General features: G+C 40.9%; 3 protein-coding genes across 7 annotated transcripts; 1 reads left to right on the forward strand and 2 right to left on the reverse strand.

Annotated features, from left to right (window-relative positions):
• Positions 1–246: 246 nt before the first annotated feature.
• ERICH3 (glutamate rich 3) lies at positions 247–28,488 on the reverse strand. The gene is made up of 15 exons (XM_053470350.1): positions 28,312–28,488; positions 22,542–22,635; positions 21,972–22,097; positions 19,195–19,266; positions 18,796–18,924; positions 17,153–17,293; positions 16,087–16,290; positions 15,386–15,566; positions 11,943–12,129; positions 11,203–11,507; positions 9,706–9,942; positions 8,762–8,869; positions 7,516–7,938; positions 4,086–4,211; positions 247–3,515 (listed from the first exon to the last, which is right to left on the reverse strand). The coding sequence occupies exons 1-15, from the start codon at positions 28,338–28,340 to the stop codon at positions 247–249; spliced, it is 5,631 nt and encodes a 1,876-aa protein (XP_053326325.1). The 5' UTR covers positions 28,341–28,488.
• Positions 28,489–29,788: 1,300 nt separating this feature from the next.
• On the reverse strand, positions 29,789–34,804 carry CRYZ (crystallin zeta). The gene is made up of 9 exons (XM_053469715.1): positions 34,686–34,804; positions 33,869–33,985; positions 33,197–33,349; positions 32,726–32,889; positions 31,677–31,728; positions 31,162–31,311; positions 30,640–30,741; positions 30,461–30,556; positions 29,789–30,020 (listed from the first exon to the last, which is right to left on the reverse strand). Exons 2-9 carry the CDS (start codon positions 33,977–33,979, stop codon positions 29,859–29,861), a joined length of 990 nt encoding a protein of 329 aa, XP_053325690.1. The 5' UTR covers positions 33,980–33,985; positions 34,686–34,804; the 3' UTR covers positions 29,789–29,858.
• A 38-nt stretch (positions 34,805–34,842) lies between these two features.
• TYW3 (tRNA-yW synthesizing protein 3 homolog) lies at positions 34,843–39,014 on the forward strand. Of its 5 annotated transcripts, none has more exons than XM_053469719.1 (6): positions 34,843–35,178; positions 35,974–36,054; positions 36,137–36,235; positions 36,522–36,593; positions 36,915–37,048; positions 38,683–39,014. In XM_053469719.1, exons 1-6 carry the CDS (start codon positions 34,960–34,962, stop codon positions 38,861–38,863), a joined length of 786 nt encoding a protein of 261 aa, XP_053325694.1. In that variant the 5' UTR covers positions 34,843–34,959; the 3' UTR covers positions 38,864–39,014. The 5 variants fall into 5 exon arrangements, with proteins under 5 accessions (XP_053325694.1, XP_053325696.1, XP_053325695.1 ...); XM_053469721.1 differs by having other exon boundaries at positions 38,716–39,014; XM_053469720.1 differs by having other exon boundaries at positions 35,980–36,054.
• Positions 39,015–72,089: the final 33,075 nt, after the last annotated feature.

Raw genomic sequence — 72,089 nt, forward strand, 5'->3', positions numbered from 1 at the left:
TTTTTTCTCTGAGTTTCTTTGAAATATTTTTGGTGCATTCTAGCTTTTTTTTTCACCAATGTTTTTGGGATACCTTCCTCATTCCAGTACATTATGAATTAAAAGCTACGTGGAGGGTTAAGTGAGAGGATTTGTGGGTTTGAGGGCCGGGGATTTGTTCGCCTTTGTGATCTTTTGCATTAATTATATAATTCTATCGCCAATCAATCGCCGAGATCGATACTGACCATCAGGAAGCGCTGTAGCTCACTGCTCGTCATTAGCTGAGCTACGTGGAGAATGTTCTTCTGCTTGATTGTCTTCTTTTGTGGTCTCCGAAATGTCTTCTTTTGTCTTCATTGATGAAATATCATTGGTTGCCATTTCATCACCGGCTGGTATCTCCTGTGTTTTTTCTGTGTCACTTTCTTTCATTTCAGTTACTTCCTCCGCGGTTACTGCATCATGACCTTCTTCTCCCAAAGCAACTGGACCATCTGTAATCTCGGCTCCTCTTAGAACGGCTTCTGGTTCTTCTTCGGGGACATTTTTGGCAGTTTCTGCTCTTGGCGTTTCATCTTCAACTTCTGCCGCCGTATCCAGCTTTTTATCCTGGAAAGCACTGTCCTGCATGCTTACAGATAGCTTGACCCCATCCAGTAATTGGCTCCTGTCTTCTACGGCCTTATTTCTATCGATCTCTTCCACCTCTTTGTTCGTGGTAGTAGGCTGATCATCAAAATTGGAGATAGGATCCTCCTCTGCGGCGTCTTCCTCACATGTAAGACAAGCTTCATCATCATTCTTTAGATTGGATTCGTCCCCTCTCTTACTTTCTTCTGCATCTTCACTACTGGCTGTCTGCTCCATCTTCTCATTACCAGATTCCGTATCTTTTTCTAGATCGACAGCTGCCACATGGCCAGAAAGTTCCTGTTCTCCAGAAAGCACATGAGGATCCGTCTTACTGGTCTCGGTAGCAGCTACATTTTCAGAATTGTCATTGCTTTCCTCCGTTTCATTCTCAACTCTATTTTCCTCATCCCTCTCACTGTCTCCTTCACAGACCGCTTCTTCCTTTTCTTTGCCAACCTCATCGGATACACCTTCTCCCCCAGAGATATCTTCCATTTCAATTCTGTCACCCGTTAACTCAATTTCCTTCACCGCACTCTTTCCAGAAGTTTCCGGGTCCCTTTCTGTGCTTCCACCAGTTGATTCAAGGTCTTTTTCAGTGTGGTCATCTACCGATTTAAGTTCCTTCTCGGTAACATCATGAGATGGTTCAAGGCCCTTCTCAGTATGGTAACCAACCGTATCAGGATCCACCTCCAAGCTGCCACCACCTGATTTAATTTCCTTCTCAGTACCGTCATCAGCGATTTCTACTTTTCCATCTGCTTTAACGTCATTACTACACTCGACATTATTACTCGTGGAGACGTCATCATTGGAAATGTCTTTTTCCGTACGTATTCCCTGAGATGCACATTCTATCTCAGTATTACTGGGATCATCGTCCTTAGTTTTTTCCTCATTATCCGTGGCCTCCTTTTCCTGAATATCTGCATCGCTACGTGTTATTCCTTCTTCCTGGATAATAGTGCTTAGTGTTTTTTCATTATCGGCTTTTCGATCGTCTATCTCACTGGACTCCTTTCCAGTATCCCCTTTCTCCTCCCCAACTCCAACCTCATCAAATTGTTCAGTATTATTAATTGTCTCCCCTGCCTCACATAGAGCTAATTCACCCACCTTCTTAGAAGACTCATCTTTATTCCCCAAGTCATCAGTAATCTCGTGGGCTTTTATCTCATCTGCAGATGGCCCTTCATCATTCGTAACTACTGCTGCCTCACATGAAAAGTCAGTAGGTACCAGTTCCTCATTCTCTGTATCTCCTGCTGCTTCAGTCCCATCCACAATTGGGTTATCAACTCCTTGCTCACCTTTTATCCCCATTGAAACCACAGGATTTTTGTTTTCAGCACTAACTGCATTTTCAGTGGCCTCGTCTCCTTCATGACTTTCCTCCTCTTCATGATCAGATGGTTTCTTCTCTAGATGACTGTCACATTCTAATGTGGGTTCTTCAACTTCCAACACTACTTCATTCACTAATTCTTGTTCTTCAACTTCCAACACTACTTCATTCGCCAATTCTTGTTCTTCAACTTCCAACACTACTTCATTCGCCAATTCTTGTTCTTCAACTTCCACTTCATTCACCAATTCTGGTTCTTCAACTTCCGCTTCTACTTCATTCACCAATTCTTGTTCTTCAACTTCCGCTTCTACTTCATTCACCAATTCTTGTTCTTCAACTTCCAACACTACTTCATTCACCAATTCTTGTTCTTCAACTTCCAACACTACTTCATTCACCAATTCTGGTTCTTCAACTTCCAACACTACTTCATTCACCAATTCTTGTTCTTCAACTTCCAACGCTACTTCATTCACCGTCTCACTCACATCAGCTGTTGTGATCACTTCACCATTTTCATTCTCCCCATGTTCTTCTTCATTTGGAATTGTCTGTCCTGTTTCCTTAGTGTCGTTAGTAGATGAGTCTCTCTCATTGGTTTCATTCTCTGTTATCTTATCCATCCAAGTATCCAGGTCACGTTCCTGTACAGTCCCTACACCTGTCACATTTTCATTCTGCTCCAATGTTTCTTTCATGAGTATTGAATTACCTTCCTTGTCCAAGCTTTCTGCATCACCGGTTGCTCTTCCTTGGTTCTTTTCTGCTCCTTCTGCAGAATCTATATCTGACATACAAGCCTGAGATGAAACTAAAGGCATTTCCCTGAGCTCGCCGGCCAAATCACTTTCTATGACCAACTCTTCATGGACATCCTCATTCTGCTCATTTTCTTCTTCTACATTTGACAATGTCTGCTCTGTGTGATTCATCAAAGCTGCGTTAAGAGCAGAATAAGCGGCGTCCACCATAGTTTCCGATAACACGTCTTCCTTTGGAGATTGCACTTCCTCGGCTTCCATTTCTTTAGACAATATTTCAATAGGATCTAACATCTCGTTATTAGTCAACTCACCCATATCCTTATCCTCACTTAGATCGCTTCTTACTATCTGCTCTACCTCTAAATCCATATTTGCTATTTCTTCTAGGAGATCATCATTAAATGCTCCATTTCCTATATTTTCTGAAGTGTTTTGGCTTCCCCATATGTCATTATTATTATTGTCGTCATTGATGTCCATTTCCTCATTGATTTCAGGTTTAATCTTTAAGTCGTTGAGTATCTCCTCATCCTCCATCACTGTGTTGTCTGCCATCATCTCTTTTGTTTCTGTCATTTCTAGATCCAAAGTGTTGGCCTCTTTTATAACATTTTCTGGATCTTCCACCAACAGTGACTGCGATGAAGGTCTCCGTTCTGTTGCTATCGGACTCCCCTTTTCACGCTGAATTGTCTCATTAGGATAACGTTCATCGATCTCCTTATTCTCTTTTCCCAAATCATGTCTTTGTCCTGAGGCATCTAGTTCACCTTTTTCATCCAATGCTGGGCACATAAAAAAGAAAAAAAGACAAATACAGTTATTATTTACTCAACAATTCACATGCCCCCATACTGAGAAGACATCGTATAATACTAGCATTAGGGATGGCATTCTGCCCAAAAATTATTTGGAAACCTCTCATTAAGGGTCCACCACCATAGGACATGAACATTCCCCACCATAATTAATAACCTTCTTTGTCTAGAGAAGAATCCTCTTTGGTGTCACCAACAGAGAGCAATGGAGGAGAGGGACGAGTTCCAGAGAAGGAGACACTAAAGGTACAGTCAGAGCGATACGAACCAGGAGGGAGCCATGTCATGGATACCATGCGAATAAAGAGTTTGTAGGAGAAGGGGGCAGCTGACAGGGCCAAGGGCTGAGGAGAAGTCCAACGGGATAAGCAAGAAGAAGAGACCTTTCGTTTTAATGCTGAAGAGATCGTTAGTAATTAGGGCTGTTTCAGTAGAGTGTTGTGGACGAAGAACAGACGATGGAATGAAAGCAGGTCTGTTTGATTGAATGGTTCATTTGCAGTCATTGGTTTTACCTAAAGATGTAAATAATCTTACATTTACAAGGAATGAGTGGTCTTTTAGCGTTCTCCTCCTCGTCTGTGCTTGAATCACTCGATTCCGGTTCCGAACTTTCCTCCTGCCCAATGGCCTCTGCAATTTTCTCTTGGACTGACTTGCAGTCTTTAAAAATATCAGAAAGTTATAGAACAAAAAAAAAACAAACAAGAATATGAAGGAGACCATAAAATAAAATCAAGCAGACGGCAGAGAGACTTCATTCACAAACCATGCAAGAATTTGGGGTTTCAAAGATTTATCCCAATTGATGCCCTCGTTGATTTTGTTAACGCTTAGTTAGGCCATGGAGGAGACGGACCGGAGAGCGCGGAGTGGAGTGCTTTACGTTTGTCTCGTTGGCTTCCATGTCATTCTTAAAACGCTGTGTAATTTCTGTGAAATAAATGCTTTGTCTCGTGTATAATAATATCTTATATGGATTGTGTTTAAATATCTGCACAACGTGTGATACTCTCGATAATTCGTTGCTACTGGAAACAGCTCGCTTATAACCACGGCCGGGAGGAATCGACTTTTTACAAAGGAACTATTATTACACGGCGAGGTCTATCCATTCAATCTCCAGACGGACGAAGACAGAACACGTCATCTGGACAAAAAGGATACTATTTCTGCACAGTTTTTGTTTGTTTTAGGTTGTTTAGAAAGTTTGTGGTGTTTTACTTTTTTTTGATGGGTTCTAACTTGATGAGGATAGAAAACAATCCAATAAAACCTGAAAATTCTATCAAGAGAATGAGGTGGATATTTCTATAGTTTTCTTTCACTGCTAAAACGCTTTCCGGGGACGCACAGTGCATCGCCATGATGGGTGTCTATGACCGTCAAATCAGGTGATTAAGCACCCCAATCTTGTTAGATTGGGGGGGCAAAAATCGGGGGGGGGGACCCCATGATCAGCTACTGCTTTAGTTCCTACCCCCATCGCACATGGGGAAGGGCAAGGAGTCATTAGGGCAACAACTATCTTCACCCAATTCCACAGGTGATTAAATATTCAACTCTATTTTTTGGGGGGGTGGGAGTTTTTGTCAAATAGTTTTTCCTGTAAAAAAACTCACAAAATTAAACTTTGTATTTAGAACCAATTTTTTTAATGATCGGGATAGAAAAAAAAGATATGGAATGCTTGAATAGTCAGGAAAAACAAAGATATGGAATGCTTGAAAACACACAATTTATTGCAAACAAGCCAAATTTTATGATACGTGCAAAAACATTTTTAAAAAGTAACATAAAGCAAAACAAGAGCAAAGTAACGCGTTACACAACACGAGAAACAACACAATTTTAGAACCACAAAGCAACAGACTGCAAACCGTTTGCACGGAAATGGAAACATTAAAAAAAGAAAAGAAATGTATAAAAAATGAAAATACATTCCATGCCGGGCTGAGATTTACGCAAAATCGGAAACCATCATGTTATATTTTGTGGATTTTCTAATATGTTTTTATCTTAAATAATATTTTTACATATTTTTCCATGTTTGGAGGCTCGTCTCCTCTGTACTGGACCCAGATCGTTTCGGACGTGAAATTAGAAAAAAAAAAAAATACTAAATTCTAAGATTTTTTTTTTTTAGATATATTTTAATGTAATTCCCAGCGTAGAAATAAAAATTTCTGCCAAATGCTGGCGTCGTTTTATTTCACACAGTAAATCGTGGTGTGTTTGGAGCACATTATAAAACTGGTGTTACTGGGAGTAGCAGATTGATACTGGTAAAGAGGGAGCATGTGATGTCATGTGATGTCATGTCTCTATCGCAACCTGCGCAGGTTGTCCGGCTCCTACAGCTAGCCACAGGTGCCCCTTTACAAAACTATATATGTATACTAGTGGAGTTAATAACATCTACTTTTTGTATTTTAGATTTTATTTTTTTTCTATTATTTTTTTTTAGATTTTTCTTAACGTTATCAAATAAATGGAAATTTATAGACCCAAAAAGTTAATCCGAAAATTTGCTAAACGTTAAAACAGTAAAAATGTGCCCAAATACCACTTAGAGGCTTATTGGGGGCGGGGCAGATGCTATTAAAATAATGATGTCATACATCAGGCTGCACAAATACCCCCTGGAGAAGTTCCTGCGCATTAAAGGACAGGGTGTTATTTTATTGTTATAAGGCAGCTCTGTTGACATTTTATTAACAATGTTCTTAGTTTAAAAGAATCATTATTTTCAATAAGACGCCGTTTGGCTTGAGATCTGCTGAATTCCCCCCCCCCCCAATAGATTCAACTTTCCCTTTTTATCATTAATAACCAGACCAATAAAGGGAAAAAACAAAGAAAACATCTAGAAAATGTATGGAAAGATCTCCAGCGCAATAATTCATTTTTATCCTTAAGCTTTCTCTTGGCAAAGCCGAAAGAGCAAAACACGTTGCGGTATGATGTCATAACACACTGATGTCAGCATGTGAAAGTACTTTTAATGTACTTTTTTAAGGATGTTATGCCCCAAACGCATATCATCCGATCTTGATTTGTTTTAATGAAAATCCTGGGTTTCTCTATCATTCTGCAGAGAATGTTTTAATACATCATACAAATTCTGGTGATAAAAGCACCGTAGGATTAAAGAAAGAATCGCTAGGACGATTTTATTTGTAGATTTTTTTGACATTACTTTTTTCTTTTTTTTGTTATTTTAGATTTAAATCTGTTGTATTAACGTTATGGGATTAAGTTCAAAGATAGGAATTAATTAAATCACTGGACATGTTTCGCTTTACTTTTGACTCCTTCCCCGAGTCCGAGCTTCTCAAATAATACATTAACGTACATTTTATAGATGTGCACTTATTTCTTGGAGGTTTTTTTATTTATTTATTTAATAGGCAATATATGACCATATAGTATGACGGAATCCCCTATATTTATGCCTTAGATGGTGTTCTATGAATGGTGTTCGCTGAATTCTTGCTTTGTTTTATGCATTTATTGGTTATTATTATCATTCTAGCAGCAACCCCGGAATCTGAATGTTTTCTTTTTAGGTTGTGCGCTCCTCTTTTTGTATACTTTTTTGTGCTAGACATTCAGAGAGGGCCCGAGAGAGTGTGAATGAGAGCGTGAGAGAGTGTGAATGAGAGCGTGAGAGAGTTCTTCCTCATTTTCAGACATTCGTACGAATTAACAGAATTGGCACATTTCGTTAACATTAAAATTCAAACAAAAAATAAAATTACATTCGTACGAACGTCTAGAATATATTTAGATAAGTCAGGGATAAAGAAATATTTAATATTACTCTAATCTAAATTGGTCCCAGCCGGTTTTTATTATGTCGTCGGCCTGTGGAGTTTATATTGCGAGTATGAATTGCATTCCGCATGCATTTGTGGACAAGCACAACAAGGGCATGCGCACCTCACAGCTCACAGCCCCGACTTACCCTCCTCCTCATTCTCCAAAGGGTCTAAACCACCTTCAGCCTCTGTTGTTGCCTTTTCCGAGTCCACCAGATCATCGCCCTCCTTCAGGTTATTTTCTGAGGGACGATGATCATTTTCCAGGTTATCTCCGGCACTTTGTGGCCGGGAGGCTTGCACGATATCACCGAGTTGCATTGTGGCCTCGTGTGTCTCTTCCATTTCTTCTTCCTCCTTTTCTTCTTCTTCCACTTGACCCCCATCTTCTGCCTGCTTCTTCGCACCGGCTGGAGAAAGTCTTTCGGCTTCCCTGTCCGGATGCTTCTTGGCGACTCCAGCGCTCCTAGCTGTTTCTTCATCATCACCATCATCACCGGACTCATCTTCGCTGGAGCTGCTGGACACCGAGCTTGCGGATGATGACGACTCGCTGTTGTCTTTCGTATCTGTTTTGGGAAAACTAGCTTATCAAATGCTACAGAAAAAAAAAATGAAACACAAACTGACACATTTTATATCACATTCCACCAACATTCCGCAATAAGAACCTTTTGCTGTAGTCTGTTAGAAAAGCTTCTGCAATTTCATAACATAACTATTTTTGAATTACAAAACACCCCTTTTTCCTATGTTTCTATATTAAGGATTTTTTTTAAGATTCGAATAATTCCATTCTTACGCCGGAATATCCCACCTGTACTTCATCGCACGCTGCTCTCTTGGTAAAAAAAAAATTGCAAAATTCAAATGCAAAATTTTAATAGAATTTCTAGTTTGTAGACATTTCTCAAAAACACGTCATTTAGCCCTAAATAGGGAAAGTGAGGACGTTCCTTACACGTGGTTTTTCCCGGTCAATATTTTAAGCATATACCTTTAGCGTTACTCAATACGTTTCCTTGGAAACAAAATAAAATTAGCATTGGCGCATTAATGTGTGATTGTACATGTTGCGTGTGCTCTACGTGTTGTATGTATGTATGTGCGTGTGGGGGGGGGGTTTAGAGGTTTCTCCATAGCATAATCTTTCATATACTCATTTCGTTCTTGATTGGAAAATCAATTAACCAGGTAATTATTAAAACGCCAAAATCAATTGATTGACGGAAACATTGATTGGAGAGCAAGCGATTGTAGCCAGATTTGAGATTTTAAAATAATTTTTTAAAAAAAGCAGAAATTGGCCCGATTTCTCCAGCGCAAACGAGCAGAAACATAGCTCGGAGAGAGATGCTGCACCCTGATTCTGTTTGCAAATCTTTTCCAAACCTGCTCTCGTGTTCTGATTGTTCTCTTGATGAATTCTACGTTTTCTATAAAGACTTTGGATTTTTCTTGCAGCTGAGTTCATTTCTTCCTCAGCCGTGCTACGTTTGCCTATTCAGTCCAAAAAAAAAAAAATACAAAAATGCTCAAAGGAAAGGGGAAATTATGTAAAGAACAAGAAAAAAATGGGGAAAAAGGAGTCATTAAACTCGTCAATAGCAGTTCGGTGAACTAGAAGGAACGGTGAGCGTCCGAAGCTCTCCGGTTTCTCAATGAAATAATATATTAAACACACTATTTAAAAGTTCCCTCAGCTATCCTCTCCACGGCCTCTGTCATCACTACAGAAAACCTGGGGTATGATGTCATAGCCCCTTAATGCATCCTATGGTAGTTATGTCAATAGCATAAATGGGCCAGATGGGTTTTGCGGCAGAAGGACTGAAGCCCCCTACAAAGAAACCAGTAGACCCCGGATACTTAGCCCAACGACCCGGAAGCCCATTCCTCTTCCTCGTCAGATTGAACATTTAAAAAACTTCTCTGCCAATTTCCAAATCTGGATTCAATGCGCTTTTCGTTTGTCATTTCTTAAACTCAATGGACGTAAAATCTACGGATGGAGAAGGCGTTCCAGAAGACCAGAAACGGTCCGTGGTGTGTGGCTCAGGAACAGCCAATGATGTACCTACCGGCCATCGCCGATCTACAACCCAATAAATGGTTAATAAAAGCTAAGCCCTATAACCTAACGCCATTCTTTTTTTTTGTAATTATCCAATTAAAACCTTCTTCCTCCTTCCTTAAAAAACAGCCACTATAATTGTTAGGGTCAACTTTTTGGGGGAATCCTAGTAATTAACCATAGATAGCTGCGTTTAGTATATAAATCCCCAATATTCGGCCCTAATTTTAGCAACGTTACATTAATATTCCAAAGAACTAACGTTGTTGATTCCCTTCATGTTCGCTGTCAGACCGGCCGACTCTTTCATCTCTCTGACTGTCGGGAGTCTCCGGTCTCTGCTTTGATGCCTCGTTACCGTTTCCTTCATGCTCCAGATCATCTTTTTCATCGTACGAGGGCGACTTTGACTTTCTATCCGCTTGATCATCAACCTGTCCTTTGTCATTAAGTTTTTCATCTGTTTTCTCTTCTTCCGCTTCAAAATCTTCATCGTACTCTGGTGGGAAAAAAAAAAACCAAAAACCCCCAGCAATTGTTACAATTACTTCGTATTATCTGAAGATCGCCGCTGTTTAGGGACTCGAGAAGTCGAGGCAATCTATTTTTAAGACAAGTTCTGTGGTCGAAGAACATCATTTAAAGATCGTTTCAAAAACCGTTTCAGAGGAAAGGAACGTCTTAATCTTTTCAATTTCAAACGGGCTTTGAGCTCTCGGAGACTCATCGAGTTCGTATGATCCACATAGATGGATTATTGATTCAGCTGGGTTCCATTAGTCTACGGAGTCGGATACAGTATCCCCCGAACAATGAACAGAAGAGCGTTCCAGGCTCTCACCCGACTTACGACAATTAAATTGCGTGCTCTTTAGCCGAGGACTCTTACGCGGATCTGCTGGATAATGCCAGGGTTATCTACTTTCTTGAGCGCCTAGTCAATTAACGAATGCCGTTTAGAGGATCAATCCCTTTGATAGATATATATATTGGCAACAATAACAGAAGCAGGAAAATAACAAACATATAAGTCTCAGGACAAACCTCTATCAAGAACACAAAATGTCTGGAGCTTGGTAGTTGAACTTGTTTTTGATCTGTAAGGACGGAGTTTAATTACAAACGGATATAGGAGAAAGCGCGGCGTAAGGTGGTCTCAAATACTTGGTGGGCAGTTAGAAGTCTAGGTGAAGAGGTTCGTTTGCAATAGAGAAGAGGACGAGGTGGCATCACCGAGTGCACTTTGCCTGCGCTTTGAACGAGGCGTCTACTCGGGATCCACTACGGAAAAGCTAAAAATGTGAAACCTTCCTTGTTTTTGTAACTTTAAAACATGCTTTATTTTTCACTCTTCTTATTTTTAACCCCTTTAAGGACAATGGGCGGTCCCTAAACCCATTGAAAACAATGCATTTTAGGGGTTAATTATATGCTGTATAATATCGGTTTATACTGTATTTGCTCAATTATAAGACGACCCCCCCAAACAAAAAAACAATATTTTACCGCTGTCTTTTTGAGTCTTTTTTTTGTCTTTATAGGTTTTCTCTACCCGTTGGAGAATCTCTATTTATCAAGACTAGCTGCTTTGTCTCTTATTGGTTACTATTTTCTTTATATTGGCCCTTATTTGTTGGTTTCTTATTATCTATCTATTGTGGGGTTTTTATACAATACTCTTATACAATACTCTTATACAATACTCTTCTTCCCTTTTTTTTCTGGTCACATTTGAACGTTGTATTCTTTTGCGAATTACCGTCTTTGGCTTCGTCGTCGGCTTCGTACACCTCCGCCTCGTCTTCTTTTTCCTCCTCTCTTTCTTCCTCATAATCCATGTCCGATTTGTCCTCGGGTTCGTCGCTGTCGCTCGAGGAGGAGCTTGACGGACTCGCTCTGCCTCTCTTCTCCTCCGAATCTTTTTCATCGATTCCATCGCAGTCCATCACGGACCTGTCCTCTTTCTCTTCATTCTTATCCTCCGTCTCACTTTCTTCCTCCTCGTCTTCTGTTTTCTTTGGAGGGGGTGAGGGCTTTTTATCAAGACCCATTGCAATGATGCACCTGAAATGCAACATATTTGAAATAAATACATTATATAGATACATTTAATTCAATTTATTTGCACTTAATACCATTCTCACCCAAGCAGCCCCTCTTTTTCTGTCTCGTTCGACCTTAATCCTCTAATAGATTGTAAGCTCCTAGGAACAGGGCCTTTTTCTCCTTCTGTTTCAGTCTCTCTTAATGTGTGTTGTGTCTTATCTTAAATTTTGTATATCATCAATTTTCAATGTTATTGTTTATTTCACTCTCCCTACTGCAATAACCCCACGGAATCCGCTGGCGCAAATACACAAAATAGGCAGATTTTAGTTTAAAAATTGCATTTTGACGATTTGCTGATTTACATTATTCTACTGATTAGAAATGTAAAATGTATTTAATCTAGAATAAAATTAAATGCCGGATTCATGTAATTATTGGTGCAAAACTGACCTGTAGCAAGGGGAGGCTCCTTCGACGTTTATAAATCCAAAATTTCCATTTTTCCCCCCGAGTCTTGCCCCCTTACGATGTTTATATTCGCAACAAGAGCTTAATCGGTCCACCTGGATGCCGTTAATGTAAAACGTGAGGCTGAAAGGGAACCCGCGATGCCGTCTCGAGATTAAACCGAAGGACTCTGCAGTGAGGAAGGAGAGTCGGAGAGAGTCGGAGAATGTAACGGAGCGAGGGATACATCGTTACCGTGCAGCAAAGGGAATGAAATTGGCCCTAAAGTTATATTTTTACCAATCTGCAAGGAAAATACCAGCTGGTTGGCATCCACCTGCCCTTTTTGTGCCCTACGCCATTTGCGCCTCTATTATCCATAACGTTAAACAAATATGTCGGCCGCAACCAAAACTGTTTTTGCTTTTTTTTAAATAATGGGAATATAATATAATTATTCAGTGAAGTATTAAAAAATGCATCATCCAGGTCGGCAGCAATTTTAATGAATCGCCGCAGCAAGCATTTTTCAAACCAGTCCCCAGTGAAAGGGGGAAATAAACCAATCGTTTTACTACAACGATCCCATTAAAAAGGCGTTTTCAAAAATAATGAGACCGTGTTTTCAGGCAGAGTTCTGTTATCTGACCCCCAATCTACTAAATACCCCGACTCCTTATCATACTGCCTGTGGGGGGACAATAGAATGGCTCAGTCTTTGTCACCCAGCCAGACTCTCTGACTTATGATAGTCGATGGCAGAACAGACTTCATTAGCATTGCCATAAAGCATCATCTCAGTGTGGTGTTTGAGCTGGGAAAGTCACCCAAAACATCACATGACCCACAACTGGGGTTATATTACTGTATACAGCGCTGGGGGTGGGGGGTTATTACTGTATACAGCGCTGGGGGGGTTATTACTGTATAGAGCGCTGAGGGGGTTATTACTGTATACAGCACTGGGGGGTTATTACTGTATACAGCGCTGGGGGGGGTTATATTACTGTATACAGCGCCGGGGGGGTTATATTACTGTATACAGCGCTGGGGGGGCTTTATTACTGTATACAGCGCTGGGGGTTATATTACTGTATACAGCGCTGGGGGTTATATTACTGTATACAGCGCTGGGGGTTATATTACTGTATACAGCGCTGGGGGGGTTATATTACTGTATACAGCACTGGGGGGTTATATTACTGTATACAGCGCTGGGGGGTTATATTACTGTATACACCGCTGGGGGTTATATTACTGTATACAGCGCTGGGGGTTATATTACTGTATACAGCGCTGGGGGTTATATTACTGTATACAGCGCTGGGGGGGTTATATTACTGTATACAGCACTGGGGGGTTATATTACTGTATACAGCGCTGGGGGTTATATTACTGTATACAGCGCTGGGGGTTATATTACTGTATACAGTGCTGGGGTTATATTACTGTATACAGTGCTGGGGGTTATATTACTGTATACAGCGCTGGGGGTTATATTACTGTATACAGCGCTGGGGGTTATATTACTGTATACAGCGCTGGGGGGCTTTATTACTGTATACAGTACTCCAGCAGGATAATATTTGACGCAACTTCCCCTATAAAAGTAAAATCATAAAACTCAACCAATTTTAGGCTGCATAGCTGTTATTTTTGTTAAAACCTGGAACTCAACAGTAGCAGCATGTAGGCTCAAAGATTATTATTATTTTATAGGTTTCTTTTTATATATAGTTTTGGGGGGAAACTATTTTTCACTGCACTCCCTCAGCAGAAAGTTGTAGTTGGGCAAGACAGGAAGTAACTGATACAGTTGCAAATTGTTAAAAATTATATATATTTTATGCACCTGGAATCAATTTGTGTAATAGCTTTTTCTACCCATTTTACAAAATTATCTTTAATAAATATACCATTTTAGAAATAATCTACATTAAAAAACAAATCATTTACTTTAACCCAGGGGTGTCCAAGTTTTTTCTGCAGTGGGCCACTTCATCAGAATTGTATACGTGCGCGGGCCGCACTCATTTTTCACTGTGACAAAAAATATGGCCTTTAATAAAATATGCAGATTAAAATAAAGTAAAATGACACAAAACCTTTACTTTTCCTCTCACTGATTTCTGGGCCTAGAAAGTTTTGCGAATACAAATTCAGGATTCCCTAGATTTATTCTAGGGATGAACTAAAATGAAAATTCTGGACCAAAACATTCAGGGTTCACTTAGCCAAAACCGAAAATGACCCCCACCTTTAAAAATAATAATAAAAACTCACATTTTTAATAAAAGTAGGTAACACACAATTGGACAAAATTAGCAATATGACTTGGCAACCAGTAAATGCAGGCAACCAGTAAATGCTGGTACCTAGGCATGATGGGACTGTGCTCACTGTGATTGCTGTTAGCAATCACACTCCTATCATGCCAAGTCAGCCAATACATGCTGGTACAGGGTGGCTGTAAGTGATGTGCAGACCCCATACTGCTGGCAGCATCACTACACAAGGGGGGCAGCTAGCTAGGTTTCAGCATGTACTGGCTGACTTGGCATGATAAGAGTGTGATTGCTAACAGTAGTCACAGTCCCATCATGCCTAGGTTCCAGCACTAACACATCCATCCAGTAAATACTGGAACCTAGGCATTATGGGACTGTGATTGCTGTTAGCAATCACACTCCTATCATGCCAAGTCAGCCAGTACATGCTGGTACAGGGTGGCTGTAAGTGCAGACCCCATACTGCTGGCAGCATCAATACACAAGGGGGGCAGCTGGCCAGGTTTCAGCATGTACTGGCTGACTTGGCATGATAGGAGTGTGATTGCTAACAGCAATCACAGTCCCATCATGCATAGGTTCCAGCACTTACACATCCATGCTATCACACACACACTCATTTATTCATATAATCATTCATTCACAGATTCATTCCCTCAATCACACACACTCATTCAAACACCCTCCCCACCTCCTTACCTGCAAAGCAGCTCCTCGATGCCGCTAACAGACTTCAGCAGGGGGCGCGGCCTCCCTCTGCCTTCTCTGCTAAAGCACAGAGGAAGTAGGATGTCACGTGAACTCCACTTCCTCTGTGTGCAGTCCAGAAGTCCCTCCCACAAGTAAGTAGCAGGGCTTGAGGTGCGGCTCGCATAAGATCGGTTGCCCTGGCTGCCGATTTTACGCGGGCCGCACCTCGAGGTCTCGCGGGCCGCATTTGGCCCGCGGGCCGCATGTTGGACGCCCCTGCTTTAACCCATTCAGGGGAAAGCCAAGTTTTGACCCCAAGACTTTTAGTAAGAACACAGAGTTTGAGGACAGGGAACAATTTGGCCGATCCAGTCTTTATGCGTTTGATAAAAAGAAATTTGATAACAATTAATCTTGTTTGCTACAAATGCATAAAAAAACAATATTATTTCATAGCTCCAGCCTCACCTCCTTCTAGAAGTCTTCCTCTAAACACACAGAGGTTTTCTCCCCCGCAGTGCTGCTGGAAGATTTTAATTTCGTCTCTGTAGTCGTTATCCTCATGAGATAAATGGACTTTTTTCCCGAGGTAAACCATTGTGATCGATGCATTACTGTGTAAGGAGTTTTTGTGGAATTTCCCTGAATCCTACAAAAAAATAAAAAATAAAGCACAATTAAAATGTAAAAATTAAAAGGATTGATAGAAAATTGCTGATTATTATGAATTGATTATTGCTTTATATGTAAACTCATTTTATCTCATTTTGCTCCAATAAACCCCCTTTATCTGCAGATCTGGAGCCACCGTTGCTGTCAGTCATGTGATATTTTGGGTGACTTTCCGGCTCAAACCCCACACTGAGCTGATGCTTTATGACGATGCTACTCCATAGACTTTCATTAGTCAGAGAGTCTGACTGGTTATTAGGACCAAGCCATTCTATTGTTCCCCACAGGCAGTATGATAAGGAGTCGGGGGGTTTTGTCTAGTAGGTTGGGGTCTAAAAGGTTGATCTGCAGCTGCCTGAAACAGTATATTATGGGGCAAAAACTACAACTGGGGTAAAAAAACATTTTTTTGGGGAAAACTTTTTTTTTTTTAATCTGATGCCAGGAAAAACAGAAAACTTGTTGTGAGCGTTCCCTTTAAGTACTGTGAAGATCACCTTGGGAGATTCCTCCTGTCCGTTAGGAGCCGTGGCGGGCCGGAAACGCCTTCCTCGCAAAGATTGGCTCATTGCCTGTTTGGGACGCTTTTTCGGGGGCGGCGGAGCTGGGACCACATAGTTATTAATAATAGGAAGTCGATAGGGAGATATCCCCACGGAGTGATCCCACGTGCTCATCAGCTTCATTATATCTCGGTCCACCTAAAAAACATTAAAACATATATATTAAAGATATTATTCCTCATCACAATTGTGAATTTTTCACTTAATATAGCAGAAAAGCAAACTACATAAATTACTGATTATATACATATATACACATTACTGTTTAAAAGTTTGGGGTCACGGAGCTGTTTTTATGCAAAACAATTAAATTTCTGGCTGTAACATAATTACAAAAGGGTTTTCTAACCAACAATTAGCCTTTTAAACTTAAACTTGTATCGGCGAACACAACGTGCCATTGGAACACAGGAGTGATGGGAGTGATAAAGGGCCATTGGAACACAGGAGTGATGGGAGTGATAAAGGGCCATTGGGACACAGGAGTGATGGGAGTGATAAAGGGCCATTGGAACCCAGGAGTGATGGGAGTGATAAGAGGCCTCTGTACGCCTATGAAGAGATTCTGTTGAAAATCAGCCGTTTCCAGCTACAATAGTCATTTACAGCATTAACCCCGTCTGGGCTGGATTTCTGATCAATTTCATGTTATTTTAATGGATGAAATGTGCTTTTCTTTCAAAAACAAGGACATTTCTAAGTGACCCCAAACTTTTGAACTGGAGTATATATTTGTTGACGGTATTGTTGATTTGGTCATTTTTAATGTTAGTTCATTTTGTATCCCCCTCATTGTAATTCCAGTGGGAAAAGTGCCATAAAAACCATGACAACAATAATGTAACAGAGTAACTACAGTAATATCCGCATTTCACACATTTATAAGCCGGGGGGGGGCTTATTTCCTATTTATAGGCTTTCGTTTTATATTTACTACAAGTAATTGATAAAATTCTTGTTCCCGTGACGATCAATTAAATTTGTGTTACATTTTCCTGACCTCTCTGGAGAAATGAAAGTTTGTATCTTCCGTTTTTTGCCTCGATCCTGAAGACGTCTTTGGGGGGCTTCCTTTCAGCGGCTGCAGGCGTACGGGGCGCTGCATGTTCCCTGGAGCTGTGTTTGGCCGCGGCGAGGACGCCTTCAGATTTTTTACAAAAGTAAACGGAATATTATTTTTATGATTTTCGGGCAGAAACCTTTCAAAGCTTAAATATAGAAGATAAAAACAGAAACCCAGAACCCGCCAATAGATCGGCCCCATTCGGCCCCCGTCTAGTGATGAATACTGAAAAAAGTGTTTGTAAAAGAGACCAGCAGCTATTAGAGACCAGAGGTGGTTTCTCTTTTGGACACTAGGGGGCAACAGAGGACCATAAATTAACATTTTTTGCAGGTCTGTTTTCCGAGTTTTTAACTTAAAATTATTTTTATAATGATGGTTTTACAAAAAAGGATTACCGTATTTGCTCGATTATAATACGAGGTTTTTTTCAGAGCAAATGCTCTGAAAAATACCCCTCGTCTTATAATCGAGGTCGTCTACTAATCAGACCTCAAAATGTCCGGTGGGGCCATGCTACTTACCGGGCTTTGGTCGCGAGCAGCAGGAGAACAAGAAGCTAGCAGCGTGTCACAAAACTCTGCCTCCCCCCTCCTTCCTCTGGGGGCGGGGCCAGAGAAGTTGCACGCACAGCGGGCCCCTGCAGAAGTCTTGAGTGAGAGATCAGCAGTTCAGGTAAGGGGGTGGGGGGCTGGGGGGTTTGAGCGTGTGTGTGTATATGTGATTAATGGAATGAATGAGTATTTAAATGTTTGTGAATGAGTGTGTGTTAGTATGGATGTGTAAGGGTGGTGGTGGTAGCATGGCATAGGGAGGCTGTACTCACACTCCTATCATCCTAGGTTCCAGCATGTACTGGCTGCCTTGGCTTGATAGGGGTGTGATTGCTGTTAGCAGTTATATATATATCTCCAGAAATGCCTTTTAACCCCCTATATGCCACTCTGCCCCATGATATGCCTTTTAACCCCCTATATGCCACTCTGGCATATAGGGGATTAAAAGGCATATCATGGGGCAGAGTGGCAAATAGGGGGTATAAGGCATTTCTGGGGGCAGAGTGGCAACCCTGGGGGCAGATGTGCATAACTGGGGGGGGCAGGTTGGCAAATAAAAGGAAATAAAAAAATATATATTTTTCTCAATCATAGCTTTTATTAAATATGAAAATATTGTTTACATGAATTAATATTTACTAGTAAAACTTTTTTTCCTATAGGGTCGTCTTATATTCAGGCTTTTTGTTTTTTTCCTAAATTAATATTTAGATTTTGGGGGGTCGTCTTATAATCAGGGTCGTCTTATAATCGAGCAAATACGGTACTAACAATTTTTTTTTTTTTTTTTTTTTACAAAATCCACTTATATGAAGAGGATAATTTATTTTTTTTGCAACATTTTTGTCGATCTCATCTTCCAGGTTTACTACCTGCTGCCTTATGCCTGTCCCATGAAGGCTTAAATGCCCGCTCTGGATAACCCTCTTTCACCACTTTTGCTGGAAGGCTGTTCCACTTATCCACCACCTACTCAGTGAAGTTTGGGGTTTTCCATCTATTGCTGACTATCTGTATACTAACTGATTCTGATGTATCTGAACCCTCCGCTTGTGTCGCCGCGTGACGGTTCAGGCTGCTTTTTGGTCCAGCTGGTGGCCGAGGAGGGAATACGGGAAGAGCGTCTTCTTCAGGTCTCTTCGCGTGATCCGCCTGGAATATATATAAAATGTTATGCAATTTAAAAAAAAATATATTATTTTATTAAAAAATTGCACATTACCTAATATTGTCTATTCGAATATTTACTGAAGGAGATATGTGTGATATAAAATTCAAGTCTTATATTTAAAAGACACAATATATATATATACACCAAAAAATCATATTCCAAAGTTCTAAAACTGGAATATTTATCAGAAGCATTCATTTATTGGGGGATTGGGTAAAATTTAGCACTGGCTTTTTTCCGTTTTTTTTTACCTTATTTCTTCGAACCTGTTCTTTTTTTGCAAAACTTTCCAGTTTCCGTCTTATTTCGATCTGGTGGTGACGCTGAAAAAAAAAAAGATCAGTTCTGGTAAAATAGTGTCAAAGAATATTTGGTAACACGAGTGTTTTGCATGAAGATTTTTCATTAGTATAGTAGTTACCATGGGGAAGGAAAAAAAAAAAAATAATAATAATAATAACAACAAATTTATTATTAGTAGTATTATTATTAGAATGTATTTATGTTCCCACAATAAAATGTAGCATGCAGGCAATATTTACGTTAAACAAATTATTTAATTATTTTAAATTATACAAGTTCATAAAGAACATAAAAACAGCAAAAATAAAAATTCCATTTAGTCTTATTTAAAAAAAAAAAAAAATCATGTGAAAAAAAAAAAAAATCAGGCCGGTAGTTTCCATTGCAGCAAAAAAAATATATATGGTATTTGCTTTCACTTATGTAGCCGCTTTGAATAAGAATAACTATTACTTACTAACTCTCCAAACTCACAAGTACGGTGTCAGGGAAGAGACAATTCTTAAAGATCACTTCGTAAGAAAGCGAGAGGGTCAGAGGGAGGGAGACAGTATGTATGTATGTGTGAGTGTATGTACGTTAGAGTGAGCGTGTATGTACGTTAGAGTGAGCGTGTATGTGTGAGTGTGTATATTAGCATGCGTGTGGGGCGAGGGGCTGATGGGGCCACCTTGCTTTACCTTCCTCCAGGCCAGAATGTGCCAGCCCTCCTCTGCTCAAGAGTGAAGTGTTTAGTGTAGCGTAAGGACGTTTTCATTTACTGAGAGGGTGGTAGATAAACGGAACAGCCTTCCAGCAGAAGTGGTAGAGGGTAATACAGTGAGGGTATTAAACATGCATGGGATAGACATACGGCTCCTGAATCTAAGACGAGACCAGCGACTGATTAAGGTTTGAGTCTTTCGATGTCACTGCAGCGGATTAGATGTCAGCAGCAGCAGTATCGTTTGCCCCGCTGTGTATTTATCCGCCCGTCACGTTGCGTCACCGGTGTTACCAGGCGCTGGAGAATTACTGAGAATTGGTTACGTAAGCATGAAGTGCGCTCATAAACCACGGAGACGATCCGATTCCAGAGAGCAAACGTATCACCCGACCCTGCAGCCTCTATAGATCAGTATCGAGTATCTCCATTCCTTATAAGACTTTATTGAGATGTTCGCAGTTCCTTCCAATGGGTGGGAATTAAAATGTAAATTAAATATCAGACGTTTCCCCACAAAGTTTAGCAATTAAAAAAATGAAGCCGTTAATAAACCCCCCATTATGAGCCAGAATCCGGCCCCCATGTAGTCGCCCGTTTCTCCTGCTGTAAAGACTCAAACCTTAATCAGTCGTTGGTCTCTTCTTAGATTCAGGAGCCGTATGTCTATCCCATGCATGTTTAATACCCTCACTGTATTACCCTCTACCACCTCTGCCGAGAGGCTGTTCCACTTATCTACTAAATTATTAGAGCAGAATATGATAACCAATCACCCTGCCCAAACAAATCAATGCAAATTTAATAAAAAGAATCGCCAGAAATGTTCACTAGAACCCCCCTTAAGTGCAACTATTTTAAGGTAAGCAGACAAAGCAACAAAGCAGGCAGGGTGCTGGTTATATAGCGAGGGGCATTAGTGGCACGAACAGGGAGGAGGTTCTGCCCCTTTGCAGATCTCTATTCAGACCTCACCTAGAGAACTGGGGGCAGTTTGGAGACCCCCCCCCATCACCAGAGGATATATTCTAGAGAAAGTTCTAAAGAGTTTTAATAAAGGACGGGAGGGAATTTATTCCAAAGGAGGAGAAAAGTTACAACAAGAGACCGGAATCGAACACTAGAGGATCAGAGACTGAGATAGAATGAAAGGAAGTTTTACTTTACTGAGAGGGTGGTGGATAAGTGGAACAGCCTCCCAGCAGAAGTGGTAGAGGGTAATACAGCGAGGGAACTCAATTGCATGGGTTTATTCTAGAACTGCAACGTGTACAATTTGGGAAAATGATGGCTTCACTTTAATTTTCAACGTATGATGCCGGTGTCCACGCCGCTCGTGTGCAAATGACATCATCAGAGTATAAAATAGAAATCTGCCGAGAGAATTGTTAGCGTACCTTTGTTCACCCATTATTCCCCTTTTCCACGTTTATACCCCATTTTGTATAGTCTTTCACTTAATATGAATTAGACATACAAAACAAAAAAATATTTGAGAAAAAACAAACATCTTGGAAAAAAAATTTTCTTCTACAAATTAGGTTATAAGGAAGCAAAACGCATTATTTCATTATTATTTTTGACCTTTGGATTGGGATAATTTTAAAAAAAAAGTTTTCTTTAAGTTATATTTGTAGTGGGAGGGGCATGAGGTGTTTGAACAACTATTTTTCCATTTTTATTTTATTTTTTGTATTTTAATTTAACATTTTTAATATATATTTTTTTTTTCCTGTTGATCTCTTTGATGTATTTATAGACCTCGTGATCTCTCAAATGAGACCCTGAACTCCCGTGTATGGGCAGGGAAACATCCCCGCCGGTGCAAAAACAATCGGAAGTACTATTACTCCCTCTGACGTAATAGTATGTCCTGTGTCATGCAGGGGTTAATATCGCTGCTCCCATGGAGTTTCTAATACATATATGTTGCTGACTGTAATCTGTAACCAGCATTCCGTCACAGATTTACTTTGAAATATTGTATTTGGGGAAATTTGACAGATATTGAAGACGTTTTACCTCCATATCCAGGACTTTGTGGAATATGGCCTGGGCGAGGCACTCGCGGATGTACCTCTGATGGTCTCGCCGCATGGCGTTTATCCTGTATTCCTTCTCAGTTAAAATCCTTCCGCTTCTCGTAATCTGCATTAAAAAAAATAAACACACTAAAACGCCGCATCAGACGGGATTATACATTTATTACGTTACATTAACCCTTTATTGTCTACCATTAAACGATAGGTTTGTGTGAATCGGTAAAGTGCTCACGGTTGTGAACTTTCATAACAAAATAAAAGATAAAACTACCAAATTATTGTCTCATTCTAGGGGTCGGCATTTAGTTAAATTAATGCTGAATTCGGTACAAATGGAGATCCTGAAAGATGTTAAAGAAAGAGTAGGGACCAAGGGGCCTGAATTTAAGGAAATGGTGATCAAAGTTAGATAAACCGGACGTCGATCTCGTCTTAGATTCAGGAGCCGTATTCCTGTCCCATCCATGTTTAAATTCCCTCACTGTATGAGCCTCTACCACATCTGCTGGGAGGCTGTGCCACTTATCTACCGCCCTCTTGACAGTCGTACCAGGCCAGCTCTTTGCAGATGTCTTTTTATTCGCGTGTTGTTGAAATATCCAGTCAGGTGTTTGTCGGTGAGGCTGTTGTATGTAGACAGGGGGCTGGAAAAGACAAAACAAATATATACTTAATATAAATAATGTATATATATATATATATATATACATACATAAATATATAAATGTATCAAAGGGCAGATAATTCACAGGGTGACACGGGCCAACCGTCTTTACACTTTTATTGGACCAAAACAGAAAAAGATGCAGCATCACAAAAGCTGTCGAGACCTCAGAGGTCTCTTCTTCAAATGGAAATCTAATGGAAATCTCATGTCAAGTTGGACCAATAAAAGGTATCACCTTCTACTACGGTCTCCATCTTTATCTAACTCTCTTCCGTTACCGTTCCGTTACCGCCCCACGCAAAGAATTTTTCTTTCAAGCTTAATTGGAAATGAAAGTTACAAAAAATCTATACAATTGTTTCTGTTTATAGCCAAATTCTAAACAAATCGAAGAAAATCGTCACATAAATTACTAACTCGGGAAAGATCCGGATCTCCACCCGTCTGCGTGGAATTAGCCTTTCACACAGAAACCTTCTATATCCCGAAGGCTGTAGAGGGGGACGGGGGAGCAGCAGAGGGCTGGTATGGGGGGCAATTATTACAATTTAATTATTTTGGCCCCCACCTGATGGTTTTGTTGCATGTTACATGTGCAGTGAGAAAGATTCTGGGATTTCTGTGACGACCGGATCCTTTCTGTGATCTTTCTAGGGGCGAATGTTTTGGATAGGTCGGTATAGGGAACATTATCTGTCGGAAAAGCTTTATTATTGGGCTACTTGGCTGGGCTTCCCACCAATCTGAATCCTGCCAGCCCTGCCTTGGCGGAATATTAACTAAATCATGCATGAAATACAAGTTTTATCTCTCTCCAAAGGGACATCGTCCGAGGAGGACAGCAATTGGCCCATCAAGTGAGACCATTTAAAAGAAACCTCTTTTTGTATTTTATTATTTTCGGGTTTTTTTCCAGGTCGCTTTACATATATTCCCCAAGATTCTGCCCCTACCCTACCAGGTAAAAAATAAATAAATAACCTGCCTTCTTCTGTGATCCTCCTAACTCGCTGCAGAGGATTTCCATGTAAAACACTCTGCAGCTGGATTTAATTTTTTAAATTTTGGGGTTTATACCCCGCATTCTGCCTATTCTAGATAACTTTGTAAGGATTTTAGTCCCTTAAAAATAATACTTTTATTTTTTTGTGGTTCCAAATGATATCTTCACGTTGGTAACAAAAAAATACATATTAAAAATAAATAAATAAAATAGAAATAATTCTCCAGCCCTTCAGCTCCTTCGTCTTCCTCCCCGACGGAACGGAAGCTGTGGTTCTGCGGAATCGAGTTTCCGGGTTTTGAGAAATCCATAAATATTTGTGGCTCTTTTTGTGTGATTTGCGGTGTTTGCGCGTCGGCCGGCTGCTCAGTAACCGCATTCGTTCTGTTTGCTGCAGTCGCTCCTTTTATACAACAAACAAACCCGAGACGTTTAACAACGGATACGAAGTGATTAACACCGAGAAATAATTCCAAAGCCGCTTAACTCTTTCATCACTCAGCATTATAATTACCGCATCGGGTAAAACTGGACCTGAGACCGAGAGTTTGCCATAACGGAAACATACACTATAAACGGATCGATTGTAAGCTCCTAGGATCAGGACCCTCTATCCCTTTCTGTACCAGGATGTCCTAACGCTATTGTCCGCTTTAAATTGTCTGTTAAGTATCTTCACCGTCCCCCATTGTAACAGCGCCACGGAATCTGCTGGCGCTATATAAATGTAAAATAAATGGTATTCTACCTGATCTAAATGAAGACTTGGGGGGGGGTAGCAAAACACGTCACATGATCCAGTACGTCGAAACTCACGGGTTATTATCCAAAGAGAGGCGAGGGGATGCCATTTCAGAAGGTGTTCTGGATATGAGTAGCCTGATGTAAATTTTACTTTACTGAGAGGGTGGTAGATAAGTGCAACAGCCTCCCAGCAGAAGTGGTAGAGGGCAATAAACATGCATGGGATAGACATACGGCTCCTGAATCTAAGACGAGAACAACGACTGATTAAGGTTTGAGTCTTTACAACAGGAGAAAGATGGGGGCCGAATGGGGCCGATCGGTTTCTATGTGTAACCTGCGGTGATATTTCCCCCGGCTGTTTTATTGGTTTTCTTATACTTTTGTTTTCTTTAATTTATAGTAATTTGAAGGAAAATCCAGAGACAGTCCAGCCATCGTATACCTTAATGCATATGACAGCTGCGTGGTAAAGTCACGGGGGTCCGCAGAATCCCCCCCATATGCATTTTCCCCAGGTCTGGAGAGTCCATTTAAATGTTGTCATATATCCATTATTTTTGTTGAATTACATTTGATTCATATTATTATTATTATTATTATTATTATTATTATTAACACATCACGTCCCAGTTTAAAAACATCATTCAACTCGAGTTTTACGTTTCCGCCACAAAAGGGGTTATTTTTGGAAAAGCAGCGCAGAATTCCTCGTTGGAGGCGGTTTATTTTTTTCTGAATGTTGCGATTTCACCAATCAATAAAAAAGATAAAACGACAATGAGTCGTTCATTTCCCCCCGGCACTCGGTGAGTTAAATCACCGGCACCGCATTGTGTTACGGTGTAAATCGTGTTCTCAGGTGTCTCTTTTCGGGTCACTTTTCTTCTTTTCTCTCCATCTCGTTCCACTTAGTGGGAATTGCAGAGACGGGCATACAGATTAATGCACGGGCGTCTCATGCCGTCTATAACCCCAAAGTGCCCCTATTTAGAAGGGCCAGTCCCTCTTTCCTCCCCCTCTTTTCTAGGCACTCAGAATGTTTGCTGGGTTCCCTCCGGATCATGAGGTCCATGGCGGGTGACGAGTTCCAGCCTTTCTGTCCTCCTTCTCCCATTGGCTGCGCAGTGATACAATATTCCAAAGGCGGGACCAGACTGGCCATCGGGCATCCTGGGCGGATGCTGATTGGCTGCATCTGCCTCTCGTATCTGGCCGTCGTCCGCAGGTACATCATGTGGCAGCCACTGGCCTTAAGGTGCCAGGACCACTTTGTTCGACCTTATTCAAGGTTTTCTTTTTAACCCATTAAAGGGCCTGCATTAACCCCTTCCTCTTCTGTTTTCTTGCAGTTGAATGGACTTGGGTAGGGGTTCCTGGCAGTATCTGAACCCCACCAGTCTACCGGTTTTAATGGGGTTTGGGTTCTGGTCTTTGCATGTCTATAGACACAGCCCAGAACGGCTTTATAAATGAAACTGTAAATAAAACCCACTATTCTTCCTCTAAATACCCCACTCGGGGACGCGGCTCGTGGCGGGGGGCTTGGAGATGCGGGGACCTGCTTATCCTACCCGAGCACCTCGCGGAGGCCATGTGGGAACCGCAGTAAAGATCCTCCATCCATTTTAAAGCTCAATGATTTGGCCAGGAGAGGTTAGAAGATCTCCTTATCCGGTCCATGAAACCCAACAGACACTAACCGAAAATGGGGACTGTCCCACGAAAACTGGGACACTTGGGAGGTATTGAGTTAGCAACCACAGAGTGAACCACACCAGAAGGTCTACTGTACTGGTGGAAGCAGTCATTTATTTAACCCAGTAAATAAACGTGAGCCTTCACTTTTCTGAGACATATTCCAAAGCTTAAAAAAAGGGGTGAGGAGGAAAAACAAGAACACGAAGCTGCCGAGTCGTCACTTGGCGTTAGGGGTTCTGAGTGTCAGAAGAGTTTGTGAGGATTTAAAAGATCTTTGGAGAGTCTGAGGTACGAGGAAACAAATTCCCAGAAAATCCCCAGTGGGGTGTGTCTGTGTGCATTCACGCATTCATTCATACACATACACATTCATGCACACGCATACACATTCATGCACACGGCACTCGCGTGTACATGTACAGGGGAAAGATTTGTTTGTATTTGGTGCAAGTCATAGTGATCCTCGTTAATCCGGCTTTTATGTTTATCCATTGCCAAAGCCGTAAAAATACGACGTCACCATGAATCCAGGGGAGGAAGAGGTGCCGTAAAGCAAGGAGCTTTAATGCTGAAAAGAGGAACATTTCGTGCGACACGAGGCATCGCAACTTCTTGGATTATCAGCGTGACTTTCTAGAAGTAATAACAGCTTTATTACATGTGATAATTATAACGCACCCCGTAAAGGGTAACGATATCAGACTGTCTGCTGATTTATGTTCATATCTGAGATCCACGAATATTAACCCTTTAAGAGCCCATCACACAGATCCTAGTCCAGCGACTCCCTAACGGCCGCAGCCAAATGGGTCTAATAACGGCCGGCTAGGAAACCGTGACTTGTCAGGAGGTAAAGATATTCTGAATGAAGTCACCTGTATTCAAGCAGGGATTCCAGTTGTGATATAGCAGGGAGAAAGGAGCCAATACTCATTAAATCAGAGGAGAGTACGATAGAGTCGGTTCCAGACTGTTTGACCCCAGAATCTGCCCGTTCACCCCGAGCCCGGGGGTAAAAACCCTGAGAATCTGCCCGTTCACCCTGAGACCCTGGGATTTTGGTCTGAATTTAACAAAAAGATCTAATTTTGCCATCAGAAACTTGAAAGCGACCGGACACCGCTGGTTATATATACAGTATATATATATATATATGTGAGAGAGGTGCAGGGACCGGCAGCGTGCATGGAATTCGCCTCTTCACCTGATACCATCTCGCCAGACAGCGTTACGAAGTCTATCAATATTTAGAGGACATCCGACCTCCGGGAGCACCGACCGCGGGGTTGGCGGACCCCCACGCCAACCCCGCGAGGAGAAACGGTTCCATACGATAACGTCACATAGAATAAAGCTGGGAGACCAGGCTCATCCTAGGACTTCAATGTGACAGCCAGACCCCAGACTTCACAGATCCTGCTATTGTGACCCAGACATTCATAGAAACCCAGAACCTGTCGGCAGATCGGCCCCCGTCTAGTCGCCCGTTTCTCCTGCTGTAAAGACTCAAACCTTAATCAGTCGTTGGTCTCGTCTTAGATTCAGAAGCTGAATGTCTATCCCATGCATGTTTAATCCCCTCACTGTATTACCCTCTACCACTTCTGCTGGGAGGCGGTTCTACTTATCCGCCCCCTCTCAGTAAAGCTTCCTTGCATTCCATCTAAGCTTCTGACCCTCCAGCTTCATGGTCTTTTATTTATAAAATCTAATTATTGACAACATTACGCAGCGCAGTAAGCAATAAAAAAACTTTTCTAAGGCATGAAAAAGAAATCCATGCATTAATAATAGAATTATCCGCAGAGCGCCGCGTTTCTTTAACTCTACGAAGCTTTCAGTGTTTCAACAAAGGGGTACGTAAGGAACGCTGCTTAACCCTTGCAGTGCCAGAGAGGAGTGTTATCAGGTTGCCATAAAGGAGTTAACCCCCCACAAAAAATAAAAAATGCATGGGTCAAACCCCTGGGCCACAACCGTGGCGAACAGACCAGGATTTCTGGATCACCTGTTTGAATGTATGCTGTTCCTTGAAAATGATGGCAACCAGTTAACTCACCAGCGGTCAAGCAGCGTTACTCCTGACCAGAGAGAAGCCCTCGAAGGCTGAGAACGTAAGTGAATTTATTGGAAATTTATGATGCTTTATATATAATAATAATAAACAAACTTTCATCTCTGGGTCTCTGCAAGCAGCCGACTTACCTGAGGTAAGGGTGGCTCAGGTGGCTCATTTTTGCCGTCTGCCTCCTTAGAGCTCAAGGACGCCCAGGGTACAAAAAAAAAACTCGATTGTGCCCCGGGATGCAGCTAGCGGGGTAGAGAGGAGCCGGCCGGGCGATCTCTGACTCCTGCCCCCGAGCCTCTGCCTGTATTACCGCCGGTTGCCAGGGAGAGTCACGTGACGATGCTTTGCAGAAGGTGACACGGGTTTTGTGTGGCCAATGGAGCTGTGAGAAGCCCCGGCTGCTTCCTCCGGCGGGTTCCCGCCCAATCAGCACCGCGCGGCTGTCATTGATATGCGGCCGTTTCCTTGGAGCTTCCCGACCCGCAGTCAACAATGCAGCTCGTGCAGCACCCCGGGCAGGCAGGCACTGCTTCAACTACTGCAAGCAGTCCGCAGACAGACCAGCAAAGGCGGACCCCAGCTGCTGCAGCACCTCTTAGAACAAACCCCGGCTTCCTGAGGCTTTAAATTATTCTAGAGCATGGCAGGGAATCTGCTTCCCAAGAGTTAATCCATTCCTGATTCGCTGACAACTCACTCCCAACACCTTAAGCCATGAAATATTTTTTTCTTGGATAAAAGATGCCCTTAAAATATTTTCAATTCTATATTTGTTCAGATTACTCTGTTATCCATTTTCTAACTGTTGTGGAACCATAACTCCTACGAAGCTCAGCCAGCCACAGGCAAACCCTGAAGAGCTATACGACGTCCCTCGTATTAACAGAGAAGGCGTTCCCATCGTTACCGAATATATTATTTCTGTCTAATAAATGAAATAGGGGATTAGGAAACGGGGGGGCGGGGAGCGAAAGAGCCTCAGAAAACCATCGATTTTTCCAAAATGTATAAATAAATTAAATGTACCGGAAATATACAATTTAGGAGCGAAAAATTAAATGTGATAGATCTGGTTACAAGCAGGGATTTTTTTTTCTCATTATTATTTTAATCTCATGCCGGAATGTTGGAGATTTCCCGCATTCTGCTTTAAAAATAATAATATATATTATTTTTTTTAGCCGCAGTGTTATAATCGTATGGGCTTTTCCTACGTGCCTCGCAGCTGATTTTCAGAGCCACCGACCGGTGCTTTTATCTATCACTGGGGAGGACATGAGTCAGGGCTGCTATCACCGGCCCCATTTGGCCCCCATCTAATCGCCGTTTCTCCTGCTGTAAAGACTCAAACCTTAATCAGTTGTTGGTCTCGTCTTAGATTCAGGAGTCGTATGTCTATCCCGCGCATGTTTCATACCCTCACTGTATTACCCTCTACCACTTCTGCTGGGAGGCTGTTCCACTTATCAACCACCCTCTCAGTAAAGTAAAACTTTCTTACAGATTTCCCCAGACAAGATTTTCATGTAATTTAAAAAACAAACAAACAAACAGGCTACCCCAAATACTCCTGTAATTGACAAAACTAGTAATCCACGTAAATTACATTTTCCAGAAGTCACCTAATTATACACGGATATGAATAAAGGTGTTGATTATCAGACGTCAGCATCGCGTTAACAGCTCAGATCACAAAAACCATCTTGCCGGTGGCGCCGCCTGTCTGTATGATGTCCACGTGAGCTTGCGCAGCTTTCTCTAAGGGATATTCGGGTCCGGTCAGAGGTCTTAGCCAGCCGGCTTCCATCCCCGCAAAGAGGGCCGCCGAGCTCTCTGCCTTCTCCTCCTACGATGGGAAATACATGAAGACGTTAAAAGAAGGGGGGACATGAAATAGGTTTTAAAGTATTAATCATAAATAATGAGAATAATAATAATAAAATAATAATATTAATAAAAATAATTTCAATAATAAAATATTATTAATAATAAAAATAATAAATTATTATTTATTATATAAAACCTCTTCTTTGAAATCAGATGTCATTGTGCATTATGTCCTATACTGGGGCAGTTTATTTTGTATTTTTACCCCTCGTGCGCTGCCGTTTCACTGCCCCGTAGGTACAAAACTGTAGTGTTATTTGGAGAATGCATATAATGCAATTGTTAATATTGTTTAAATAATGTATACAAAAATATCAAGTGTGTGGTTTCTGCAGGAATCGCTCTATGCTTAGAATTGAATAATTTTGACCCGTTTAACAAAGCGCAGAGTTTGATTACCTTCGTTGCGCTGAACAGTGAAACCCCGATGATGCTGGACTCTTTGGCCATGGTGTCCCGGGGATTTATCTCGATTGGGCCCCGGCAGCCGACAATCTGGAACAAAAGAAGGCATTTTGCATAATGTACCTGCGCGGGAAACGCGTAATAATCTAACACCGAGGCAGAAAAGCACTTACAATGACCCGGCCTCCCGCCGCCAGGAGCTTCAAATCGTTGCTGAGGTTGACATTAGATAGCATTTCCAATATGACGTCGATTCCCCGTCCGCCCGACGCTTCCTAATTAAGAAACGAAATGATTGCGTTAAAAAAAAAAGAAAATTGGTTAATTGCAGAAAAGTTATGCATTTATTTGCCCCCCCTGCTGTCTTTCCTTCAGGAGATGTGATTTGGGGAGCCTGCATTATACTGTCCCTTTAAGAAGTTTTGCAGAAGGGGTTAATTAATCCGTGGAATCCTTTAGATTTAGTCAATCCTTAGAATAAAGTGATTTGGAGTAAAGTGGGTTTTACGGAGTTCTAACATTTAGTAATTTAGTTCCCGGGACTTTTCATGGTAACGACGACAATGTTAAGATCGACTCGAGAGACGTAAAAGATAAAAAAGATAAATTACTGAAAACGATGAATTATCAGTAAAGAGGATTCATTTCCAGATCACAGGCTGGGGGTCTCCTGCGTTGGCCGAGCGGATTATTACCTGAATTTTATCGATATAATCCTTCTCTCTGTGGTTGAACGCTTTGTGGGCTCCGTTTTTCAGGACCAGATCCAGCCCCTCGGGGGTCCCGGCCGTGCCGAAGACTTGGAAGCCGTACGCGCGTGCGATCTGGCAGGCGGCGATCCCTACCTAGAGCCAGAGAGTTACAGCAAGTGGGAGTTAAAGGGGCACTAAAGTCATCATATGCCCTTCAGCAGAATCCCCCAATTTGTCTCTACCCTCACCCCCCCACAATCTGCAAGACAAGGTATGTATGTAACTAGAATGCACCGGATGGAGTGAGTGAGTGTGTGAGAGAGTGTGAGTGTGTGTGTGTGTGTGAGAGTGTGAGTGTGTGTGTGAGTGTGTGTGTGAGAGTGTGAGTGTGTGAGTGTGTGTGTGAGAGTGTGTGTAAGGAGTGGGGCAGGAGACACATGGCTGTACTTGCTGCCAGGGCCAAAAGGTGCCAGCACTCCGCAATCACATGTATACCTACAACTAGATTTAGTACTTACGCCACCACTGGCCCCGTGGACGAGGACCACCTCACCGGGTTTTCCATGGGCTCTGAAACAAAAAAAAAATACAAACCCTGAAAATTCGATTGGAACAGAATATTTATGAGCAAAGACATCGAGGCAATAAGTGATAAAGTCTACGTTAGTAACCAGAAACTGCGCTGATTTACTTAGAGGGACAGCACCACCCAAAACCCCCCATATATTCTTTAAACTGCGTATAGAATCCTTCCTTATATATGACCTCGCCGTATAGATTTCACCCGTTAGAACAGCGTCATCGATCAGATTACCGTATTTACTCGATTATAAAACGATCCCCCAAACTTTGGATCTTATTGAAACAAAAAAAAAGAAAAGGCCTGAACGTAAGACCCTATAGGGAAAAACTTTTATGTAGAGTAGTGGGGGGGGGTCAGACCGGGGGTAGTAATGTGTGTGGGGGGTAATTTAATACATATTAATGTATACAGCGTCTGGTATACTCACCTGCCCATCAGTCAGCAGCCTGAGAGTCATGGGATACGCAGTCTATTTGAACCAGTATCTCTCCACGACTCGCGACGAGACTGATGGGTAGGACTGCAGGAGATCGAGCTGCATTATGCAGCATATACTTCATGGCCGGGTCACGCGTGGGCCGTGTAAGTCACGTGTCCCGTGTCCACGTGCGTCCACATTTTGGCTTGCAGTGCCAATTGCAAGTGTGCATTTAACGAATCCCGGGGCTATAGTGAGCGTGTGTGTGTGTGTGTATATATATATACAGATAGACATACAAACACACACATATATATATATACACATACACACACACACACATATATATATATATAGTGCTGATTTGGTGGATTGGCGGCAAGGATCTTAGGTCTGAACAAAAGACAGAGGTTGGTTTATTCTGTAAAAAAAAAAAAAAACAAACCCAAAAACTAGTCTTATAATTGAGCAAATAAGGTGTTTAGTTGCCAGTAAAATATATATATATAAGACAGAAAGTACAGAACGAAACATAAACAGGAAAAAAAAAATATATTTTGATTTACTTTTGAAAAAGCGCCCGATACGCAGTGAAGTACGGGACAGAAATGGCGGCCCCCTGCTTGAAGCTCAGTTGGTCGGGCAGATGGTAGACGGTGTCCTCCGAAGCGAGCGCATACTCCGCGTAGCCCCCTGTGATGGTGCCGGTGGTGAAAACACGGTCTCCGTTCTGATAATTAAAAAAAAAAAAAAAAAGGAAAACTAGAAACCAATGCTCTATTTATTTATTAATTATTGCTCTACAACGTGGCTCTAACTGCAAATTAAAGCCGCTGTTCCACTTAGAGCAAAGAAAAAAAAAATCGGTGCTCTCTAGCAAGTTACTTAGCAGATCTGCCAAAGAATTATTTCCAACAAAACTAGGAGCGCGTTTAAAATGCTGCATTAATGAAATGACAATAAATGACATATAAATAACACATTAAATCAGCCACTTATATTAAAACAAAAATAACGAGCGATAGTTGGTATTTGACCTTAAACGATGTCACGTTCTTCCCCACTTGCTCGATTACTCCTGATACATCCGATCCCGGCGTGTACGGCAAAGACGGAATTCGAGCGTAAGCTCCGGCTCGGATATACGTCTCTACGGGATTTATCCCACAAGCGTGAACGCGGATTAACACCTTAAATAGCAGGAAAGTTACAGCATCGTCAGCGACTCAAAGGATGTTTTCACAAATGAAATGATGCAAATTTCACATAAGTAGTTTTAGTTTTTAGGAAGAGAGAAGGGGGGGAGAGAGAGAGAGAGAGAAGGGGGAGAGGGAGAGGGGAGAGAGAGAGAGAGAGAGAGAGAGAGAGAGAGAGAGAGGGAGAGAGAGAAGGGGGGGGGAGAGAGAAGGGGGGAGAGAGAGGAGAGAGAGAGGAGAGAGAGGGAGGAGGGAAAGCGAGAGGAAGGGGAGAGTTGGGAGAAGGGAAGAGAGCTTTTTGGCCACATCATTTGCATTTGTTATAAGCTGGTGTGTGAAAGGCACAAGGATTAATCGAAATTCCATAACGCGGCTCGTAATGTCGCGCATGTCGTGGGGTAACCGAAGGGACCTTTAACACCGGTTATATCATTGCCAAGAGTCCAAATACTGGAGCAAACAGTCCTGTGAACCATTAACATTAAATCAACAGGTTTGTTAAATATTTGTTACCTGCGTCTCTCCGGGGCTGGGCACGGGGACGTCTGGGCACAGCTTAAGGACCTCGGGCTTTCCGAACTCAAACACGCGGATGGCGCGCATTAACCTGTTCACTGACGCCATCTTTATCTGGAAAAAACAAAAAAAATCTTTCAACTAAAAACTCTCCTAATGACATTAAAAAGTTGCAACAGAGCCACCAGTATCCAATCCCGCGTCAGTTTATGTATCACATGACCCGGCTGGAGAGATGAATAAACGCTTTGTGTGTAACGGCTGTAAAAGAATTAAACACAATCTGAAATACCAGAAACTGCACTTATTTATACCGTTTCAGAAACGTAAATAACCGTCAGGTGCCTTCCAGAGCTCGAGAAAATATACAAAGAGAAATACCCCGCCTGTGAGTTATAGGAGTTGCGTATAAAGAGGAATTCTGGCGCAAAGTGGTAAAAGTGCAGCACTCAGCAGCAGCAGCAGCAGTCCACTGGTTGCCATGGTAACTGCAGCACTTTTACTATTCTACAAATCTTTTGTGAGTGGTGTTACCCCCAGCAGGGGCAGATAACGCTGCGTTTTGTATCTACCCCACCAGTGAGTCAGTTATCAGTGTTGCCCCCAGCAGGGGCAAACCAAACTGTATATTGTATATCTCAGTGAGTCATTTATCAGAAGTACCCCCTCAGCAGGGGCAAATCAAATGTGCTGAATGCCCCGCAGTGAGTTTGTTAGCGGTGTTACCCCTAGCTGGGGCAGATTACAATGTGTGTGCTGTGTCGTTATCAGTGTTACCCCCGACGGGGGGCAGTTAGTCCTGGGTTGCCCCTACCGCTGTCCCGGCGAGTCTCGGTTCTGTCAGCTGTCACTGCGAGTTCAAGGAGCGATCTCACCACGTGACCTCAAAGAGACACGCGCGACGGCCATATTGAATATTGGCAGGGAGACCTGTAGAAACAACCCTACCATACCCAGTGCCCGTGCTAAAAATGGCCGCCCGCTCCGTACACTGACCTGTCAATGATGATGTTTGGGCGCTTCGTGGTGCCGTAGCCAAGATGGCGGCCCCCAGTCTTTGCAGGTAGCTGGATGTTGTAAGCACTTCTATGGACATAGGGGCTACCTCTCCCCTGGTGATGCCTGGGGCTCCATGTGGCCCGGAGGGCTCGTTCTCCCGATGGAAGGCGCAGGCCTTGGGAAAGGCTGATCTCAGCAAGAAAGGCAGCGTGGACCAGGAGATCGCGGAGACCGTGCGAGTTATCAACCTGCGAGAGGGTTACTTCACCACCAGCTCGTGCTCGGGCAGGATCATCCTGATAGACGAGGTGAGCTATCGCCAGAACCCTGGATCAGCTACCCCCGGGGCAAGGATACCTTCTGATCAGTTACCCCCTCTACCTCCCCCCACCCCCTTTGGGATCAGTTACCCCCTACCTCCCCCCACCCCCTTTGGGATCAGTTACCCCCTACCTCCCCCAACCCCGTTTAGGATCAGTTACCCCCTACCTCCCCCCACCCCCTTTAGGATCAGTTACCCCCTACCTCCCCCCACCCCCTTTAGGATCAGTTACCCCCTACCTCCACCCACCCCCTTTAGGATCAGTTACCCCCTACCTCCACCCACCCCCTTTAGGATCAGTTACCCCCTACCTCCACCCACCCCCTTTAGGATCAGTTACCCCCTACCTCCACCCACCCCCTTTAGGATCAGTTGCCCCTACCTCCCCCAACCCTCAACTTTTTTGGCATCAGTTACCCCCCCTTATCAATTACTATCTTATTATTCTTCACGCAACACTTTACATTTATGTGTATAGGGCCAGCAGATTCCTGTTCCCAGGAGCTTACAGTCTAGTCGACTGTCTAGTCAAACATTTCAGGCTTTTCCAGTGCCTGCTTTTGTGTCACATGACAATTACGTGTTCCCGTTACAATTATGAATGATGTAACGATGCTAAATCATTTCCGTAAAGGATCTGTGTGTCTCGCCGGCCTAGGAGCGATGTTACTAACTCTGCGTCATGTTTTAAATGTGAGTGCAGCCGAGGGGGGGTCGTGTAGCTCGTTTAATGGGCATCTGCTTTAAAGTTTCCGCCTCCTTCTCTTTTTTAACCCTTGAGACCCAGGATGGCTCCGCGGTGCAGAAGCAGAACTGTTCCTGGCTGTTTGTGACGCATCAGCTCTGCGCTCTCGACGATCTGGTGAGTGTCTCTTAGCCGGGCTGCCGGGGCCTCGCTGCGGTCGTCTGCCTGTCCCTGTCCTAAACCTGACCTGTTTTCGCAGCTGCCGGCGCTCCACAAAGCTGCCGGGGACGCCGTGCTCAAGTTCGAACCGTTCGTCCTTCACGTCCAGTGCCGTACGCTGGAGGACGCGCAGCTCCTGGTAATTTTTATTTCAATATTTTTTTCTTTATCTGGAAAAAAAAAAAAAAAAAAACTTTAGCAAAATGTTAATTTATCCAGATTTTAACTGATTTTATTATCTCTTGATTAATGCATAGATAAAATTAGCAACTGTGTAGATATTGGGTCCTGCGTGGATTCCCGTGCTCTAGATCCCGGCTTTCCCAATATCTGGACAGCACAGAATTAATCGACATAAATTTTTTCAGCCTTTACCTTTTTTTGATAAGTAATGTGTAAAATCCTCGTGTTTTTCCGCCTTTCAGCATAACGTTGCCATAGATTCCGGCTTCAGGAATTCGGGAATAACCGTTGGCAAGAAAGGAAAAATTATCATGGTACGTTTTTTCCATTTTCTTTCTTTTTGTTATCTAAAACCCTGCGTACTGTCCATTTTTTTACATTTTTACCATATGTGGGCATCTCTCATACATCTTATATATGCCAGTGATGTCACAGTGACATCACTCATCTCACTGTAGTGTTTTTTTCGTTTTTATTTACATTTCATTAAAAATAACGTTCTTGTTGCTGGGATTATAGCGTGTAATCGCTGAAACATTTAAAATTTGCAGTCTAGGTAACCGTGACGGCACTTTAGTAGCCATGCTAATCTGATGAGGTCCAAGAGCTTACATTCTGTCTGTTGCTGTTTGAAGGCCGTGAGAAGCACCCATTGCCTGGAAGTCCCGCTAAGCCACAAGGGGAAGTGTTTGGTGAGCGGTGACTACGTCGGGTACGTCGTACAGACCGCTAATCAGAAGATGGAAGAGAATTTCCGGAGGATCGCCAGGTGAGGGAATTGGTATTTTGTTGTGGACACTTTTACTGAGTTAGCGAGTCTCTGGCTGAGGAGATTGACACAGGAGTGATGGGAGTGATAAAGGGCCATTGGAACACAGGAGTGATGAGAGTGATAAAGGGCCATTGGAACACAGGAGTGATGAGAGTGATAAAGGGCCATTGGAACCCAGGAGTGATGGGAGTGATAAAGGGCCATTGGAACACAAGAGTGATGGGAGTGATAAAGGGCCATTGGAACACAGGAGTGATGGGAGTGATAAAGGGCCATTGGAACACAGGAGTGATGGGAGTGATAAAGGGCCATTGGAACACAGGAGTGATGAGAGTGATAAAGGGCCATTGGAACACAGGAGTGATGGGAGTGATAAAGGGCCATTGGAACCCAGGAGTGATGGGAGTGATAAAGGGCCATTGGAACACAAGAGTGATGGGAGTGATAAAGGGCCATTGGAACACAGGAGTGATGGGAGTGATAAAGGGCCATTGGAACACAGGAGTGATGGGAGTGATAAAGGGCCATTGGAACACAGGAGTGATGAGAGTGATAAAGGGCCATTGGAACACAGGAGTGATGGGAGTGATAAAGGGCCATTGGAACACAGGAGTGATGGGAGTGATAAAGGGCCATTGGAACCCAGGAGTGATGGGAGTGATAAAGGGCCATTGGAACACAAGAGTGATGGGAGTGATAAAGGGCCATTGGAACACAGGAGTGATGGGAGTGATAAAGGGCCATTGGAACCCAGGAGTGATGGGAGTGATAAAGGGCCATTGGAACACAGGAGTGATGGGAGTGATAAAGGGCCATTGGAACACAGGAGTGATGAGAGTGATAAAGGGCCATTGGAACACAGGAGTGATGGGAGTGATAAAGGGCCATTGGAACACAGGAGTGATGGGAGTGATAAAGGGCCATTGGAACACAGGAGTGATGGGAGTGATAAAGGGCCATTGGAACACAGGAGTGATGGGAGTGATAAAGGGCCATTGGAACCCAGGAGTGATGGGAGTGATAAAGGGCCATTGGAACCCAGGAGTGATGGGAGTGATAAAGGGCCATTGGAACCCAGGAGTGATGGGAGTGATAAAGGGCCATTGGAACACAGGAGTGATGGGAGTGATAAGGGGCCACTGGAACACAGGAGTGATGGGAGTGATAAAGGGCCATTGGAACACAGGAGTGATGAGAGTGATAAAGGGCCATTGGAACCCAGGAGTGATGGGAGTGATAAAGGGCCATTGGAACACAGGAGTGATGGGGGTGATAAAGGGCCATTGGAAGACAGGAGTGATGGGAGTGATAAAGGGCCATTGGGACACAGGAGTGATGGGAGTGATAAAGGGCCTCTGTACGACTATGAAGAGATTCCATTAAAAATCAGCCGTTTCCAGCTACATTGGTCATTTACAGCATTAACCCCGTATGCGTTGGATTTCTGATCCATTTCATATTATTTTAATGAGGAAAATGTGCTTTTCTTTAAAAAAACAGTGACTTGCTGGGTTTTGTGTCTTCTTGGCGGGTTCGATCACTTCTTTACCGGACACGTTACCGGATTTTGCCGGGTTCGTGCCGTAAATCATGCTCCGTGGTGGGTGTATAATAAAGCTGTGTTTCTGCAGGTTTCACGGCTCTCTTTTGAATGCTTTACGAAGAAAAGATTGCGCCCGCGATGGGGTCTGCGAGGAGGAAGCGCCAAGCGGCGTCTACACTCGCAGGAGGAGGAGGAATAAAGGAGAAAGCAGCCGGTCTGAAGACGCGGAGTCTGAGGATGCAGGGGGGGTCTCTTATTTAATGATTTAGAGGAGTTATGTCTGGAGAATTAAATCCCGGATTTACTCCCAAATCTGTGCATTAACGACCATTTCAGACCATTTCTCACCAAAAATAATAGTTATGTTTCCACGGCGCTAGATTGTGATACTCTGTCCAAACACACAAACATTCTGGGGGAAGAAAGGGGGGGGGGGTATTTTGTAATGCCATTCTATTGCTGTACGGAAGGGATGATGTGACTGAGAGCCTCTGAAAGAAAAATCTGGGCCGCGGCGGCCCTCGGTATCATGGATATTTAAGGATTTTTTCCTGGTTTTAGGTTTCTGCGTTATTAATCCTGTCTTGTTTTTAAATCCCGAGTGAAACTTAACAAAATAAATATTTTTACACAAAGCATTTGCATGATTTCTGGAAATTTTGGGTGATTTTTAATGTCGCCTCTGTTTTCCTTTTGCGTGGCCCAGAGATTTTTCCAAAATCAACCTTCAAAATCCACACGGCGACTGAGGCTTTCAGGATCTACTTGGATCAGCGCGGGCGAATAAGCCGGTGTTTGCCAGCTGTGGGCTAATCAGAGCCACCTGTGCCGGGTTTAAGAGAAACAGAAAACCTTTTTTTTTGGTGTTTTTTGAAGTCCATTTTTGTCCTTGTAGCCAGACAGACAATTTCCAGGATTTTGTAAATGAACCTTTTTTGGGTGTTTAAAAAAAAAAAAATCATATTTCATGCTAACAATTTTTAATCTAAGCGCAGATTTTAGATTCCTCTTTTAGTGCAGGTTTCAAGTGTTTTTTTTTTTTATATAAATATATTTTATATTTTCCATGTGTTTAATATTTTTGCAAACTCCCCAAAAAATATTTTATTCAGACCAGAAATAATAATTTCTAAATCTCTAAATTTATTTCATTAAAAAAAAAAATCAGATATCCGGGAACTAAAAATTTTAAATTCCAGTTAGACTGATTTCTGAAATAAATCTTGAATGGGTTATGGCTGCGGAGATACTGGATTAAAAATATATCTAAAATACGCCAAAAGTATTTTATTCCAAGTCAGGCTGAAACTATATTTGCATTCAATTTAAAATCTGTTTTAAATACAATATGTGGTTATTTTACACGTATTATTACTGCTCGCAGAATCAAGTTATTATGTAGCGCATTGTAAAATAGTTTTTTTTTATTTTTTTTTTGATCTTGAGGCATCAGACATATGTCTCGGTTTATTAATTTACCTGAGATTTGGCAAGAAGCAGAGTATTTTGTTGGCAGCTGATTAAAACCATATTGTGAATGTAATTTCTTATTAGGAAATGCAGCTGACGAGTTGAGGTTTAAAAGTTTTTCCGAGTCTGCAGAGTTCTGAACGTTCTCTTCAATTAAATCACGGAGTTCATAAAAGCCGATATCAGTAAATAGGGGCTTTTTTTTTTTATTATTTTTTTTTTAAGCTGAATTTTATCCATTGCTGCTAAAACATACTAAGATCGTTAGACCTCTAGGACCTGAAAATATAAATAGTTTTGTAATAAAGTTTTATTGAAAATTATTATTTTTTCTTGTTGTTGGGGGGGGGCTGTTACACACTCTTGAAATCTCTGGGGGGGGGGTCAGAAGCATTACATGTGTTGTGAATTGTCTAAGGTTTGAGCCCTTTCAATGCTCCCCCCCAAAAAAGTATGTTTTTACACGAAAAGGAAATCCCATTTTTTCAAATTAAATATTTCTTGTGAACGAAACGCTAGCAAGATCAGCTTGGAAAGGACGTGGAACTGACACAGGATTTAAACAGAAATGCCCCACGAGGTTCTGGGAAATGGAATTAAACATACAAGATTCCTTGTTTGAAAAACAGAACCCGCCGGCAAATCGGCCCCCATCCGGCCCCCGTCTAGTCGCCCGTTTCTCCTGCTGTAAAGACTCAAACCTTAATCAGTCGTCGGTCTCGTCTTAGATTCAGGAGCCGTATGTCTATCCCATGCATGTTTAATCCCCTCACTGTATTACCTTCTACCACTTCTGCTGGGAGGCTGTTCCAGTTCTCTACCACTTCTGCTGGAATCTGGATGGGGGTCTGTGACTCCCTTCAACATTCTAAATTAAATTTGTATTGATCTTGCATATTGATAGAAGGTTCCACAGAAGGACTTGCAGAGAATATTATTAATTATCTGGCCTGCTCCAGTTGGCAGCTTCTCCACGTGGTTGAACCCAATGCTCGTGAGATTAATCGATACAGCTTAAAGTTTTTGGATTTCCTTTCATATTTGCAAATCTCTCCCCAATAATCGCGGTTTTGTACGGCTGTGTTTAAGAAATTTATGAAATCAGCATTTGGAGAGGTCAAGAATAATAATAAAAAAAAAACAAAAAAAACCCTCTACATTATCCAACCCCAGATTAGTTTGCAAACCGCTGATTAAATGATCCGTTGATTTTGCCAACTTTATTTCTCAGTTGAACACAATTTGGGGCTTTGAATTTCAAGTCGGGGTCTTGAAAATAATAATAATAAAAAGCATAAGCGTGTATTTGGGTTTGCTGGCCCAATTTTCTTGTGTTTTGGATACAAACGATTTTGTGCTCGCGGTATCTCGGCGTCTACGGGTGATAAAAGTTTCACGTTGGTTAAAAAATTCAATTTGAGATTTTGAGATGAATTGGATTGTGACATAAAGTTAGGGAGATCTCCCCTAGATAACACCAAACAAGCAATTTCATCACAAATGCTCCCGGCGTCTTATTTGTTTTACGATTTTATTCATATTTATCAAAAGATTAAAGCGGCACATTTAAAAATTTACTAACAAAAAATATGCACTCAAGGTTTTGAAACAATCATGCAGTTTTTACAATCACAGAGATCTGAAAATGCAGTTCTGCTCTTCACCACTAGATGGCGGAATAACACTTTCCAACTTCTTCCTGTTTGTCTCGCCAGCCTTGTTCATTTGGTTCCCGTTATAAATGTTTTAATGACAGTCTTGCTTGCATTATGACGAACGCTGATGAAATTTAAGATTTGGGATGCATGTACAAGAACGCGAGGTAGTGTTCCAAGACAAAGTGTTTGGCGTAAATAAAAGCGGCATGTGTTTCTGGATGAAAAAGATAGTCCCGGAATGTGAGCGCCACATGTATGTATGGACCTAATAATGCGCTCTCCGTGTTTTCATGGAAACGTCACGCGTGCTCATGCAGATGTTGGGCAAACGGTGAACCCTCTTCCTCCGAGTTTACGAAAATCTAATAACCGAACATGTGATTAACGTGTTCAATTAGTGTCGGCCGTAATCTGCTGTCAGAAAATGGGAAATATGGTTATTTAAAACGTGAGACGTTAATAAAAGGCATGTGTGCTCCCTCGCGTCTCCATAAACCGCCGTGAACGTTCCCACCGCAGATATCTGGAACTACTAACAGGGAGATATATATATATTTTTTAATTTATTTTTTTCTTTTGTTAAATGTCGTAGTTTTTGCAGAATTGGGGATAAAAACCATTCACTTAGGGTTTGTCGTTTTAGCTGAGATTTATCCCATGTGTTTATTTCACCCCATTGGTTCCTGTTTCCCTATGGGTGTGAAATTGGTGGTTTTTTGGTTTGGGGGGGGTCATCGCCAGCTTCTTAAAGCTTAGACAAGGACCATTAACAAAAAATAATACATAGGAAGGCCAGCGATGGAAGAAATGTGCTGGACGAGGCGCCGAGTCAAAGGTGTCGGCGTGGGTTTTTGGTTCATTTTCTGGAGGAAGCAGCTGCCGACAGCCCTGTCTGGATGGTAATTTGTCAAAAGTTTCCTCGCCTGAAACTGAATACTCTCCGATTTTAGGGTTTATGGTTCAGGACGGGCTGGGGTCTCTATGGTCCTTCTTCTGTCCCGTGTGTTGGGGGGCTCTGTTTAACCCTTTGTGGGCCAGAGGAGTGAAATAATCACAGACAGTACTAAACGCAAATACAAAATACGACTGTACATGAACGCAAATATGAGTAATTTCCCTTTTTTGGGTTTTCACGTTTTTTTTTACATTTACCCCACTAAATCTTTCCAATTCAAAACCAGTTTGATCCCCAAAATCTTGTCCAATAATGCATTATTGTGGGTTCCCAATTAGGTTCATAGGTTTAGTGGGTGGTGGATGCGTGGACCAGCCTCCCAGCAGAAGTGGTAGAGGGTAATACAGTGAGGGGATTAAACATGCATGGGATAGACATACGGCTCCTGAATCTAAGACGAGACCAACGACTGATTAAGGTTTGAGTCTTTACAGCAGGAGAAACGGCCAACTAGACGGGGGCCGGATGGGGGCCGATCTGCCGGCGGGTTCTGGTGTTTCTATAGTTTTGAGTTTTTCTCCTCCTCGATTTTGTTGTGTTTTGTAACGGAAGTTGTGAGACGGGATGGTGCTGGGATCTGATGAATTAAAGATAGAAGGAGATGAAGTTATGGTGGTGATGGCCCCCAGCTGGGCAGATAATCTCACGCAAGTTCTTGTGAAGTTTGAGACGCGGACGGTTTATAAAGATATAAAGATTCTCAGGAAGGTTCCCCGCATTCTGCGGAATTCTGAGAGTCTCTCCGGACAGCTCCTTCCGCAGACTCCTCGCCCCGGCTTCTAATTATCTGTCTCCAAAGCTAGAGCCCACCCGACTTCTCCACATGCAGCGTTTACCCCCGGAAACCCTAATACCCCGCTTTACCCCAAGGTAGGTGAACCATTTAATGTATAAAACCCCGGGGGGGGGTAATTCTCTTCATTTAGGAATGTAACGTTTATGCGCGCGCACCCATGTTCGGCCGCACATATATATATATATCGGGTTTATTATACATATGGTTTCTTTGGAGGTATTTAAGCCGTGAAGACAAACCCCACAGATAACATTCCTCACAAAATGATCTCTTCAGAATCTCACCAGCGGAATTAACTCGATTTACCTTTTCCAGCAGAGAAAAATAAAATAAAATAAAAATATATATATTGTTTTTGTAGAATATTTTTGTAAAAATTGCCGACCTTCTGGAGCGCGTTTAGACGTCAGGTTCTGCAAATAACAACCCGGAGATCATTTCTTTTTCGCTTCTCTTTCGCTCGGATTCTCGTTGTCATGGAATTGGAATTTTAAACGCGTTTTGCATAATTTGTTGATTAATGAAAACTCCACATCTTCTCCGGTTCAATTTTCCAAGCGGATTCACGATAACGAAACTTAGTAACGTAAAAAAACAGAACCCGCCGGCAGATCGGCCCCATCCGGCCCCCGTCTAGTCGCCCGTTTCTCCTGCTGTAAAGACTCAAACCTTAATCAGTCGTTGGTCTCGTCTTAGATTCAGGAGCCGTATGTCTATCCCATGCATGTTTAACCCCTTAATGACAAAGTAAAAATGCATTGTTTTCAATGGGTTTTGGGACCGCCCATTGTCTTTAAGGGATTAATACCCTCTACCACTGCTACTGGGAGGATGTTCCACTTATCTACCACCCTTACCTCTAAAGAAGTGCTATAAACGTGCGTTACTTAATCTATTCATAAATAACATGACGTAATCCACGCGCTGATCTCAGGATTAAATCACTAACGCTACAAATCAGGTGTTTTACCCATGCATTATCCCATTGTACTGCGCCGCAGAATATGATGGCGCTATATAAATCAATATTATACAGCCGGGAGTCTTTGTCTATATGGAAAAACACAACATCGATAGATAAAAACCTACAGAAATCACAATGAAAAACCTCTTAATATTTAACGCCTGCCGGGTCTGTCCCAAAACCCCCAGAAATTCACTTTTATTTACTTATTCTTGAGCAATGTATACCATTTCAGGGTTAATTTTATGTTTTATCCCTGAGCGACCCAATCGCCTCCCACAGATTTTACCGGACAGCAAGAATCTCATGGAATATTATTATTATTTGACGTGTTATATAGCGCCATCATATACCACAGAGCTGTACGAGGAAAACTTCATTCCTAATTAATCATTTTTAGCTGTGCCGGTGATATTATCCGCAGGTGCTGCGCTTATGACACGCGCATGCACAGCGCCCGCTTCACCTCCCGTCTCTAGGGATTATCTCTCGGGATTATCTCATTAGACAGGGTTATTCGCACCCTGTACAATGTATAGATCAAATTCTAGCCATCCCTGAGGATTTTTTTTTAAGAAAGCTGACATTAAGCTGATTCTTACGCACCCTCAATGTGCCTGCGCCGCCGCAGGCTGCTATAATCTCAGCGCATCGCGACGTGCGTTGGCGGTATTTTTTAGATAAACCCAAAATAAAACCATTACAGATTATATTACTAATATCTTATTTTTTTATGCTATAATATTCGCTGAAACCCAGATTAATTTCAAACTAATTCTAGAATGAATGCCACAATTTGTTCTTCTGTAAATCTCAGAATTTAAAATGAATGAGAATCACATAATAAATCCCAATTATATATTTTCATTATATTTCTGTTATATCTACATATTTTAATAGAATCTCATAATTCATATTTCAGGCCACATTCATTCATCAACGGAATTTGGGGAAACCGAAACGATTTAACGCGGCCTCAAACTCCTCCTTAAACTCCTTAAAAAAACAAATTTGAAACGATATTGGGCTTTTATATTGTGGCCCTTATAATGTATATATTTCAGTGTATTGGAATTTACACTTATAGATAATATATATATCTATATCATTTCTAGAACTCTTCAATGGCTTCACTAAGTACGGTATATTATCAGATGGAATCAACAAAAAAGGAAAAAAATTGAAATATATATTTATTATTTTTATTACTATTGTTATTATTTATTTTTATTATCATTATTGTCATTTGTTACTATTTTTTATTGTTTTTATTATTATTATTATTATTATTACTATTTTTATTTATTGCTATTTTTTATTGTTATTTTTTTATTATTATTATTACTATTATTATTTATTGCTATTTTTTATTGTTATTTTTTTATTATTATTACTATTATTGTTATTTATTGCTATTTTTTATTGTTATTTTTTTATTATTATTACTATTATTTATTCCTATTTTTTATTGTTATTTTTTTTTACTATTACTATTACTATTATTACTATTATTGTTATTTATTGCTATTTTTTATTGTTATTTTTTATTATTACTATTATTATTACTATTATTGTTATTTATTGCTATTTTTTATTGTTATTTTTTTATTATTATTATTATTATCACAGGGCTATCCTCACAGTCCCCTATATATTGCTGAATATAATCCTTCACCTATAGTATAGGGCTATAAAGGGTATGGCACACGGCGATAAATTGGCTTGACCAAAGTCATATGACAGACGGTCGCAGGAGACCAAATAACGATTGTGTAATTTACTCGGCTTCCTTTACTTAACCTTGAGTGCGAGACACGTGCAGGCGTTTTTCTTAATTAATTCAAGTAGGACCAAAACCTGCTAAAATACGGTAATATTTTGTGGCTCGGTTGGGAAAAGCTGAATTTTTTACGTGAAAAATGATTGGTTAATAATATATGTGTAGTTGGTTTAAATTCTGACATTTTCTAGTTTAGGAAGAAAATTGGACAATTTTTTTTTTATGTGTAATAACATTTTTATGAAATACTCAATATAAAAGTTCATAATATTCATAATTATTCAAGCCAAAAAAAATGAATAATGTTTAAAACGTGACAAATACGAGAAAATATATAAATAAAATAAATTTATAAAATAAAGAAAATCAAATAAATAAGTACAAGCTTTCATATGTGGATAGTCGATCAAAAGAAAACACATAAAAATAAACTTTTTTATATAAGGTGATGAAAAAAGTACTACACGATATACCGGTAATATGATATATGATATAATATTATAATATTAACATTATTATTAGAATTTTTTAGACTATATCGATTGTTGGGTTTATTTGGTCAAACATTTATTTTTTATCAGTAAATCTAGAAGGATATTTGTAATTCAATAACAATATTTTTACAGCCATCGCTGTTACTATGTCCCAGAATTCAATTGTTTTAAACTAACTTTGCACTCTTTTTATTTTTATCTATTTTTTTTATTATTAAATTTTTTTAATAATACATATATATATATATATATATATATATATATATATATATATATATTAAAAAAAATATATTTTTTATATGGCAGATAAGGGGCTAATAACTTCTAATAAAGACAGGACATATTATTGATAAAACTACCATTCTTTCTTTTTTTAAATTAAGACAAATATTTAGAACATGCAAAAAATAGCACCACAATATTATCTTTTCTTTTTAAAAATAAAAAAATAAAAAATTCAAAAAATGAAATAAAAATAAACATTTAATGATAACCTAATATTATTATCTTCTATAAAATATGGCATTTAGGTATATAACCAATTACCCCCTGCTTGATTTTATTCTAAAATAGAATAGTCAAATTTGTTAACGCTTCTCTGGAATTAGTTTTTTTAAAATACGCCGCTAAAGAAATGAAGGCCGTGAAAATTTGGTGCAAACGAGAAAAAATCTTACCGACGGCAACAGCTTCTCTATACCCCATGAAATAATAACCATTTGCTAAATTGTTGGGAAGTTGTTATAATTCCTTCTCCAAATTATTACTCGCCCTTCAGATTAGAAACGAGGCCAGGTTAGCAATCAGCCTTAAATGGTAGGATTTCTAAAGTAAGAATCACTTGTCTGATTGTGAAGTGGAGGCCATTATGGTCTTGATTGAGTCTTTTTTTAGCTGCCTTGATTTGCAGTCGAGAGAACATATTCTCCAGTATTCCGCCAGCAATCAGAGATTTCCCCAGTTTTTCGCGTATTTAACGATTTAAGGTCCACTACATGCGAGCAGCTGCCGCTTTTTAACTCCCGTCATTAACGGCATCTTGGAAAAAGAGGCCTTTTTTTTTTGTTTTCTTGTTTCCTTTATGGAAAAAAAAACACGCGGCGATGAAACGTGGCGGTGAAAATGTGATGAACCGACTTTGCGAATCAGATGGAGGTATCAGCCGAATAATTACACTGCGGGACCCACCACCCCTTTTTGTCTTAATTGCTTTCCGTGTGAAACAATCTCGCAGATTCTTTCACTTTCAATCTCAGTTTCACGCTGATAATTATACATATATGCATTTTTAAAAAATATTCTTTTATTGTTTGATTTTAAAAGTAATATAAATTCTTTAAATGGCAAAAAATCTGATTTTATTTGTAGAATGATAGGCTTATGGCCATAAAATATAATTTGATTAGAATTTTATTATCACTAATTCCAATGTAAAAGTGTTTTAGGATCACGGGGGACGATGGAATCTCCCGAGTACAATCGGTGCTGCTCAGTTTGAATTGTAATCTTAATTCCAACATTTCATCTCCAGATCATATCAGGGGGGTATTTTTATTGGGCGGTTAGATAAAATAATATACATTGTAACCAATAATTAATTGTTTTGTTTCTTGGAATTCGATCAAATCACAGCTAATGAAACTGAATTTAAATTCTTGTTACACCGACTCATTTGGCAGATCTGATTTTAACCGTTGATAATTTCACCATAAATTATGTAGACCAATCAGAAAATGAATTAGACAAATGAAGACGTCACATGATCCATAGCTGGTTAATGTTGCTTAAGGAAGCTACAACTGTCTGCCCAATGCCACCAATGCTGAGTTCTCATTCGCCGGGGGGGTGAACATTTACATATGTTTCCTGGAATATAGATATATATTTAAATTATATATATATATATATAGATATGGATATATTTATATATATATAATTCTGATAAGTTACAGGCAAAGGAACAGGAAGTATTTGATAAAATTGTGTATTTGTAACAAGGAAGTGACATCATAAATAATTTGTTTAGTCTCAACATAAATAAATAAAAAAATAAGCATGGATATTTTTGAATGCATTAAAGTTCACCGATGTAATGTTCGTATGCAATAAAATAAATTGGCTGATGTTTCTGTGATGTCATTGACGATGGAAAACACCTTTAACGACTTTTAAAGCAAAGAAGAAGTTTACAGACCTTCATTCCTCTTGTATCTGAATGTCAACTGCTGTGTTGTACTTGTCGTTATCTGTAACATTTTCTTCTTTGTACAGCGCTGCGGAATCTGTCAGCGCTTTATAAATAAAGTATAATAATAATAGACTTTCGAAGACTTTAAAAGGGGACAATTCCTTAAACAATTTCAGTTTCTATCTCCTTAATTCTGAGGCTCTTCATTTGTAAAATTGCATTGGCTGCCTAAATTTTAAATAACGTTAGAAAGATAAGAATGAGCCCAAAAGGCTCTGGAGCATTGTGAATCGGGGTGATTTATATCGTGACGTGGCCAGTAGGCGGCGCTGCAGGGCTCTTCCATTGGCTGATTTCAGTAGAATTCTACGTGAAACAGTAACAGTATGTCTGTCCATGTTACGAGGCCAAGATGGCAATACATGGGATAGAATGCATATTTGTTAAATGTTCCTGCATCTGCAAATGTGTCGGCCACTAAACGTCATCGCAAATTAAAAGCCGTCATAACGTACAGGCAGCGAAAACTTTTTACTTTCTGATGAATTTTCTTATTTAAAGTCTTTTGCGGTCATTAAGTTGCCCATTTCCCAGATCCAGCTACAGTTCTGCCGGATCCAAACAATTCCGAATAATTGTTAGGTGGTTGGAGACGCATGACGCGTATGTCCTCGCGTGACTTAATACGGCCCCATCCGGCCCCTGTCTAGTCACCCGTTTCTCCTGCTGTAAAGAGTCTTAGATTCAGGAGCCCCAAATGTCTATGCCATGCACTTTTACATCCCCTCATTGTATTAGCCTTTACCACTTCTGCTGGGAGGCTGTTCCACTTATCTACCACCCTCTCAGTAAAGTAAAACTTTCTTACATTCCATCTCAGGCTCTGACCCTCTGACCCTTTTTTTTGTCACATACTTGCAGTTCCACATACAACCACTAGAGGTCTACCTTTAACATTTACTCCTCAGCTGGGTCCTTTTCTGGATTACCTATGGGTTATTCTTTTGATTAAACATGGGCCGTGTTTTGCACATCACGTGTGTCGTCTTTAACGTGTGTTTTGTGCATGTCGTTACCCAGCCATGTGGTGGCACATGCTCTCCGTCTGTCTGACATGTCTACCCTTTTTATACAAACACTGAACAATCACACGTCAGATTAATGTGCAGCTTTGAAATGAGTCCCCGGGGGACGTCCTCAGGAACCATTTCTTCCTGCGAGATCATAAATCCAAGACCCCCCTCTATGTCGGGTCCCTGCGTTTTCTCAAGGGCTCACTAAGACTTCGATGGCCGACCTGCCTTCTATGATGTTGTCCAAAGCTCCTGATAGAAATTAAATATGCAAATTGCTATCATTAATCCCATTCAGATGCAAATGTGATGTTAACTCTTTCACGAGCTTCTCCCCCCCATCTCTTACTTTAATTGACATTTTTTTGTCCTGCTCGCATTGTAAACGCATATAGTGGCCTAACACAAATAAAACAGTGCTAATAGTTACACGAATATCAATTATTTATTTCAGCATATTAGCCATAGAGCTGCCAAGTGTCCCTTTTTCAGAAGGAACAGTCCTTCTTTGAGGTCTATTCACAAATGCTTGAGGCGGGTCGAGTTGGCGGTCGAGGAGCTCCTCTGAGTTGGCTGAAAATAATAAGCTAAAGTGAACTCAAGTACAGTTAAAACTTTGTCTACTCACAGAAATGGCAGCCCCGTTGATAAAGACCTTTAACTCAACAAAATGAACGCGACTCTTCAGTGGGAGGCAAGTTAACCATAAAAATTCCGTTAAATTCAAAATGGCCACCCAAGTCAGCAACTTAATTAACTGGCGGTCTTTTACACCACATTATTATTATTATTATTATTATTATTATTATTATACAACTGGACTCTATGTGGGGCTTTATGGTTTGAGCCTTTACAGCCGGAAAAACGGGCAACTAGACAGGGGGCCGACGGGGGCCGATCTGCCAGCAGGTTCTATGTTCCTATGTAAAAAAAATAATAATAATAATAAATTAATAAAGTGATACACTGAAGTCCTTGGGAAACCCACAGGAAGAACATTGTTCCCTCGTCCAAGTTTCTTCTCACGTATATATGTCATGAGCATCATTGCGTGCAGCGTGACATCATCAGGTGCCCCCCTTTCACCCTCCCCAACGCTTCCCCTTCAAACTAAATAGTTTTCTTAAACGGTTTATTCTGAGGCAGGTGACTGTAACAAATCGTAACCGTATCAAATCATACGAAACAAGGGGAACGACATATCCAAAGGATTTTGGCTTCACTCACTTTTACTGTTCAATATCTGCGATCTCACACGTCCCAAAACAGCGAGATCTGTTTCCAAGGGACCCGGAGAGAAACTCTCGATTCTGACTGTATTTTGACAGTCCGACTGTGTGGTTCTGCCGACAAAATGCATTGTGTACGGTAAATATCCTAAAACATGTCACTCAAGTTACAGAGGTTCCAAAATCAACAACATCTGTTCTACTGATTTTCTTTTTTTTTAAATATTTTTTATTTTTTTTAAGCTCACAAAGTTTATTTTTTTTAACGAGTGCTGCCGGTAATCTAATTATATATATTTTTTAGGTATTTACTGTGTATCAAAAAAAAAATATATTTTATGATAAAAATGTGAAATAAACATCAAAAAACTGTAAATAACCATTTTTAAAAAATAAAATTTTTTTTAATTAAGTCAATAATTCTTATTATAATGTATATTATTGGTATAATCATTTTTAGCTCATTATAAAAAAAAATCCAAAATTTGAATTATTTTAACAGACGGCATGTCTCTTTAAATATGGAAATTAGATCAGGAATATCATTAAATAATATACCAGGTCAAGTGACGCTGCCCTGTGATGACTGACAAAACACAGTTTCAATTTGCCATTTCTAAGTACTTATAAACCACCAACTGACATATAAACAGCAGGGACGTTGCTGTCAAACAGCGAAACGAAGCTTCCGCAGTTTATGCAAATCCAGAAAACATTTTTTTTTCTTCCCCTAAGTTGTTTACGTGAAATGCGCTCGTAATTTTCATAGAACAGCGAAATTATTTTGCTTTTTGCAGAGTGTCTAAAGAGTAGGCGACATTTACAGGTCGTCTTGGTTTGTTGATGTCCTTCTCTTATCCTGCGTCTGATGAATGTGACGGGGCAGAAACGTTACCAGGACTTAATAAAGCTTAATGGGGTATCAGAGCATCGGTGAATCACGTATCACAGACGTCTAAGCTGAGAAAAGAAGACTTTCCTGTGAAACTTTATATTTTTGATAGATATTGTGTTTTTATTTACCCAAATACATATTTTTTCACATCTTTACATCAGATCGGTCAGGGTGTTCTGTAAAGTGTTACTGTGTCCAGCGACTGGGGTTTGTGGGTGGCTGTAGCCGTGTACAGGTTGGGGTTTGCTGTGTAGCAGTTGGGTTTGTTGTGTAGCAGTTGGGTTTGCTGTGTAGCAGTTGGGTTTGCTGTGTAGCAGTTGGGTTTGCTGTGTAGCAGTTGGGTTTGCTGTGTAGCAGTGGGGTTTGCTGTGTAGCAGTTGGGTTTGCTGTGTAGCAGTTGGGTTTGCTGTGTAGCAGTTGGGTTTGCTGTGTAGCAGTTGGGTTTGTTGTGTAGCAGTTGGGTTTGCTGTGTAGCAGTTGGGTTTGTTGTGTAGCAGTTGGGTTTGCTGTGTAGCAGTTGGGTTTGCTGTGTAGCAGTTGGGTTTGCTGTGTAGCAGTTGGGTTTGTTGTGTAGCAGTTGGGTTTGTTGTGTAGCAGTTGGGTTTGCTGTGTAGCAGTTGGGTTTGCTGTGTAGCCGTAGGGTTTTTCAGCCATCAAAGTTTGGGTTTTGCCATTTAGCGCCTGTGTTAGGATCTGTTGGTTGAGTTCTAGTTTCGTAGCAGTTTGGATCCAACATTTAATAATTAGGTTTTAGTTAGTCTTGGTGTGCAGAAGTTGGATTTTGCCACAAAGTATTTTTTCTTTCCCATGTAGCAGTTGGGTTTGCCATGTAGTGCTCGTGATATATAACAATTAGGTTCTTTCAGTGTAGAGATCAGGTTTTGTCATGTAGTAGTGGGGTTTTACCATCTAACAGTTGGGGTTCGGCATTCAGCAGTTGGGTTCCCATGCAACAGTTGGGTTTAGACAAGTAACACTTGGGCTTTCCATGTAGCATTTGGGTTTTCCATGTAACAGTTGGGTTTTTGCTCTGTCACAGTTGGGTTTTCCATGGAACAGTTGGGTTTTTGCTCTGTCACAGTTGGGTTTTCCATGTAGCAGTTGAGTTTTTGCTCTGTCACAGTTGGGTTTTCCATGTAACAGTTGGGTTTTCGCTTTGTCACAGTTAGGTTTTCCATGTAACAGCCGGATTCTTCTGTATATCAATATTTTATCAATCTTCTGTCTGACCCGGCACCTGCCATGTTTTATGTTTTTTATAGACACATATAATCAGATGGCAGATGAGAACGATGGGGTTTATGGTATTTTAATGGCAAATTGGTTTATCTTCTTTAAATGACCGTACGGACCCCACAACCCATTCCTTCCACCATTCATCTTTAACATGCGCAGATAACCATCTGAACAACAACATCGGACTTTCTTTTTAAGGCCACATGTGTGTAATATGTCATACTTAAAGCCTACACGCTCAGACCCTCCTGATCGTCGGTTACGATCGCATGTATTACAGAGCGAGTTTCACGATATCTTTGACCCCTTGGCTCCATTACTGGGCTGCCACATGGAATTATGATTGAGTCTGACTGTACTATTAAGCCAATCTTCATAAATGCGTCCATTTCCTGGACCCGCACGGCGGTCGCTCCCCGATGATGAGGGTAACCGAGAAGGATAGCCGTCACCGCTCCAACTTGTCATCCATGAATTGATTACATCAGTGACCAGCGGTGGTCTGTTTTGAAAGCCCCCTACCTCAAATCCCCGTCTTATTTCAGCTCTTACTGTAAAACTACCAGCAGAAGTTTACAATTAGGGGGAAATAATAACCAAATCTCCTTTCATCTGTACATGCAATTACAACGAGCTCCGTGTTTTAATGGGACTGTTAAAAAAAGAAAAAGAAAAAGAAAAAAAAAGTCAAGTTTTAACCCATAAGGAAAAGTAAACATTCCTTCCCTAGATGTCGTATCATTATCACAACAAAGAGAAACTCCTGAAATCCAAGGACTTTAACATCTGGAGAATGTTAATCAACTCAAAATGACGGATGTTTTTTATTTTAGCTTGTGACAGACACACTCCTTTCGTAGATAGATGATTATTTACATAAATGACATCATCAAAATGGGGGGGGGATGCAAAAAACACATCAAAGACTTCATTGAAAAGAAATGTTCATTCTTCATTTTGTTCCAGCGGTTCTAGAATGTTGATTTTTTTATTTTTTTTTTATTATTAATTTTTTTTAGCGGTGACATTTTCTAAATGTTTATCGGATCTGACTTTAAACCCACGTCAGCGCTTTCTCCGCGATGTTTGTAGACTTATCACCTTCGGACAAAAAAGCGTAGCGATGACCTCACGGCGGTTGCTGATTTTTTTAGGAACCGCCGCATCTGCTGAACACGCGACTTAAAAAACCGCATGTGTTTGAAATTATCCAAGTGCGCAATTACGTGCAGAATTTTTTTTTTTGGGTTTCAAGTCTTAAACGTAAACTTGTTCTAATCCCCGCTTTAGAATGCGAAAAGCCGGAGCGTTCTAATTTCGGAATGTTCAGAAACGGTTTTCCGCGGTGGTTTATTCGGCCGGGTCTGGCCTCGTTCTTTCAGCAGGGATCTGACTGATGGCGTGCTGCCTAAATCTCGCCGGTAGACCCGCTGCAATTTAGTTGATATCGTGCAATTTCCTCTTACACTCTCGAGTTGATCTGCAGGCTGACCTTAAACAATTTGTCTTCTTTTCGGAGTGAAATGTCAGCAAGAGGAAACTATTAAGTCAAGAAAGCAATTCAGAGAGGGTAGTCCGCTGTATAAACAGAATTTGACCTATACTCATTCATTTCTGGCCCTTTACAAAGAGATCTTACAGATCCGCTCCGTTCTGAGCGCCTTCTGCGCATTCAGACGCCGGGGATCGGAGCGTCGGCCGAAGGGCCTTCGGTTTTCCCGACGGGGCAACAAATATCTCAAGGCAGGGATTTAAATAAATTTATCCAAATAAATACAAGGTCGTTATGTGAAGGGAGCAACCTGAACAATTAAGACCGATATACGACTTTATTCAAAGGAACAGACCGCTGGGTTTTTTATTTTTTATTATTTTTGAATATATTTGTTCTGTTTCCACATATATATTTATAAACAAATAAAATTATCCTCATGTTAGTATTGTAATATTATTTTATATATATTTTGGAGAATGTAAGCATTTTGGTTTTCCTGTTATATAAACCGTTTTATTTTACTTTTTTTTTATTTTTATCTTTTAGAATTTTTTTTTTCATTTTATTTACCCCCCCCTTTTTAAATTAAGGGTTAAAAGCTTTTTTTGTTGCTGCTTTTGATTATTTTAAAAAAAAAATTCTGGCTGTTTCTAATTTGGCTAGATACAAACATTCAACATACATTTTTCTTTTTGGTATAGGGAAATAATTGTCACCATGTGAAAAGTCAGTTGAAGTTGTTTTTGAGTCATATGGGGGCAGAGGGACAATTTAATTGAGTTTGTAAAGTATGAAGCTCCGCCCCAGAAAACTCTAACCACGCCCCTTGAAAAGTTTCTTTTTGCCATTTTAACTTTTTGGAGATGCGGGTTAAAATTTACACGAAGGGCAGTTAACGTGGTACTGGGGTAAACGATTAGTGGCCCTGTTGGCCAGGATGCCCAGTCTACGCATGTCCCTGTCATATTCTGCTCCCCTCAGACAGCAAGTTGACAATGAAACTTGTTAAAAAAATGTTGTGTTTTAGACCTTTAAATCCATGCGATTTGTCGTGTAGCCCAATGTTGTTTTGGGCCTAAATGCCATTTTTTATTTATTTTTAGAGTTTTCCACTCGGAAACCAGCTCATGTGCGGGGCCATGTTGGATCTGTAAGACCGCCCACTTCTGCTCTTCATATGCTTCCCGACAATAATCCTGGCTCGATTGCTTCTGTCTATAGATTGTTTTCTAATTTTTAGCAGGATAGATCTGTATCACTGGAGGGTGGGCGTATTATACCCACAGTCAGCTGCTTTGGGGTCTATATACTATATAACTACATTATTCTATACCCCTCTGCATTTCAGGTGTCCAAATTGGGGCACTTTTGTTGGCAAGAGGCAGTGAGTGGCAGGGCCAGCCCCAGAGGTAGGTGACGCTGATCCAGGAAGTAGATGTGGTGGGAGGCTTGGCCAACCCCTTCCCCAAAATGACACCGCACAACACAAGTGGCACAAAGGGGCAAAGCGGGAGCTGCAACAGTAGAGCTCTGCACTGATTTTCCGCCTCCCCGGGACGGTCAGGCCGTGCTCCCCCAGCAAAAGCAGAACAGGGGGGGAACCTACCCATTAGGAACAGTGCCCAAAAATCTTGACTGCCTGGTGAAATCCGGGATTGTTGGGAGGTATGATTATACTCATTCTAGTCATGTGAGGGGGGGGGGGCACAAAAAGTTCTACATATACCAGGATATATGCAGATATGTGAAGAACCATAAATTGGAAAGTTAGAAACAGTTAGAAAGTTGGAAACAAAGTTTCAATCCCCCCCCCCATTCATTCTTTTGGAAGCCGTAATAAATATCTAGTTTTATTCCCATTTATTTTAATCATTATATGGAACATAATGTGCCGGACTCGCATGTGATGTCATTAAAGGGTTTATTCCAGAGCTCTTTGATGATTTATTGGTATTTATGTAGAACGGTTCCACTCGGATCTCGCCCTCCGAAACACGGCGAGGATTTCACTTTTTTCTCTTTGATGATGTCATCTTTCCGCACCTTCCTTCTGCCTCCCCCCTTAAATACACCGAGGTCCTTCCTAACCGTAACCCCGGCTTTCTGTATATTCTGTACATTTCACATCTGTAAATCATCAGGATTTTTTCGCCGGCGGTGCTCGTTACTGATAGATACGACCTTAAACATATGTCATTTTATTTATAATTTGCTGACACGCCAAAGGCGCGTGTAACACGGAGTTTACACGTCAGACCGTGTCACGCGGCCAAACCTGGGGTGCATGAATTAGGGTTCATCTAAAAACTAGGCCTAGAACCGTTTTGGGCATAACAATCAAGATCAAATTTGGGCTTTTAAAAAAAATATATCAACTCACCCATTTTCTCCCCAATTTTTCTTCCAGAATTTTGGAAAGATTCGCATTTTTTTAAAATTTAGCGCAGGATCCAGACTGCTCCAGCACGCAGGAAATGGATGTGATGTCACTTCCTGCATGCTGGATCATCGCCGTACATTTTCGGTTATCCATTTACGCCCCTCGGTGTATAAAAGGACCACCACCGGCTAAAATTAAACGATAAATGTAATAATAGTAAATGGGTTATTTCAGTGAATAAAAGGAAAGTTTATCGAAGAAGCGGCTTTTTCAGTGATTTTTATGCATCTGATCAAAAGATGTAAACGATCCAGAAATAAAACTTTTTGTTCACAGAAATGTTGTGCTTATTAACACCGCTGTGCAATTGGTGGCCACTGGGCATTTTCGTGGTGTGCCAACAGGGTGATAAATAAGTGGAACAGCCTCCCTGCAGAGGTGGTAGAGGGTAATACAGTGAGGGGATTAAACATGCATGGGATAGACATACGGCTCCTGAATCTAAGACGAGACCAACGACTGATTAAGGTTTGAGTCCAAACTGGTGACTAGACGGGGGCCGAATGGGGCAGATTCTGTCTCGATGGGCCAGGGGCCCCTATGGAATCTGGGCATAGGGGTAACTCAGATGTAAAACTAACCCTGTACCTTTCTTTTTTCTGCATCCACATAAAACGCATTCGATTTCCTTTAACTCCATCTCAGACTTTTCCCCCTTTTGTTTGATTTTTAGGAATTGCGTTTTTTTGGAGATTTTCTTTCCGTCTTCATTACGAGGCCCCTTTGAACTTTTAATATGAAGAGCCGAGCAGGAATCCCAAAGCGTAAAGCTCCGGGGAGTGCGCGGGGTCCCCGCGGGCGCAGCGTGCTAAACCTATCATGTCATCGTGAGGAGCGTTAATCTGCTCAGTGTCAGTCTGCGTCCCGACGGCGCGGGGTCTGGCGGGGGGGGGGATTCTCGCTCGCGGGTTCCTCTTATTAGGTTACGTTTAATATGCAGAGCAGAGCCGAGCGATCTGACAAATCCAAGATGTTTCTCTTGGTTTCCGCACCTGGGCCCTGATGATGTCATCGCGTTCACCTACCTCGTGGTTCAAAGCCGGCGGAGCGTCTGCTTGTCTTCAGACGGGTTCTCTGCTGCTTACGAGCTCGCGAAAATCTGATTTCTTCCCCCTTTTCTGTAATTATGCAAATTGCCATATTATGACTCAACGCGGTCGGGTTTATAGTAATATGATGTACGCGGATTTCTGCGTTTAAGCGAGACTTAAACTGTAACCCTTTGTGTGCCAATATGCAAATTCAAATAAACTTTCTATTTTAAAATAATAAGCCCCTTGTGTCCTGCGTTATGGTACATACCCCTTTAATGTATAGATAAATCAGTGACCGGCCCCCTGTATAATGTATAGATAAATCAGTGAGGTGCCCTGTATAATGTATAGATAAATCAGTGACCGGCCCCCTGTATAATGTATAGATAAATCAGTGACCGGCCCCTGTATAATGTATAGATAAATCAGCGAGCCGGCCCCCTGTATAATGTATAGATAAATCAGTGAGCCGGCCCCCTGTATAATGTATAGTTAAATCAGTGACCGGCCCCTGTATAATGTATAGATAAATCAGTGAGCCGGCCCCCTGTATAATGTATAGATAAATCAGTGAGCCGGCCCCCTGTATAATGTATAGATAAATCAGTGACCGGCCCCCTGTATAATGTATAGATAAATCAGTGACCGGCCCCTGTATAATGTATAGCTAAATCAGCGAGCCGGCCCCCTGTATAATGTATAGATAAATCAGTGACTGGCCCCTGTATAATGTATAGATAAATCAGTGACCGGCCCCTGTATAATGTATAGATAAATCAGTGGCCGGCCCCTGTATAATGTATAGATGAATCAGCGAGCCGGCGCCCTGTGTAATGTATAGATAAATCAGTGAGCCGGCCCCCTGTATAATGTATAGATAAATCAGTGAGTTAAATCATTAGGTCAGGGTTGGCCCTTCATAATACTCGGTGAACTGGGGGGGGTGATTCACATACCTGGGAACATTTGGGCTCCGGCTACCCTTTTCGGGACTCGGCCAGGACTACCTGCTGATGTCACAAAACACCCCTCCATTTAAGGGGGAAATGGGCGGGGCGTGGGGCATGTCAGGACCCCCACGACCCGGAGGATTCAGATGAAACCCCTGGAGCGTTCCAGGTAATAACTCCCATGTCAGTGAATCTGCCCCTCGGTGTCACTCGGAATGTCCGCGGGGCCCCCGATCACCGTTACATTCTATCCGTCAGATTACGGTAACTCCAAAGGCCGTCTCCCGTAAATCTCCCCGTTTATCGGAAGATTCTTCCCGTCCCCGGATTGGCGTTAATATTTACTCGAAGTGACAGCTGAGAATTTACTTTTTCGGGTAAAAGAATGCTGAGAGTTTCGTTTTTTAACTTGATAGAAAACCGACTCCCTGACGTCCTTTGGATTCACAGACGGATTTCTGGGACGGCGATTTCCCCCGCAGTGTCCGTCTGTCTTCCGTCTGATCGCGACGCGCGAGAAACAGATCAGCTCCTAACAGGCCCGGACTGGGACAAAAAATAGGCCCGGGCATTTAAGCCTGAGCAGCCCATATTTATTTATTTATTTATTGTTAAAGCCCACCCGTACCATCTTTGCATTTAATCATTAACACAAATCATTAACACATTCATTAATGCAGTCTCACAAATCATTCAAGCAATTCATCCTCACATGAATTCATTGTCATACGCATTCACACAATTCATCCACACATTTATTCATTCATTCTCATACGCATTCACACTAGCCCCTCTCTTCATCTTATCTGCCCCTTCTCACTATGTTCCCCCTTTTCACTATGTAACCCCCTTCCCCACTTCTCAATATGTACCGCCTCTATCTATCCCCTCTCCCCCTTTCTCACTATCTAACCCCCCTCTGCCCCTTCTCACTGCACCCCCCTCCCTCACCCTACTTACCTTGTTGCCGGAGCAAGCAGCAACTGCGACCGCGCCTGTGCCAGGGCAGGATTGATTTAGGGGCTGATGGAGCTGCAGCTCCAGGCCCCCACCTTAAAATAGGTCCAGTCAGGACTGGACTGACTGGTCCTATATGGCCGCATTAACGCAGAGCCCCTTAAGCCCGCTGCAACTACCCCCTCCTAACTATCTACCCTCTCCCTCTTTAAAGTTCACTTACCTTTCAGGAGTCCTGTGGTGGGGGTGCAAGGCCTCTGCCTCCCAGCTCTGCCACTGTATGGAACAGTATAGAGTGATGGGAGTTATGATGTACTTTTAGAGCATAATTAGATCATGAAAAAGACATTGGAAATGGCACAGCATAACACCCATCACTCTCACACACTTACCAATCCACACGTATACCAATCCACACATACACCAATCCACACATATATACCAATCCACACATACACCAATCCACACATATATACCAATCCACACATATATACCAATCCACACATATATACCAATCCACACATATATACACTAATCCACACATATACACCAATCCACACATATATACTAATCAACACATATATACTAATCCACACATATATACCAAACCACACATATATACCAAACCACACATATATACACCAATCCACACATATATACACCAATCCACACATATATACACCAATCCACTCTCACTGAATGTTTTCCTACCTTTCCTCTTTTCTCCTTACAGCTCCTTTTCCTCCTCTTCGCTCCTCTTCTTCAGTTCTTCTGTCTTCTCTGTCTTCTTCCGGGTCACCGGGTCGGTGGGCGCGGCTTCAGTGTTGTGCGCCGGGATCTGACAGCAAACCTCGGCACACAACAGCTGTTGCCGCGCAGATCACAAGGGACCGGTATTGGAGGTCTTTAACAGACCTCCGGCTCCCTTGAGTGATTTTAAGCCGGGTTGAACCCGGCTTAAAATCACTCAAGGGAACCGGAGGTCTGTTAAAGACCTCCGATACCGCTCCCTTGCGAGCCTGCTCCTCCAGCGGCGGACATTACTGTCCGTCTCTGGAGGAGTGCCGGGTGCCGCAAGTTGGCAGCCCCTGATGAGCGGCACCCGGTGCGGACCGCCCCCCGTCGCGCCCCCTGGAGTGTGGCGCCCTGCTCTAAGAGGCCGGGAAGCCCCCACCAGGGCCGGCCTTAGGGGTCTGCGGCCGCACAGGGTTTAAATTAAAACATCGGGGGGTTTTTTTTCAACTTTATTTAACATCCTCCATGTTAAATAAAGTTAAAAAAAACTTTATTTAACATGGAGGATGTTAAATAAAGTTAAAAAAACCCCCGATGTTTAAATTTAAACCCTGTGCGGCCGCAGACCCGTAAGGCCGGCCCTGGTGGGGACTTCCCGGCCCCTTAGAGTGGCGGACCCGGTCGCAGTTGCGGCGGGCTTAAGGGGCAGGTGCCCCTTATGCCCTGCGTTACTGCGGCCGTAGGTAGGTTAGGGGCCTGGAGCTGCAGCTCCATCAGCCCCTAAAGTCAATGCGGCCCTGCCGTGGCCCGGCCCACCGGGCAAATGCCCGGTGTGCCCGATGGCCAGTCCGGGCCTGGCTCCTAATCAGCTGTTGGCGTTGAGCGAAGCGTCCGCGCTCCCTCTGAGTATTACGGGTTAAGGATCAGAAATGGAACTTTTGGCATCAAAATCTATCTCAAAAATCTGAAATTTCACTTAGAAACGCCTTTGATTAAAAACTCTAAACCCTCCGCGATAAACACAGCTTTTGGATTAGCAAAAAAATATTTATCTGAATTCTTTTTAGCAATTTACACTATATTGTCTCCAAACTGTGATTTATTCACCAAAAAAAAGATAACAAACAATCTCTATTGTCTTTTAAATTTGGAATCTAATGGATTTGAATAAATTGATCATCTTTTCCAAATTTGCTAATTTTTCTTTCCCAATTTTTTTTTCTGCGCATGGCTAGCCCCGCCCCTTCACAAAGCCACTCCCCCAGAAGACGGAGAGCTCTGGGGACCGTCCCCTGCGAAGCTCCCAGGTATTTCAGGTGTCAGCCCCCCAGCCAACAAAAGGAAAGACGCTGCCTCCTTAATATTATTATTATTATTAATTATTGTTTTATATAGCGCCATCATATTCCGTAGCGCTGTACAATGGGATTAATTAGTTTATTAGGTTTTAGTGTCTATAAGTCATTTGGAGCATCTGGAAAAAAATAAAACCTTCATAAATTGTCCATCACTGATAATATAATAAATTAATAATAATAATATTAATAATAAATTTGAAAAAAATAATTTTCAACTTTGTCATAATTTAGAAAGAAGTTTGCAAAAAATGTACTTTTTTTGGTCCAAATCATTACCTGTCACCATCTTCTTCCTGATTGAAACAATTAAAACTAAATTTTTTTTTTTTGCTTTGTATTTCACAGAAAAATCTGCGAATTATTGCCGCCAATTTTTTTTTATGCTGGAAGGTACTTTTACCCGTCCTTACAGCGAGTGATTAACATAATTATACTGTAATACATGCGCGGCGTGAGCTGCCCGCGGAGGCAATTTATACTATTATTGAAGAGAAGGCATCGGTGTTATGTTCTCGCTACGATTGCCGGGTCTTTGTGCAGAGATCGCGCGGATCTGAATCCCAGCGCTGTATACAGTAATATAACCCCCAGCGCTGTATACAGTAATATAACCCCCAGCGCTGTATACAGTAATATAACCCCCAGCGCTGTATACAGTAATATAACCCCCCCAGCGCTGTATACAGTAATATAACCCCCCCAGCGCTGTATACAGTAATATAACCCCCAGCGCTGTATACAGTAATATAACCCCCAGCGCTGTATACAGTAATATAACCCCCGTGCGCTGTATACAGTAATATAACCCCCAGCGCTGTATACAGTAATATAACCCCCAGCGCTGTATACAGTAATATAACCCCCAGCGCTGTATACAGTAATATAACCCCCCCAGCGCTGTATACAGTAATATAACCCCCCCAGCGCTGTATACAGTAATATAACCCCCAGCGCTGTATACAGTAATATAACCCCCAGCGCTGTATACAGTAATATAACCCCCAGCGCTGTATACAGTAATATAACCCCCAGCGCTGTATACAGTAATATAACCCCCCAGCGCTGTATACAGTAATATAACCCCCAGCGCTGTATACAGTAATATAACCCCCCAGCGCTGTATACAGTAATATAACCCCCCAGCGCTGTATACAGTAATAACCCCAGCCCTGTATACAGTAATAGAACCCCCCAGCGCTGTATACAGTAATATCTGGTTTTATCTCATTTTGTTCCAATAATCTCCCTTTATCTGCAGACCTGGAGCCGCCGTTGCTGTCAGTCATGTGATATTTTGGGTGACTTTCTCGGCTCAAACACCACACTGAGCTGATGCTTTATGGCGATGCTAATGAAGTCCGTTCCTCCATAGACTTTCATTAGTCAGAGAGTCCGGCTGGGTGATTAAGACTGAGCCATTCTATTGTTCCCCACAGGCAGTATGATAAGGAGTCGGGGTGTTTAGTAGATCGGGGGTCAGATAACAGAGCGGGAATCATACAAACGGCTGATATGCAGCTGCCTGAAAACATTACATTATGGGGCAAAAACTACAACTAAGAAAAATAAGAAGAATACGAGGAATAACAAAATAAAAATGTAAAATCACTTTTTGTGCTGGGGCAGTTTTCTGAGATCAACCATTCATCATCACAAGGAGTTAATGAAACATGTAATATATTATGTTATGTTATGTGTCTATTTAATATGTGTCTTGCTGTATATAATAAAAATAAAAACAAAAGTAATAGGTAATAACGTCTTAATTACTTTCTCTGACATCTGTGAAAAAAACGCTTCCATTTGTTTTTTATTGGAGGGGTAATTTCTGCCCCACTTAAGGCTCGTCCCATGGGAATAAAAGGGTAGCCTCCTTTGGCCTGGCCTCTGCTGGACCTGCTGCCTCTCTTCCTCCTTCCGTGTCGGGGTTAAGACTTGAAAGCAATTATGTGACCTTTCCTAAAGCCGTCGCTTCCTCTGCGAGCCCTGCTGGTTTCCTCTTATAATTATTATTATTATTATTATTATTATTATTATATTTAACATTATTATTATATTTATCATTATTATTATTATATTTATAATTATTATTATATTTATCATTATTTATCATTATTATAAATATATTTATTATTATTATATTTATTATTATTATATTTATCATTATTATTATATTTATCATTATTATATTTATCATTATTATTATTATATTTATTATTATTATATTTATCATTATTATTATTATATTTATTATTATTATTATATTTATCATTATTATTATTATCATTATTGTATTTATCATTATTAATTTTATATTTATCATTATTATTATTATTATTATCATTATTATTATTATATTTATTATTATTATCATTATTATTATTATATTTATCATTATTATTATAATATTTATCATTATTATTATTATTATTATTATCATTATTATATTTATTATCACTATTATTATTATTATATTTATTATTATTATTATCATGATTATTATTATTATATTTATTATTATCACTATTATTATTATATTTATTATTATTATAATTATTATTATTATTACATTTATTGAACTCTGTAAATTTGCATACAGGGGCTTCTCTGATGTATTCGATTCGACTCCAGTTGTCAAAATCACCCGATAACAATTCATTTTTTTCACTGTGCGTCAATCCCGAGGACCGTCTCCTATAAACTCACAACCTAGTCCCGCCGGCATTATTATTATTATCTTTTATTTATATAGCGCCAACAATTTACGCAACGCTAGTGATTGGTCCTGCTGGGAGGAGTGGGTGGGGCTACCCTCAAACGCATAAAAACCAAAAGCGGTAGGAGGGGAAGTAGGAGGGTAGGGGGCATTCCTGGGAACTTTCCGGGTTTCGCCCCGGAGACTCTGGGTGATTCGCCGCTTCTCCGGGTCTCCACCAGAAAACTCTGGGTCATTTTAACCAAATAATGGGCGGTTTCGGGCTTCTCCTGAAAAGAAAACATTTATATGATAAAAAATAATATGAATTTAGATTTAAAAAATGTATATTTTATTTATCCACATCCTAGATAAAAAAAAACTTATTATAAATTAAGGGATTCGGCTTCTTTTGAAAATCTAACTTCTGTTCTGGACATCAAATAACACAAAAATTGATTTTTTTTTTTCATTTAAATATATTTCTATTTATATTGGAAAAAAATAGCGGTTTGAAAAAAAAAAATGTTTCATTTCAATTAGCAAATTTGGATATTTCTCTTCATTTATAAAATGAATTCTGCTGTCCAGACATTTTTAATTTGTCGGTTTGTTGAGACGCATTTAAAGTTTCTCAATTTTCCCTAAAAAAAAAAAAATAATAATAATTTTCCCAAAGTAGCCCATTTGCTTCATGCCGAGGCATGCGGGTGATTGCCGGATAGTGAGATCCATATGTTCTGCTATAAATTTAGCCTTCGCTTAGTTTATTATTTTTTCTCCGCAAACTCATTTATTTTCTTCATTTTTCAGGCTCGGTTGTTTTATCGGAATGCCATCCATCGCCGTTATTGCGCGTCTGCAACGTTCACATTTGGCAAAACCACTTTGTAAGAAGATAAACACATTATATCGGCTTTTTTGTTATTTTTTTTTTATTTTTTTCTCCTCTGGGGCTTCTTGGAAGCATTTAACCCCATCAGCCCACAACAAACATTTACCAAAACGTGCTAAAATTCTAGTTTATGCAACAAATAGCATACAGTGCTTAATTATTCATCCTGACAGACTTTGGCTGGCGGTACTGAGAGTTGTCATTGGTTAGAAAGTGCAGAGAAATAGAAAAGAAACCTAGAATTTGTCGGCAGATCGGCCCCCATTCGGCCCCCGTCTAGTCGCCCGTTTCTCCTGCTGTAACGACTCAAACCTTAATCAGTCGTTGGTCTCGTCTTAGATTCAGGAGCCGTATGTCTATCCCATGCATGTTTAATACCCTCACTGTATTACCCTCTACCACCTCTGCTGGTAGGCTGTTCCACTTATCTACCACCCTCTCAGTAAAGGAAAGATCACACATACAGTTGGCATCACTAAATATACAGTTATCCAAATCCCATCCAAAAAATATGCATCATGCTGCTTTAAAAGGGGATTTTAAAAACATTTTTGTATATTAAGTAAAAAGATGTTACGTTGTTTGCCAATTTTAAAACAAAATTGTAATTTATCAAAGAATTATCCCTCCCCATTATGTTTCCTCTCTCCTTCGGTGGAAGCTGATTCTGGTTTTGCCACCAGCTGCCAAAAGTGGTAGAATCTAATCCAGTGAGCTAATTTAATCATGCATGGGATAGGCATATGGCTCCTGAATGGGTTTATAGATAACTGGAACAGCCTCCCAGCAGAGGTGGTAGAGGGTAATACAGTGAGGGGATTAAACATGCATGGGATAGACATACGGCTCCTGAATCTAAAACGAGACCAACGACGGATTAAGGTTTGAGTCTTTACAGCAGGAGAAACGGGGGACTAGACGGGGGCCGGATGGGGCCGATCTGCCGGCAGGTTCTGGGTTTCTATGATATATATTTAAAAGTATATTAAATATATAAAATGATGCAATATAATTCTATTTATGTTGTTTCCACGGTTTCGGTAATTTTGTGATACTTTGTACTCTTATGTTTTGCGGGAGATAATTTGTATTTCTTTCTTTCTTGGTAAATCGATTAAGTTAAATCCGGTAATCGCTCTTGGATGTATTATATATAATAAATATTATATGCCGGTGGGGCCTTTACTACAATTATTATAATTTGGGGGTTTCGAGTTGCAGCGATACAGGAGCGCGGACGTTCTGAGAATCGTTCTAAACAAAAACAAACCTCGTTTTCTATATAATTACATTTTTTAAAAGAAGAGTAAAAAAAAAAAAAAAAAAAAAAAAGAAAGGATGGTGCTCGTCTAAAATAACATTCTTTACTTACCCAAAGATGGCAGGTTTTATTTAAAACAGATGCTTCTCCATTCACAAATCAGGGCAATTACCCCCCCCATCCCCAGGTGCTTGGGGCAGATTCAGTTTTTGGGTGGTATTCTGTGAAATAATAATAAAAAAAAAAATATTAAAATTGTAAAACTTTAATGATAAAAAAAATACATAATTTATACGTAGTAATTATCCTCAAATGGGCGTTTGTTATATCGCTTCCCCAAAAATATATATTTTTGGAGGACATACAGTAAGGGGACGTTCTTTTTAAATGGAATTTGCCGAAATTACATTTTTTTGTAATGCTTTATTTGACGGTAAAGGAGCTTGACTTCTATCATGCGTTTGGTGGAATTCCAAAGAAATGAATCCTTATTAACGGACGTCTTTTCCAAAATAACCACATAAATAATCATAAAATGTAATAAATGTAATTTAAACAATTTGTATTATTCCGTGTCGCTGATTTATTTGTTTAATTACCGTATTTGTTTGCAATATAACTCAATGTCTGGAAACAATTATCATTCCCTGACCGGTCAGCCACGTTAATATACCGTAGGTATTGCCACCGGTTTCTCTAGCTACTGGCAGCTGCTGGGGCAATTGGTAATTTACCCCACCCCTTCCCATAATCCCCTATCCAATCAAAATGGGGGTGTCATAAACCCAAAGGTTACCCCTTTATTACACCGCACTATAATGATTGGCGTTACAGTTAGGAAGACCTGTCCCTTTTTACCAAATATTAACACCCCCCCTTATGTGTGTATAATGGTAGCATCCATCTTAACTTCCTGTTCTCAGGTCCTGCAGGATTTTTCGTCCCAATAAAGTTCTCTCTCCCCTATTGTTAAGTTGCTGGTTGCTGCCGATTGGTGCAGGCAGCCTTTTTAGGGGCGGGGGAGGGGAAAGGAGGGAATTTCAGGACAGGAAATTGATTAGATTGATTGCCACAGGCTGCGTCCGATCTCAACCTATTAAATTAAAATAAATATTTCCAAACCAATTGCAGAAAGTGACAAAAAAAAAGCTAATAGATAGGGTTATTAAATTACTTAAGAAATTACGTTCACAGATTCCTTTAAATCATAAAAAAACAAGATTGAATTATTCTTAGAACATAAATCAGAATTTAGAGGCAAAAACAGAAAAAAAGAGAAAATCTAGACCCTTTATAGGGTTAAACTCTAAATCGTGTGAATGAACAGCACCAAACACGGCCACATTGAGCCGCGACCCTTGTGGGCTTCACATTAACATCAAAATGACCCCCAAATTACCGACAATTTATTTATGGTGCGGCCTTTTAACTTTTCCTCGTAAATTATCGCCTTCTATTTGGCGTAAATTATTATTTTATTGTTAGCTTCTGCAGGTCCGAGCGACTAATGGCCCGAAATCTCTTTTATCGCCGTAATCACAACATGGAAATTAAACGGCAATTATCGAAATTGCCGCATTGTGGCCGGGGACTGAAAGGTCTTCGCCTCTCTGAACGCGTTATTAGCGCGGTAATTTCAAAGCGGCTGGATTCAATGTATCTCATTGTTACCCAGAAACGCTTCCATTTAACTGAAAATTCTCACTTTACATCGGCGCATTTCATGGGCAGTGACATTTAAAAAAAAAAATATTTAGAAATTTTAAAATTGCATTTCTTTTACGGCATCTATTTTTTTTTAAAATGAATTGAAATTTTTTTAATAAAGCAACACAAATAAATATAGATCTTTTATATATATATTTACAGAATTCTTCATTTTTGGTTTGTGTTCCATCCATGAAGGTGTTAATGTTTGGCCTCGTGTTTTATTGGCTCGCATTTATCATTTTTAAGCCGTGTTTACACAGATGGATGGGTCATTTAAATACTGAAAAGAAGACATAACATCTAAAATTACATTTCTGCATATTTAAATTGTCTGAGTTTATTACGAGCGAGTAATCGGAGCTCAGAGGATGATTAGCGGCTTCCAAAAATCTCCAATCGCTGAGTTTGATTAATTAAAGATAATTCGGCAAAAATAAAATGGCTTTAATGTGGGGTCGTTAAGAGGAAATATTGTGGAACACAAACCAGTTACTGACCATCTGGACCCAACACCAAGCTGGGACCTGCTGTAATTTCTGGATTTTTACACCCAAAATATCACTGACAACAACGGCGGCTCCAGGTCTGCAGATAAAGGGAGTTTATTGGAACAAAATTAGATAAAACCAGGTTTTGTTGACACCGACCAACATTACTGTATACAGCGCTGGGGGGTTATATTACTGTATACAGCGCTGGGGGTTATATCACTGTATACAGCGCTGGGGGGTTATATTACTGTATACAGCGCTGGGGGGTTATATTACTGTATACAGCGCTGGGGGGATATATTACTGTATACAGCGCTGGGGGTTATATTACTGTATACAGCGCTGGGGGTTATATTACTGTATACAGCGCTGGGGGTTATATTACTGTATACAGCGCTGGGGGGTTATATTACTGTATACAGCGCTGGGGGTTATATTACTGTATACAGTGCTGGGGGTATATTACTGTATACAGCGCTGGGGGGATATATTACTGTATACAGCACTGGGGGTTATATTACTGTATACAGCGCTGGGGGTTATATTACTGTATACAGCGCTGGGGGTTATATTACTATATACAGCACTGGGGGTTATTACTGTGTACAGTGTTGGGGGTTATATTACTGTATACAGCGCTGGGGGTTATATTACTGTATACAGCGCTGGGGGGTTATATTACTGTATACAGCGCTGGGGGTTATATTACTGTATACAGCGCGGGGGATTATATTACTGTATACAGAGCCAGGGATTATTGCCAGAGGCTAAAATTGTCATCTTTGCACCAAACAGCTTGCTTGTGCCGTCTCACAGGTATTTCTGTAACATCCCCTGTCAGTCTCTCACTGTTTCTCTCTTATTGTCTTGGCACAGTTGTGCAGAAACATTAGATTTTCCTACATTTGTAAAGGTTATTTTATGTATCTCTATTTATTATATTTATTACATGTATTATATTTCGTAGTAATGCTAACGTTTTTCAGCGGAGGCCACTAGATTCTGAAAATAATCCTTGTTATCTGAAAGGAAAATACCCGAAATGGTTTTCCTCTCGCATGTTGCCGAATCATCAGTCGATACATTGTAATTTATTCATTGTGGGAAAAACCGCCAAAAATATCCCTGAGATTTAGGACCGCGAGTTCTCCGCAAACTGAACTTTTTTGGCTAATCGGTGAATCCCGGGCCCACGCTGAGTAAATGATGATTTGCCAAGCTTTTCCACCGTGGTCCATGACGCGGCCTCCCGAGACTCTTAAAATAACTGTAATAACCAAATGATTTGTACATCGTGCCAGCCTGACAACTAAATAATACAGTCTAGATTTAAATTTACTTTTAACATTTTTTAATGGTTCCTCTATGGAATTAGGATTGTGTTTGCTGATTTAAAAGGTTCATGCGCACACAACACTCGCTCAATATCCCACTACGAACCGAGGGCACCTTCTGAGTTGTGGGGTATTTGTGGGGTGAAATTATCAGATTTAAAGAATATTTTTTTAATGTTGAACCCATACCAAATGGCCAATGAGGCCCATTTCAGCTAAAGATGGAACTGCCCGTTGTCTTCGCCCTCGCTATATAATTCCTTTCACATATTGCCCAATATATTGGAAAAATCCAACAAAATGCAAAGAAAATTATCGAAAGCCAATGGTGAATCCATCTCAGGATATTCCACATTTCTAGTCTGACCGGTTTGACAGAATGATGACCGGACAGCAAGTCCTTCCAGGAACCACACATGTACATGAACTAAAATTTTGGTTAAACATGGACAACATGCAAACAAGAGTAGGATTTTCCAGGGTGCTAATAAATCCTAACTCTAACCCAAATACAGTTACATATTTTACATGTAATTCTCTTCCTAACCTTTAAATTCTGTGGGGGCGCTGTAGGCGATTCTCATAGCAAACAGCGCCACCATAAAACGGAAAGGTCATTAAAGGAACTTTACCTATATCTTTATTAGTTAAATATATTATACATAGTATCATATATCATTATATATCATATAACATATAATAATAATAATATATAGTATATATTATTTTAATTGTGTACTTGAATCCAGTGGTAGGAGAGGGCTGGGGTAATTAGCTAGAACTGGGCAACTCAATGCAGCTAATATTTTTGTCTGGGCAGCTTATAATTACTCAGTAAATGTTAAAGCAAACATAAATAATGTATATTGAGATACTTTATGAGTATTTTACTAAGCATTCTTTAGAAAGAATGAAAAAAATGTAATTTACCTTAGGGAGAAGCTGCAGCTCCCCTGTTGTCCGAATAGGTTTGCCACCAATTGGCTGCTTGAAGTATATCACATGTCCTACACGGCAAATAGCTAAGGGCGAGGAAAGGGGGACACCATGTAAATTTAAGAGGACCTCTCAGCTGTTATACGCGTTAAGGTGTATATAAGGGCTGGAGTGTCCCTTTAAAGTGTACATTAAATCCATCCAATCCAGTCGCTCCCTAGTTATGTGGCAGATACTCCCCCGAGTGAGTTATTTGAGGCTCACAGATTCTAGAAACTAAATACAGACTTTCCATTCAGGGAAATGTTGATTTCTGCGTCTCTTTACCCCGAGCTGCGCTGCTATTGTAACTATTTATTTTTCCATTCACTCATCATTTTCCTTAATCCTGCCTAATTTTTAACATACCATCCCGGCTGCCTCGAGCAGCAGTTCTGCAAATTACGGAACATGAAACTGTCCCGAA

This window comes from Spea bombifrons, chromosome 6, assembly GCF_027358695.1.
Source record: "Spea bombifrons isolate aSpeBom1 chromosome 6, aSpeBom1.2.pri, whole genome shotgun sequence".
NCBI lineage: Eukaryota > Metazoa > Chordata > Amphibia > Anura > Pelobatidae > Spea > Spea bombifrons.

What these genes read in the sequence shown, in the direction of transcription:
- CRYZ (XM_053469715.1), bottom strand. Translation starts at nt 33,979, where the DNA reads ATGGCGTCAGTGAACAGGTTAATGCGCGCCATCCGCGTGTTTGAGTTC. An exon ending in ATTATATCGATAAAATTCAG is followed by an intron (nt 30,742 to 31,161) that starts GTAATAATCCGC and finishes TTTCTTAATTAG; the next exon opens with GAAGCGTCGGGCGGACGGGG. An exon ending in CACTGTTCAGCGCAACGAAG is followed by an intron (nt 30,021 to 30,460) that starts GTAATCAAACTC and finishes TTCCCATCGTAG; the next exon opens with GAGGAGAAGGCAGAGAGCTC.
- TYW3 (XM_053469719.1), top strand. Translation starts at nt 34,960, where the DNA reads ATGGACATAGGGGCTACCTCTCCCCTGGTGATGCCTGGGGCTCCATGT. An exon ending in TGGAGGACGCGCAGCTCCTG is followed by an intron (nt 36,236 to 36,521) that starts GTAATTTTTATT and finishes TCCGCCTTTCAG; the next exon opens with CATAACGTTGCCATAGATTC. An exon ending in AATTTCCGGAGGATCGCCAG is followed by an intron (nt 37,049 to 38,682) that starts GTGAGGGAATTG and finishes GTGTTTCTGCAG; the next exon opens with GTTTCACGGCTCTCTTTTGA.
- ERICH3 (XM_053470350.1), bottom strand. Translation starts at nt 28,340, where the DNA reads ATGAGCCACCTGAGCCACCCTTACCTCAG. An exon ending in GTTCAGATACATCAGAATCA is followed by an intron (nt 17,294 to 18,795) that starts GTTAGTATACAG and finishes AAAAATCTGAAG; the next exon opens with GCGTCCTCGCCGCGGCCAAA. An exon ending in ACATGAAGGGAATCAACAAC is followed by an intron (nt 8,870 to 9,705) that starts GTTAGTTCTTTG and finishes TGGACTGAATAG; the next exon opens with GCAAACGTAGCACGGCTGAG.